Source organism: Chenopodium album, chromosome 21 (assembly GCF_948465745.1).
Source record: "Chenopodium album chromosome 21, dcCheAlbu1.1, whole genome shotgun sequence".
Taxonomy (NCBI): domain Eukaryota; kingdom Viridiplantae; phylum Streptophyta; class Magnoliopsida; order Caryophyllales; family Amaranthaceae; genus Chenopodium; species Chenopodium album.
In genome coordinates this window covers 30,298,047-30,362,480 of record NC_137854.1, presented here as the reverse complement: position 1 = coordinate 30,362,480, position 64,434 = coordinate 30,298,047, and the positions used below count along the sequence as shown (strand labels likewise).

The 64,434-nt window shown below is 35.6% G+C and overlaps 2 protein-coding genes and 1 pseudogene across 7 annotated transcripts; 2 read left to right on the top strand and 1 right to left on the bottom strand.

Moving 5' to 3' along the window:
• The first annotated feature begins 7,117 nt into the window (after positions 1–7,117).
• LOC145602540 (uncharacterized) lies at positions 7,118–12,906 on the top strand. The gene is made up of 6 exons (XM_081658732.1): positions 7,118–7,396; positions 7,522–7,605; positions 9,801–9,921; positions 10,249–10,551; positions 11,511–11,576; positions 12,627–12,906. Exons 1-6 carry the CDS (start codon positions 7,209–7,211, stop codon positions 12,714–12,716), a joined length of 852 nt encoding a protein of 283 aa, XP_081514858.1. The 5' UTR covers positions 7,118–7,208; the 3' UTR covers positions 12,717–12,906.
• A 9,045-nt stretch (positions 12,907–21,951) lies between these two features.
• On the top strand, positions 21,952–26,980 carry LOC145600131 (LRR receptor-like serine/threonine-protein kinase RPK2 pseudogene; annotated as a pseudogene). Of its 5 annotated transcripts, none has more exons than XR_014104248.1 (5): positions 21,952–25,397; positions 25,660–25,823; positions 25,976–26,076; positions 26,240–26,293; positions 26,616–26,980. The product of XR_014104248.1 is annotated as an LRR receptor-like serine/threonine-protein kinase RPK2 pseudogene, transcript variant X5 (transcript). The 5 variants fall into 5 exon arrangements; XR_014104246.1 differs by having other exon boundaries at positions 26,240–26,297; XR_014104247.1 differs by having other exon boundaries at positions 25,976–26,112.
• A 211-nt stretch (positions 26,981–27,191) lies between these two features.
• LOC145600132 (uncharacterized) lies at positions 27,192–41,790 on the bottom strand. Its single transcript, XM_081656026.1, has 15 exons — positions 41,522–41,790; positions 40,119–40,213; positions 39,900–40,013; positions 37,271–37,375; positions 36,916–36,987; positions 33,869–33,981; positions 30,233–30,397; positions 29,631–29,699; positions 29,232–29,313; positions 29,070–29,141; positions 28,745–28,845; positions 28,430–28,547; positions 28,228–28,287; positions 28,012–28,122; positions 27,192–27,482 (listed from the first exon to the last, which is right to left on the bottom strand). The coding sequence occupies exons 1-15, from the start codon at positions 41,613–41,615 to the stop codon at positions 27,366–27,368; spliced, it is 1,488 nt and encodes a 495-aa protein (XP_081512152.1). The 5' UTR covers positions 41,616–41,790; the 3' UTR covers positions 27,192–27,365.
• Between the last annotated feature and the right edge of the window lie 22,644 nt (positions 41,791–64,434).

The following is a 64,434-nucleotide window of genomic DNA, read 5'->3' as shown; positions in this document are numbered from 1 at the left end:
ATGAATTTACCTTCCAAATTAATGAAAATGTAGCTTAATTTAGATGAAACTACAGCTTTATAAAACATGAATCTTGCTTCAATCGAGCAAAATAATCTTGTAAACAACAAGATTTGTATCACAATTGTTCAAATAATGATGTGTTTTGGGGGGTCGACGGTGGCGGTGGCGGTGGCGACGGCGGCGGCGGTTGATGGGAAGTCAGAAATAGAAGAGGAGAGAGAAACCATGGATGAGGAAAGAGAAACCATGGAGGATGAGGTTGTCGAAGAGAAAGAAGTGTGGAAGGTTATATTAGAATTTGAAATGACTTGGTTTGAGGTGTCATTTTGAAATTCTGATTTTTAGATGGGTTAGAATTTGGCCTAAATCCAGAATTAAAATTCTTGATTTGCCAAACATGCTATTTGGGCCAATTCCAGATTTTCAAATGACATTTGTGTTCCCAAACAAGCCATAGAGTTAATTGGAATAAGAGCTGGGTAAAGCATTTCCCAAATAGCGCTTTGGAGGGTAAGCTTTTTGATAAAATAATCTCAATGAATTCTCTGTATTTCTCATATCTGTTTCACGGCCACAATACAAACATATATACTAGAGTGCTTAACCCTAATATTCTCTAAAAGATATACTTCCTAAGATAGGCACAATAATATCTCTTTAACAATATTTACATATTTGATATTATCCCAATACCCCCCCTCAAGTTGGAGCATACGGGTCACAAATGCCCAACTTGCGAAGTAGAAACTCAAACTTAGCTTTTCCCAAAGCCTTCGTAAAAATATCAGCCAACTGAACCGTCGTAGGAACATACGAGGGTACAATCGTCCCATCTGTTATCGCATCTCATACAAAATGACAATCTGATTCAATGTGTTTTGTTCTCTCATGAAACACCGGATTATGTGCAATATATAACGCAGACTGATTATCACAATAAAGATGCATCCCATTCTCATGTTTTACCCCTAAGTCACCTAGGACCCGTTTCAACCACTTCAATTCACAAGTCGTTGCATTCATACAACGATATTCTGCCTCTGATGATGAAAGAGCAACAGTAGGTTGCTTCTTGGTTTTCCATGACACTGGAGACAAGCCAAGAAGAACAAACCAACCACTTAAGGACCGTCTGGAAAGAGGACAACCAGCCCAATCTGAATCACACCACCCTTCCAACTGTAATGCACTATCAGAACGCAATAAAATTCCCTGTCCCGGGCTTTTCTTCAAGTACCTAACAACTCGTAGAGCTGCTTCCCAATGCTCAATCCTTGGATTTTGCATAAACTGTGATAAAATGTGTACAGAATATGCTAAATCCGGTCTCGTCATAGATAAGTAAATCAGACGCCCTATAAGATGTCGATATTTCTCAATGTCACGCAAATATTCCCCCGGCGCCAAGGCCAGTTTGTGATGTTGTTCCATAGGGAACTCTGCAGGCTTGGCCTCTAGCAAACCAGTCTCAGTAATAATGTCAAGGGTATATTTCCTCTGACAAATGAATATTCCCTGCGCATTCCGGGCTACCTCTAGCCCCAAAAAATATTTCAACACTCCAAGATCTTTCATCTTAAAACAATTTCCCAAGTATGATTTAAAATTATACATAGCAGATTTATCATTCCCTGCAATAATTAAATCATCAACGTATACTAACACATTGAGCTGCATTTTTCCCTTTGTCAGAGTAAAAAGAGAATAATCATTATATGACTGTTCAAAGCCATATGATTTCAAAGCTTTTGCTAGCTTTGCAAACCAGCATCTGGGAGCCTGTTTGAGACTATATAAAGCCTTTTGCATCCTGCAAACTTTGTCAGAGTTATTTTTATCAAAACCAGGAGGTATTTTCATATATACCTCTTCCTCCAAGTCACCATGTAGAAATGCATTGTGGACATCCATCTGATGCACTTCCCAATTTTTCACTGCAGCTACGGCCAGAAAAGTTCTCACTGTCACCATCTTCGCCACCGGTGCAAAAGTCTCATTATAATCCAGTCCTTCAACCTGATGATTGCCAAAAATTACCAATCTAGCTTTTAATCGTTGCAGATTTCCATGCTCATCATATTTCTCCTTGTATACCCACTTGCATCCTAGTGCCTTCTTCCCCGGTGGTAATTTTTCAAGAACCCAAGTCCCTTGTGCCTCAAGAGCAGCAATCTCCTCAGCCATAGCTTTTCTCCAACCTTCATGCTTCATGGCTTCTTTGAAACTCCTCGGCTCATTTCCTCCTGATATCGCTGCAATATAATTTCTATGTTTTGCAGAAAATCGGTGAGTATCAATACAATGTGTGATAGAATAAACAGTACCTGAGGAAGATGAAGATGTCACGGGTGAACTCTGATATGTCGGAGTAGATGGACTTGTGTTCCGTATGGTGTGAGTCACGAAGTCACGATACTTGCTATTAGCAAATTTTTGTCACATCCCTTTACCCATGTTGCTGTCATTATTTGTAGCAGGAGGCACCATAGTCACAACACTCTCGGCCTCAAGCTGCTGCTGCTGCAAGGTGCTAGCAGCCACCTCACTTGACCCCGCAACCGCTGGAGATGGCTGCGGGCTGGCAGAAACTTCTCCAGCCATCCCTGCGCCCGAGGGATTTCCCTCGCCCTGAGCAGAAGCTGGGCTGGGAGCTTCCTCGCTGCTGCCAGCACCCGCAGGAATTACCTCGGCCTGGACAGTAGCGTCTCCTTCCTCGGCCCACTCATCATCACTTAAAAAATCCTCCCCAATTCGTACAGCACTTTGTGAATTCCCAACATTGTGAGGCAAAGCATTTTGAGACATAAACGGGAACTCACTCTCACGAAATTGAACATCTCTAGAAACGAAAAACTCTTTTGTTTCCAAGTCATACACCTTCCACCCTTTTTTTCCAAAGGGATACCTCAAAAAAACACAACAACGACTCCGACTTGCAAATTTATCACCCTTGCTTCTTTGATTATAGGCAAAACACAAACACCCAAAGACTCGAATATAATCATATGACGGAGTTTTATTAAATAAGACATCGATAGGTGTTTTATTATCAAGCAACCTAGAGGGAGTCCTATTAATCAAATGACACGCCGTTTGCACACACTCACCCCAAAATCTCAAAGGTAAGTTTGCTTGAAAACGCAATGCTCGGGCCACATTTAAAATATGTTGATGTTTACGCTCAACGAACCCTCCCATTTTGTTGAGGCGTGCCCACACAAGAAGTCTAAAAAATTATCCCATTAGCAAAAAAATAGTTCCGCAAAGAATTAAACTCCGTCCCATTATCACTACGAACAATTTTAATATCATGATTAAATTGTCGCTTAACCATAGAAACAAAATTAAGAAACATGACTTCAACTTCCGTTTTATTACTTATCAAATAAGTCCACACACCCCTAGAAAAATCATCGACTATGGTTAAAAAATAATGAGCCCCACAAGACGAAGGTGTCTTGTAGGGTCCCCACAAATCCACATGAACTAATTCAAAGACACAGCTAGCTTTATTCATGCTAATAGGAAAACTACTTCTATGTTGTTTTGCCCGGGGGCATACATCACAATTTTTATTTTTAAAGACACTACTAGAACATCTCAAAACTGGAAGAAATTGCATAACTTTTGTAGAAGGATGTCCCATTCGTTGATGCCAAAGCTCAAATGATCGAGTCCCATTCACCGCCAAAGCCTTCACCTTAGGAACACCACGGAAGTAATAAAGTCCATCTACTCGTTCACCCGCTCCAATCACCTTCCTCGTCGTTAGGTCCTGCATCACACAAAGTTTATTAGTAAATTGAGTACTACAATTTGATTTATCACACAATTGAGTCACCGAAATCAAATTGCAATCTAATTGAGGAACAAAAAGAACGTTATTAATCGTTAATCCCCCTTGTAAGTTCACCGAGCCAATTTTTAAGGCATTGGCACTCTTCCCATCCGGCAATCCCACCGGACACTTCGGAATGTTAGTCACATTATGCAAGAGAGAAAGATCACATGTCACATGATTAGAGGCACCCGTATCAATTATCCACCCCAACTCACCGTGAAGCTTGGGTTTAAAACTATTTAAATGATCCAACAACTGTTGGATTTGAGCAGAAGTGACCCCCGCAAGAGCCCCTCCATCTGTCACAGTTGGAGACGCGGTGCTGCTGCCTTGAGTGTGCTGGGAAGAGGACTGCCCCCCTGTCTTATGAGCACGAACAGGAGCTGCTGCCCCCCCTCTCCCACGTCCACCTGTTCTGCCTCCACGTGCTACTGCAGCACCTCCACGCCCCGGTCCTCGACCACCACGAGGTCTATCTCCCCACCACTTCGGGAAACCATGGATTTGAAAACACCCGGACTCGTCATGCCCTTCACGATTGCAATGAGCCCAAAATTTGTCACTATTATCACCCGACCTTTGCTTCGGCTTCGAGTCATATTGAACCTTGAAAGCCACCGCATTCTCACGTGCCGAGACCATAGAAGCCTCACCCCCACGCAATCTCTCCGCCTGAGTAACCTGTTGATAGGCTTTGTCTACACCTGGCAGGGGTTCCTGAGCCAATAATTGGCCTCGAATAGGAGCATAAGCATCATCTAGCCCTATCAAAAAATAGTGAACATAGTCTGCTTCACGAATTTTCTCCACCTGAGCAACAATGTTGCATGTACAGCCACCACAAGAGCAATTTGGGACAGAGATATAGGCATTCATCTCGTCCCAAATTTTCGACAAACGACCAAAATAGGCTGCAATTGTTTCACTCGGCCCCTGTTTGCAATCACCAATCGATTTCTTCAATTGACAAACCCGAGTTCCACTGACTACACAGAATCGATTCTTAAGGTTGTTCCAAAGAAGCTGCGCATCATCATAATCACCAATCGTGGACCGAACAATCGGATCTAGAGTATTGGTCAGCCATGACACGAGCATGGAGTGCACAGCCACCCAATCCTCTATCTTCTCTGCATCACTCGGCTTTGAAACCGACCCATCAATGAAGCCAAACTTCCTCTTGGCCTTTAGAGCCGTACGCACAGCCCTAGCCCACTCGTCATAGTTCTCACCCCTAAGTTGAATAGGAGTAATCACACTGCCAGGAGCATCACTCGAGCCAAGGTGAAACGTGAGGTCCACCTTGGTTGTCTTTCCACCATCACCCATCGATGATCACAAAATCTCACAAGAAAAAATAAAAAAATAAAAAAAATTTTTAGTGAACTCTCACCCCTTTCCACTCGTTGATTATGAAAATAAGGTTGAACAAATTAGATCGAACCTTAAGCTCTTGATACCATGATAAAATAATCTCAATGAATTCTCTGTATTTCTCATATCTGTTTCACGGCCACAATACAAACATATATACTAGAGTGCTTAACCCTAATATTCTCTAAAAGATATACTTCCTAAGATAGGCACAATAATATCTCTTTAACAATATTTACATATTTGATATTATCCCAATACTTTTCTTCGAGTAAGAGCTTTTACGAGGTCTCCAAATAGTGTTTTTCGGTGGTTTTTTTCTTGTATGAGGAGAAGGATTAGAGCGTGACATAGCTAAAAAACCGTTCAATTTCAGGCAATAGCTTTATCGTCAATAATCTGGTTTAAGCAACTTAAAAGTTCTTTGTAACAAATCTATGTGCTAATTTTAGTAAATGGCTATGTAGATCTAAGATTTTTAGGGCTTATCTTTGTGCTTTTCATTGAAGTTTTTCCAGTTTACACTTGAATTTGCTGTAGTTACTCTGTAGAAATTGATGAAAGTTTGGAGAAAATGTTGATGAATCGTCCCAAGTAATAGAAAATTTGGATAAATGTGTTGTTTGTACTAGCTTCGGATGGTTAGTTTTTTTTAACAACCCCAAAGGACAAGCTTAAATACTCATATCACTTGAAGCAAGAAACAGGATACGAGAAGGGAAGTCAGTTTCCCACAGACATCGACTACACTCCCAAGGCTGGAGATGTGCCAACTCGTGACCGAGTCTATTCCCTCCTCTCTTCACAAAAGACCAAGACACCTTAACAAAGCTATTACATAAAGCAAGAATATCCTCAATAATGAGGTGAAAACCACTAGATCCCATAGCATGACTGCGAAGAGCATCACGTTTAAATAGTCACTCTCCAAGATTAGATTTTAAACGCCCAAATCCTTAGCAAGATTAGATTTTAACAAGCCAAAAACCCCAAGTTAACGTTTAATTAACGTTTTAATAACATATGATCACTGTAGCAATTAGGTGAAAATATTAGGGGCACCGCTGATAATGAAAACTTAATGAGGTGCATCATTGATAAAAGTCAAATCTTTGAGGGTACCAGTGATAAAATCCCTTTGTTTTTTAAAATCATATGATATATGTGACATAATGAACCAAAAGATAGTCAAACTTATTAAAACCAAAATAATTATGAAAACTGACAACAAAAAAGTGGAAACACCTTTTTCTTGTTTTCTGTTTTTGGTTTTTTGTTTTCAAAAAAACTGGAAATTGAAAACAAAAAACAAAAAACAATGTCAAACAAGCCCTTAAATTCTACAGCTATGCAAATTGATTTTTTTTTAAAAAATTTGGGCCCATTCTGGCGTGGGCCCTAGGCGGTCGCACTCGAGGCCTACCCCTCTGGACCGACCCTGGTGGGCTCCACTATAACTTTTCAGAAATGGTTTTATGTGCAAAAACTAAAAAAAAAAAAAAAAAAAAAAAAAAAATTGGGACCACAACTACTAAGAGTATATTTTGTACCACTGAGGATTTTTTTATAAGTACCAGTAAAACCGCATTGAGTACCACTGGGAATGTATTTTGTGCCACTGAATTGTAATGGTATTATTTGACAACCTAATTAGACATTTGAAACTTTTTTTTAATTACCACTATAATTATATTTTGTACCACGGAACGTGTATTTTGTACTACTGAATCTAAAATGACAAAATTTAAATTCCGCATGAAATGACCAATCTACCCCTACGAGACACTTCTCAATCACTCTCAACCCTCCGTTTATATAGCCTCGCTACAAGGCCTACCGGCTCTACAATCTATCACTTTGCCACTATATTGACAGGTTTCGTTAATATTAACTGGCAGCGCTCGTTTTACAATTGTCGAAAAAACCTCAAATCATCTCACCCTCCTCTTCCCGACGAGCCACCACCCTCTTGAATTGTAACTCCTGAACAATGAGATTCAAAAAGCAAAAGCGTCACAGAAAAACCGTCAGATTCTACACTGCTTGCTTTGGTTTTCGAGAACCATTCAAAGTTCTTTGCGACGGCACCTTTGTTCATCACCTTGTTTCTAATCATCTTTCTCCTGAAACTACTGTCTCTAACACTCTTGGTGCTTCTGTTCAGCTCTTCACTACCAAGTAATTTCTACTTTTCATTGTATTTAGTACTACAATATTATTATATATTTATTTTTTTTCTGTGTTTTTGGTTAATTTCTTACAAGTATTAATTTTTAATGGGTATATTTTTGTTTTTTGATTAGATGTGTTATTGAAGAGTTGAAGTCTCTTGGAAAATCACATGCTGAATCATATCGTGTTGCTCGGAGAGATTACAAGCTTGCTAGGTTTGCTTTTCATTTTCCCTTCTTTTTTGCAGTTTTTAATTTAATTTGGATTGGAATTTGTTTTAATGTTTGCATAACTATGCTATTTTGTTGGGTTTTGTATAACAATTTTGAATTAATGTTCCATTGTGTGAAATGTGTTGTTTTACTTTGTAATGTAATGTTAAAATCATATATTAAGTGTGTAATTAGTAGTGTAGTTATACTGCTAGGGTATGTAATTCAACTGGAATGCCTCTTGTTAGTTTCCGGTAATGCTCAGTTTTAAAGTTATAATGCTAGGTTATGTAATTCAACTGGAATGCCTCTTGTTAGTTTCCGGTAATGCTCAGTTTTAAAGTTATAATGCTAGGTTATGTAATTCAACTGTAATGCCTCTTGTTAGTTTCCGGTAATGCTCAGTTTTAATTTCCCGGGTTTTTACCGAGGTGCTTCCTTTCTCTTGTGCTTGACATCCCTTGTGTACAAAAACAATATGCGAACAAAAAAAAAACGGAGGTTGGGGGGATCTGGAAGGAAGGTGAGAGTGGAGCTGCACCTGAAATTCTGTTGACATCTTCTATTTCCAAATTTTAAGTGATTTTGTTGTCATGGTCATCTTATTCTGTGATTTCCTTCTTTGATGTCAGGCATCGGCTATTTAAAATGCTCAGTATTGTATTTTTTCCCTTTGAATTACTGACCTATGCCTTTTGATCTACTTTATGAATATATATCAAGGCTTCATCCTTGGCTTCGTTGCTTAGCTGAATTCACTCTTATTTGGAAACCCTTTTTTAGTTCTTTTTTGCACCTCATTTTGTCCTAAATTTGATGGAAAATTGGAAATCTGAACTTGTTTTGAACTTATCTAAATAAGAAAGGGGGAGGCAAAGAGGTATAGTTGTTTGCATTAGGTGTTTCAACTAGCTGATTGTAATTAATTGTTTGTGTATTAGTGTTTGGTAAATAGCTGCTAGTTATTTGTTGTTTCAATGTATCAACGACCAAAAAGCTAAAAGCTCTTTCAAATAGCTCCTCATATGAGCTTTTTGAAAGAGAGTTTTTTTTTGGATTTAAAAAGCTATTTCAAACAGCTCTTTACCAAAAACCCCAAATAGTTTTTTGAAATGGTCCTACAACACTTTTTTCTCCAAAAAGCTCTAAACCAAACACCCCCATAAGCTGATCGAGCCTCCTATGTTCATTTAGACTGATTTTTATTGTAAGATGTTTTATGATATAAGGTTGCTATTAGTAGCAGTGTGTGCGTGACTAGGCAGTTAGAGCATCCATATTCAGGGGCCTGAGTGGTATGAGTCAGATTTGATAGACAATACTATGTGCTTGGCTTTGTTCAGCAATGAACATTTTTTTTTTATTTGATACCTGAAGATATGGATTGAGTCATACCCACCTTTTCCCTCCTTGTGTTTCTAAACTCTATACCTTGTGGGTTTAAGGTACTTCCTTCATTCTTTTTTCCTTGACCTGTTTCAGTTATCACGTTTGCCCAATGCAGAAATTAACTTCAATAACTTTAATCCTCCATACGTAAAAATTATTTAAAGTTATATATTATTATGGTATATATTGAGATGGTGCTAACAAGATCCCACACGAATATATTTGTCCTTACATATAATCCACAAAAGACAGTCAAAGGAAGGGTGGTGAATAGTGTAAAAGTCAAAGTGGGTCAAGTAAAAAGGAACGGAAACCCATACCTTATACCTAAATTACTTGAATTAAATACTCCCATTTTAGCTGATTTTTCTTGTAAGTTGTTTCATGATTTATTGTTGCCCTTAGTAGCAGTTTCTGTCTGACTTAGGCAATTAGAGATAGATTGTAGACTGAGGGCATCCATATTCTTTGTATACTGACTTCTTGTAAGATGTTTTATGATACATTATTGCAGTTTCTGTCTGACTAGGCAGTCAAAGAAACATTGATATATTTTGAAAAGGCACTTTGATGGATTGGGTATGGCATCTAAATATGTTTAGTGTCATCTGTCTGTGTCACTGTGTGCTTGAAGAGGCTTATGCTTGGTAAATTTAAAGATTTTCCTGGAGTCTTTTGGCTGTTTAACTTTTCAATGGTTGCATGGGTTTTTTATGTATGATACTACCGTAAAGAATTTTGTTTGCAGATTTGCTTTGATCAAAACAATGAGTTTCCTTGATATATTTAAACACTTGACTTTGTGGCAGATGTGAGCATGGAGATCAGGAAAGTGCCTTAAATTGTATAATAGAAGTTATTGGAGAAAATAATCCTGAACACTTCTTTGTTGCTACACAAGACATTGAGTTACGAAAGAAGTCCCGAAAGGTAACTTTAGTTATTGCCTTTGTTCTCTATTATTTTTAATCTTCTATGATGGTACTTAAGAATTCAATATTTATTCAAAAGAGATTTATTGTTACGAACTGCTCAATGATAGAATATATCATTATAGCCTTAAGTATTTAACCAGTACCATAATTATTCAAAGCTCTACAATGCTGGATTGGTGCAGAGGGTAAGCTTACCTTTTCCCCTCTTGCTTACCTTTTCCCCTCTTGCTTCTGTGACTGTCATCCAAACACAGTCTTAAGTTTATGAAGATGTTCCTGACTGGATTCATATCACTAAATCATTGTTCTGAATTCTTCACAGGTACCTGGAGTCCCAGTGATGTTTGGTTTGCGAAATGCTGTATTTCTTGAGCAACTTTCATCATATCAGCGTGACTTTGTGAAGGCTGCTGAAGAAGAAAGGCTACATGTGACTGATTCAGAATATAAGTTGTTACAAAAGAGAGTAAAGGGCATATTGAATACCAAGGAATTAAAGGACCTGGCAGAGGAAGGAACTGACGATGAGGATTTGCCGGGTCAGCCTGTAGTAAATCGAGTGCCTAGTAAGACAGATGCAATTCATGCAAAAGACAAGGCTCAATTTAAAAAGAAAAGAGCAAAGGTTATAATCCGTTACACCTGATGAAATCACATACGTGTACTTTTTCTGTATTTATTTATTTATTTTTGTATAATCTCACTGCATGTGTGTGTGTGCCATTCTCCCTGGCTCCTCCTAGCCTCTTTAGTGGTCTAACATGTTGGGAAAAAGGAGCCATTTCTCATTAGCTTTGATCTACTTTAGGAACATTGACATTTAAGTATTATTGATGTACAAAAAGGTTTGTAGAGTAGTTCCGATGCTTTGAGTAGTATATCTGCACAACTGGAACCTGTTTCCAAAATCAAATAGAAGATTATTCTATTAGTCCTATGGTATAGGTTACCAAAGATTTATTCTTCCTGATTATATACTGGAACTATGGAACCTAGGAACCTAATGGCAGCTATATTACTTTGACAGTTACGTCAACCGTTAAGGACAGTGGTATATGGAATCATATTTTTTTTGTAGCCTTTCCCAAGGTTGAGAGTTTAATTGCTCTGACTCGTACTTTGTTCCTAGATATTGGCTGTTGGTGCAATATGGCATGATGCAGGACATTCCTAGGATACACGTCTTAAATAAATATGACTTTATTATCAGGATGGAGATTGATAGAGTAGAGAAAGGAAGGATAGGGGGAAACTTACTTACACATACCTTCAGCCTGGCCTTCTACCCGTATTTAGTGGTCATGAAGGTGCTGTAGTGAAATTATTTCAGATCTAGGGTTTGAATTACAAGATCTCTTGCTCTGGTCAATCAAGGACATAATCTGAATGTACCTGTATCCATCACTGATGTTGGACTTATGAGTAATGGAGTATACCTAGTATCTGTTATTCTTTCCCCTCATGATTAAGGCTATTTTAAAGGTGCTAATACACTTGATGATGATGTATTTCTTCCTGTTTCATCATTTTGTTTTATGTGGTCATCTAACTCATAGGCTTTCATTGTTCCGCCCAACCTTGCAGGGTCCAAACCCGCTGTCGTGCAAAAAGAAGAAAACTATTAGCAGTTCGGGTCCTAGTGCTGGGAAGGTAAGCCTTTCAAGCTATCTTTTATCTATTACGTTGATGAATTTGCAGCAATGCAGTTCAGATTTTGCATTTGCTATCAATAAATTACTAATGAATGCTATGAAATTCTGGTAATGGAATAGTTATGGAGATGGCTATGTTACTCTCTTTTTTCCTGTTTTTAGGAGTGTGGATTGTGGAGGGAAGAAGTGTCAAGAGAAGACTTTGGATGGGTTGGGGGTTATTGAGTTCTTTTGAAGTTTTAATTAATGTTTCACATTTTGTCAAACATTTATAAAGCTATTTGTTTAAGCTGAGTTAAGTCTTGAAGAAAAGCTGTTGACTGTTTTGCTTGCTCTGTTGTTAGAACAAAAATGAAATAGTTTGCAAGCGCTTTAAGGATCTTGTTTATAGTTATATTTCATAGTCCTATATCTCAAGATCTAACATTACCTATCTTGCCAATGGGGTGTCATGTTTCAGTCATATTAGGTATAAGTCTGGCAAATATGTGTCTGTAAAGTATGACCTTTCTGGGTATTGGCTAGATTTTAAGGTAAAAAATAGTGACTAGACTGATTACCGAACTCGTAAGCAGTCTTCTAGGATTACTGGTGTTGACCTGCGGTTCTCCTTCCCCAACTTTCTTTCATTATTCAGTTGTTTATACCGTATTTATTAGACTCCTTGCTACCTCAAGCATGAAATGTGCATTAGATGCTTAATCTAATAAAGAAGTTTCAGGGTTTTTTCTTCGACAATACTGTTCTATGTTCTTTGCATCAGTTGGCATGTGGAAGCAGGCTTCGTTTATTGTGGTTTAGCTTCTTATTAAAGCAGTAGAATGTGCTAGTCATCTTATCAGGCTCATACATGTTCTATAGAGCATTAAACGCCATTGCACAATAATTTGTATTGCATGCCTGCCAATGATGTTTTGGCTTAATGATAAAGACTAAGGTCATAGATTCAAATTCCTCCATTGGCCTTTGTGCTACCCATGGACCAAACTAATCTGCTAGCATGGCTATTGAAGCTATTATCTCACACTGATACATGAATGTATTGCAGGCTGACAAGACTGATAGTGATACGAAGAGAAGCAGGCCTCGAAAGAGGAAGAGATCTCGCAAGGCCAACACATCCTCAGATACTGTATAATTTTTGTTCGTTGTAACAGTTTCTTTTAGGTCGGTCCTGGGGTAGAGTTTTTGATGTATGAGTTAATTTTATATAGGAACTTAGGGAGTGGAAGATGGCTCTTATCTTTGTCATTTATAGTATGATTGTCATGCCTAGTTTATTTTTTTTGTGGATTATTCAACTTATGCCCAAAGCATATCATTTTTTAGTAAATTTATTCACTTTGCGGCATTTTTTTCTCCTTTGTTAGTTAGGAAGACATGTATATACTTATATGCTCACAAAGTAAAGTGATAACTGACCTCTTGAATTATATATACAATCTAGGTAGGCAACTTTGGAAAAATTGATGACTAAGATTACAAAATGATAAGTATATTTGGCCTAATTGTAGGTATTTTCCAACTTGTAACTTGCAATCATAGGGAATTCTATTAATAAAGCTTAATTACATTTAATAATACGGAGTAGTATATAAAAAACATTATTTAATAAGCTTTCATTAAGATGCTTTCTAGAATCTTTTTGATCCAATGGCCTTTGACCTCAAAATCTAAATTTATACCAAGTAACTGATATAAATATACCAGTATAATGGAGTAATGAAATTGAATTTCTTTACTGCAAGCAATGCTTAATTGTTACAGTGATAAGCATCTCATACACATTAACCTTACTCCGAATAAATCAGGCCAAACACCGAACCAACCTCCTCTCTTAACCCTCCAGCATCCCTTACACGATCCACAAAAAAACCACCTTGGTCGAGAGTCCTATCAACTATCATCCACCAATACTACTACCCAATCAACTACCCAATCAGCTCACTCCCCTCGACCCTCGAGGTTCAAACCGAGATTCTTCTCGCTTAAACGACCAAATCTATTTAGTTCTTTTGTCAGTTTCAATGAAAAAGCCAGCTCGATGCTCTTCGCTGTCAGAAAGGGTTATATTAGTCTATTTTAAGAAGAGATCGGCTTCGAGGTCTGCTACGAATTTTCTGTTCTATTCTGAGAAAATAGGTTCGGAGATTGATGATACTAGTGGTTTATTTTGGCTCCCGTTTAAGAAGCGTAAAGGAATTGGTATTTCTTTTCCAGATCAGATGTCTCTTTCTGGTTCTTCTTCTGAGGGCTTGGTGGCCGCCCATTCAAGGCCACAAGGTGATAGATGAAGATTATGGCGTGGAACTGTAGGGGTTTGGGTCAGGCGGACTCCCCTAAAGTTCCTTACATCGCGTCCTTAGTCCGCTCTTGTGGGGTTGATATTATTTTTTTGGCTGAAACTATGGTGTCTGTAGATTCTGTAATGCATAAGTTATCTTCTTTGTCATGTTCAGGTTTTGTAGGTGTGGATTCAGCGGGTCTCAGTGGTGGGCTTTGTGTGCTGTGGTTTGCCCCAATTCTGATTGACCCTCTCTTGGTTTCTTCGCATATAATTTTGTGTCGAGTTGTGGAAAATTTGGTTATAAAACATGTCTTATTTCTGTATGGGGCGCCTCAGGTTTCTGATCGTATGATTGTGTGGTCGGAAATTGCTGATATTTTAGCTTCTTATCCGAATGTGGTGTTAGTTGGGGATTTTAACCAGGTTGAATATTTATCGGATAAGGTCGGAGGTAATCTTGATATTCCAGGTCGTCATGACTTTATACAGTGGAAATTGGACAATGGGTTACTTGATATTCCGTTTTCTGGACCTTCTTTCACTTGGACTAACGGGAGAACAGTTATGGACCCTACTTTTGAGAGATTAGATAAGGCATATGCTACTTCCCATTGGCTTCAGGATTGGCCGGCTACCTCTGTTCATCATCAGCCCATTTTGTTTTCTGATCATGCGGCTATTATTCTATGTGACTCTTTGCCTTCTGGTAGATTCAAGCGTCCTTATTGAATTGAAAATTGGTGCCTACACTCTAGGGATGTCGCTGCTATGGTTCGAAATACTTTTGCTGAACATATTCCTGGGTCTCTTATGTTTTCTTTGTCTAAGAGACTATGTGTTCTTCGTCATCGTCTACTAGCTTGGTGTGTTTCTCATAAAAAGATGTGGGGCATTGATTGGAAAGCTTTGGTTGCGGATGTCACTAGTGCTTCTATTAATCTTGATTCCAGGAGTAGTCGTTGTCTGTTTAGCACTTTTAGAATGGAAAAAGTAAAGGAGGCCGAAGCGGCTTTTCTTTTTTGGAGACAACGAGCTAAAGTGAAGCGGGATGCATTTGGTGATGAGCATTCTAGGTTGTTGTTTTCTGTAGTTCAGGCCCGACGTCGGAAGAACACTATTCTAGGGCTTAAGGACAATGAAGGTACCTGGTTTTCGGATGCGGGGGATATTCGTTCTCTGGTTCTTAATTTTTACAGATCCTTATACAGTAGGAATTTGGATCGTCCTCCTGTTTCTCAATTCCCTTGGAATTCCCTTGACCTCCCTTCTTTGTCTGATAGACATCGTCAGTCCCTTCTAATTCCCTTTTCGGCTGATGATATTAGGCAGGCGATGTTTAGTATTGATGATGATAAATCTCCAGGACCTGATGGTTTTACTTCAGCTTTTTTTTAAGACCTATTGGAGTGAAGTGGGGGATCAGGTGGTGAATGCTGTCCAGTTCTTTTTTGCTCATGGCTATTTACTTAAGGACTGGAATCGGACATTCTTAGTTTTGCTTCCTAAAGTTGATCATCCTGAACTTGTTTCTCAATTTAGACCGATAGGCCTCTGTAATGTTCTGTATAAATGCATAGCTAAGTGTCTTGCTCGCCGTCTACGTTGGATACTACCCGACATTGTGTCGGATTTTCAGAATGCCTTTGTTCCTGGTAGGTTGATGTCTGACAATTGCCTAATGGTGCATGAGATTCTTTCATTTATGAATGCTTCCAAAGCTAGGAAACGTTTTTATGCGGCACTGAAGCTAGACATGAATAAAGCATATGACAGAGTTGAGTGGGACTTTCTGTGCCGGGTTCTTCAGGTTTTTGGGTTTCCTCCTTATTGGATTCATCTGATTATGCAGTGTGTATCTACAGTTTCTTACCAGGTGTTGGTTAATGGGTCACCTACAGAGGGTTTCTGTCCTCAACGTGGTCTTCGTCAAGGAGATCCGCTATCTCCATATCTATTTGTGTTATGCATGGAGGTTCTTTCGGCTATGCTGCGTGAGGCAGAATCAAAAGGCCTTTTTCAGGGTATTAGAATTGCTAGGGGGGCTCCTTCCATTTCACACTTGTTCTTTGCCGATGACTCGTTGCTTTTTTTCCAGGTTTCTCCTCAGGCTTGTGAACAGGTGTTGCAGGTGCTCTCTAACTTTTGTGATATTTCAGGTCAAATGCTTAATTTGCAAAAGTCGTTTGTCAAATTTAGTCCTAACACTCCTGAGGATTACCGAGCATATCTGTCTGGTTGTTTGAAAATGCGCTCTGAAGTTAGATTGGGATCTTATTTAGGCCTTCCTGTTGATTTAGGTCGTAGTAAATGCTCTGAGTTTGGTTTTCTCTTGGACAAGGTGGCCAAACGTCTACAGGCCTTTACAGCTCTTCGGCTTTCGCCGGCAGCTAAGCTTGTTATTATTAACTCAGTGCTCATTGCCTCCTTTAATCACATCCTGTCTGTTTTCAAAATTCCTGATTCTATATGTTCTAGAATGGATAATTTGTTAGCCAGGTTCTGGTGGAAATCTTCTTCTTCTAACCGAGGGTTGGCTCTTCGGTCTTCGTCGTTGCTCCATCTTCCGAAGGGTTTAGGAGGATTGGGAATTCGTAGTATTTCCCCTTTTAATTCTTCACTGTTGGCGAAGCAGAGTTGGCGAATTATTCAGTGCCCTCAGCTTTTGGTTTCTAGGCTTCTGACGGCGAAGTATCCGGCTCTTAGTTCTACTGATTTGTTTTCGACTTCTCGTCCCTCCTGGGGTTGTAGGGGTCTTATTTCAGGGATGTCCTTGCTGTCGAAAGGTTTGTGTTGGAAGGTTGGTTCGGGTTCTCGAGTTCGTATTTTGGAGGATTCTTGGGTTCCGGGGGGACCAGTTCATTTTAAGGATCTTTCGTCCGAGTCGGTTCGTCCGACTCTTGTGTCTTCTTTACTTGATCCGCGTTCTTGCGCGTGGGATGCTACTGTTATACATGGGTTGTTTGATTCTAGCTCTGCTACTAGAATTCTTTCGTTGGATCGACCTGTGCGTTTAATGGATGATTTTGTTTACTGGAAGTTTGCCAGGGATGGTGTTTTTACAACGAAATCTGCGTATGCCCTTCTTTGTGAGCCTGGGGTCAGGTTAGGTAATCCATCTCAAATCTCTCAAGCATGGTGGAGGAAGTTTTGGGCTTTACCAATTCTTCCGAGGTGGAAAATATTTGGATGGAAATTGCTATACGACGCGCTTCCTTTGGCGTCTATTCTCAATTCTCGAGGTCTCCCTGTTGATCCGGTTTGTGCATTTTGTCATATGGATGTGGAATCCGTGTCTCATACTTTCAGAGATTGTCCTGCTATCTGTACTATTTGGCTGTCTGGAGCGTTGGACATCCAATGGGATCTTATGCAGTTTCCTCCATTTAGTATTTGGTTCTCAAGAACAATTTCTCTCTTTTCGTCTACGAGAAATTGGAAGGGTATAGCTTCGTTTTTTGCTCTCCTTTGGGCGATTTGGATTTCTCGGAATCATTTGAGGTTTAGGAAAGCTGTTTGGTCGCCTGGGTCAATTGTTGGCCTGGCATCAGATTGGGTTCTTCGTAATATGCACGCTCTAGATTGGAAGCGGCTTGTGAGGTCCTCTCGTTCGATTAGTTTGGAGGCCAAGCAGGATGTTCAGTGGTTGTGTTTGCGGGGGTTACCTTATATTTCTCCGACGACATGCTTGATTGTAGACGGGGCCTGGGATTGTTCTACTAACAGGGCGGGCGCAGGCTGGGTAGTCCGTGATCTTGATTCTTCTGAGGTCTTAGGAGGTGGTTGTCGGGCTTTTATGGCTAGTTCAGCGTTGCAATCTGAGCTTCAGGCTTGTATATGGGGTTTGGAGTTTGCGATTCGTAAAGGTTTTTTGAAAATCCGGATTTATACAGATTGTGCTGCCCTCCTTGCTCTTCTTCCTCCTTCTGGTTCAATGGAAATCTCTGCTTGGTGGCTCATTCAGGAGTTGCGGGTTTCGGTTCAGTCTTTGTTAGTTTGCCAGGTTCAAAAGGTTCCTCGTTTGTGGGTCAATCCTGCTCACTGGTTGGCTGGTTGTGCCCGACGTCGTCAGTTGTTGTATTTTCTGTTTTAGTTTTTTTTGGGTTGACTGTTGTTTTTTGGTTGTTGTTCCTTTTATTTGATAGCTCTTTTGTCAAAAAAAAAAAAAAAAAAAAGAATAAGCATCTCATAAGTCATAACTATGAGGTTGTGGGATTAAACCCCAATCGAGGCACTTTGTACTAGATATTTCCTTACAATCCCCCCAACCCCCAAGAGCTCCGTAGCTAACGCAAGTTGAGTTGACCTATAAGAGATTTATGGCCTAGTATAGCTTTATTTTTTCCTATAAATAGGAAATTTTTTTTTTTACATTACAAATAAAGTATTAAAGTCATCATATATGCACAGTAATGGTCGATACAAACACTAATAAATGTGGTTTTCAAAAATATTTTACGCCACTGTTACAAATATTAAGGAATGTAGTAAATTTATTTACAATTTAAAATGAAGTGTTAAGTCGTCATATACATGCAAATAAGCTGTAATAGTCAATAGTAATATTGAGGAACACAGAGTAGAATACGGAGTACTATTTTGTGTTGACACAAATGTTAAGGAATGTTTTTTTTGGTGTTTAAAGAGCCACAAAGACAAAGGTGATAAGAATTGATCCCAATATCTCCTAGAATCGGGAGAGGAGTTCTAAACACTTGAGTTATACAGATATAATGCTCTAGATAGGATTCAAAACAAGCGGCTTGGGCTTGTTTGACATTGTTTTTTTTTTTTTTTTGTTATTTTTTTTTGTTTTTTTTTTTTTTTTTTTTTTTGTTTTTTTTTTTGTTATAACTAAAAACCAAAAACAGGGTACAAGAAAAAGGTGTTTACACTTTGCAGTTGTCATTTTTCAAAATTATCATGATTTTAATAAGTTTAAATAATTTTTGATTCGTTATGTGACATATATCATATGATTTTAAAAAACAGAAAACCATAAAACAGAAAACCACATCAATGTCAAATGAACCCTTAGAGTATTGTTTTTTGTTTCAAGTTTTCTATTTTTTTTTTTTTAAAAAAAAACCAAAACACAGGAGGCCAGAAAAAAGTAGCTTTCACTCTTTTGCTGTCATTTTTTATTGTTTATATGACCTATAGAATATAACCAAACTGAAAATTATAGTAATAACGAACGAAATCTAACATATTGGATTACTAAGAATAGGGGTGAAAATTTGGTTTGTGGTTTGGATAATAGCTAAAACTAAATCCAATTCGAATCAATTCGGTTTTGGAGTTTTCTAAGCCAGAATCCAAACCAAATTAAGATTCAGTCCAATCCAAACCAAAGTGAAGTAATTCAGTTTTCTAATTAGAATCCAATCAGAACCGAAATTTATCCCTTCTTGCGCAACATTCAGACCCAAAACCCAAACTTCACCCAAAAAATTCATGCAATCATTCAACCATTTTTTTTGTTAGATGCGTTCTTTGTGATAGAGTGAGATTTTGAGAAATTATTCTGGTATATATATGAAAGGGGAAAAGGTTGAACTTGATGTAATGGGTCAAATTTCGGTTTGTAATTCGATTTTCGGTTTTCTAAACACCAAAATCGAGCCCAAACCGTAATCCATATTTTTAATATTTCCAAATCGATCAAATCGGAATTAATAAAAAACCAAATCGAATTAGTACCGAATTACTAATTTGGTTTGGTTTTTGGTTCGATTCAATTTTAATCGGATTTACTTTTACCCCTACTAAGATGTAGCAAGTATGTAAAGAATCTAATTGCGAATTTCAAAATGTAATTGATATATGGTGATTGGTGAATAATGTGATAAAATAAGGCCCTGTTCTTTAGAGCTGCTCTGCTCTGCTTTGCTGAAATCTGCTCTGGTTTTCTCTGCTCTGTTGAAATCTGCTCTGCTCTACTCCAATCTGCTCTACTCTGCTTTACCCTGCTTTGCTCTGCTTAAAATTAATACTTAATATTGAATTATTATAATAATAAGAATTAATAATTAATAATAATAGTAATAAATAAATAATATTAAATAATAATAAATATTTAATATTTAATAATAATAATTATTATTAATATTTTATAATAATAGTAATAATAATAATAATTAATATTTGATAATATTAGTAATTAATATTTAATAATAATAATAATAATTGATATTTAATAATAATAATAATAATAATTAATATTTAATAATAATAATAATAATTAAAATTTAATAATAATAATAATTAATATTTAATAATAATAATAATTAGTATTTAATAATAATTAATTTTTAATAATAATAATAATAAATATTTAATAATAATAAATAATTAATATTTAATAATAATAATAATAATTAATATTTAATAGTAATAATAATAATAATAATTAACATTTAATAATAATAATAATAAATAATAATTTTTAATAATAATAATTAATATTTAATAATATTTAATATTTAATAATAATAATATTATTAAAAATTAATATTAATAATAATAATTAATAATTAATAATAATATTATAATAATTAATATCTAATAATAATAGTAATTATAATAATGATAATAATAGTAATAATAATACTTATAACTAATAATAATAATAATACTACCTCCGTTACATGTTTTGTGCAACATTTTCCAAAAACGGATGCTACATATTATGTGCAACAAAAAATTTCTTTCCTTTTTAGGTAAATTTTTTAAAATGAAATTACCATAATGCCCCCAATTTAAAATTAATAACATTTCTTAATTTACTAACCCAAATTTAATTAATCAATAATCACCCCCTTCTCTCTCCTGCCCCCTTTCTTCTCTTATACCTGCAACCACCACCATCATCAATGACCACCGCAAACACCACCAACCCAAGATCAATTCTACCACCAACACCACCGAAACCATACCACCAACATCACCCGTTCACCGCCGACACCACGACCACCACAAACCATCGACCACTGCGACCTTAACAGTTAACACCACGACCACCAAAGGCCGCCGTTTCGACCTCTAACCCCTCCTTGTAGAAGTCGCTGCCCCTCCTCGTGAGAGCCCCCGCCCCCTTTGTCGAATTTGAAATTAGAACCCTAGAAATTGAAAAGCGAAAGTGGATCGGAATGTAGGATTAAGTTTAAAACTCAAATCTAATGGAAAATTGGCAAATATGGGAGGTGAATTAAGGGGGATTATGACTGGTTTTATAAGTGGGTTTGTGATGCCTTCGGGGTGGGTGGTGGTTTTTGGTGCTTATGGCGGGGTTTTCAGTAGGTCTAAGGCGGGGTTTTGTATCTCGGTGGTAGTGTGGTGCATTGGTATGGTGGTTTCGGCGGCTGGTATGGTACTTTCGGTGGTTGATAAGGTGGTTTCGGTGGTTCGTTCGGTGGTTGGTGGTTGTGTCGGTTGTTGTTGGTGGCGAACATGGGTGGTGGTGGTGGTGGTGCAGTGGGTGGTAATGATGGTTGGGTTGAGATTCTTAATTTACTAATTCTGTCATAATCACAAGCCCACATTTTTGCTAATCAACTTTTTCATTTTTTGTCTTGGGAAGTGTGCAAGCCTCTTTGTTGCACTTAACGTGTAACGGAGGTAGTAGTAGTAATAATAATAATAATAATAATAATAATAATAATAATAATAATAATAATAATAATAATATCTGCTCGGCTCGGCTCTGCTCTGCTTCAATCTGCTCTGTTCTGCTGAAATCTACTCTGCTTTGCTTTGTTCTGCCCAGAAGCTCAAAAGAACAGGGCCTAAGGGTATTAAGTGAAAAAATCCTCTCTTTTTTCCAACAAAAGAATCAAATCTACAATTTTGTAAAAACCAAAACTTGAAAAATTAGTTAACCAAAAAGACAAATCTACCCCTTAAACATCTGGAACATTTGAAACCTAGAAAAACCAATTAAAAAAACAAAGAAAGAGGTGATTTGAGTGAAGTTGGGTATATTTGTGGGTTTGAATCCGAATTCCGGTTACCAGTCAATTAGTCAGCTCCCTCCTCACAAGTCCAACATGCGTCCAACTTTTCCACCCTTTTAACACATTCATATCATTACATTTCCAATTTTATCCTTTCATTCACTCTTTTTCTCTCTCCTCCTCCTTTCTCTCTCCTCTTTCCGGCGAATGCCGCTTTTCTCACCGGCGACATTCTCGCCGTCGTCGGAAACTCCATTACCGCCGCCTGCATTCTTCTTCTCTAACCTCTGAAACTACCCTCTTTCTCTCTCCTTAATCCGCCATTAAAATGCCGATTCAAGCTCTTCTTCTCTTCCTTCTTTCTCTCTCTTCTTTCTCCTTCTTCTTCTCCACTGCTGCCATTGACGGAGACTTATCAGCGCTTCTTGCTGTCAAATCCGCCATTTCTAGTGACCCTTCTGGGGTGCTTTCGAACTGGACTGCTAAGACTCACTACTGTGAGTGGCGTGGAGTTTCTTGCGGCTCTGTTAATGGTAGAGTGGTTTCTGTTAATCTTACATTTTTGGGTGGAAATGGTGGTTCTTCTGTTCTCGCCGGAACCCTAGCTTCTTCCGTCGGAAACTTGACGGAGCTTAGGGTTTTGTCAATTGCTAATAATGGGTTTTCCGGCGAGATTCCGGCGGAAATTGGATCTTTGCGGCGTTTAGAGGTGGTTGAACTTCAGGGGAATAATTTCTCCGGGAGGATCCCGAATGAGATAAGCAATCTTACTTCGTTTTCGCTTCGTTTGCTTAATTTGTCGTTTAATTTGCTTACTGGGAAAGTTCCGGGTAGTTTAATTGGGTCTGGGAAAATTAGGGTTCTTGATTTGTCTGATAATCAGTTGTCTGGTAAGATTAATGTGGGTCATGATTGTTGGTATCTTACTCATTTGAAGCTTTCGAATAATTTTCTTGTTGGTAATGTTCCTGCTGAGATTGGAAAATGTATGAATTTGAGGACATTGTTGCTTGATGGGAATATTTTGGAAGGTAGTATACCTCCTGAGATTGGCCGTTTGTCGGAACTTAGAGTCTTGGATGTTTCTAGAAATAGTCTTACGGATACGATTCCGAGGGAGATTAGTAATTGCCGGAAGTTGGCTGTTCTAGTGCTGACTAATTTGGTTGAGTATAGTGATGATAGATCGTTGGATATTTTTAGGGGCGAGTATAATGCATTTGTGGGAGGTGTTCCTGAAGAGGTATTTATGATTCCTGCATTGCAGGTTTTATGGGCGCCTAGAGCGAATATTGGCGGTCGTTTGCCTTGGAATTGGACCAAGTATTGCTCGTTAAGAGCTCTGAATTTGGGTCAGAATTATATTGATGGTATTATACCGGAGGGTATTGCAATGTGTAGAAATTTGACATTTTTGGATTTAAGCTCAAATGGTCTTTCTGGAAGCTTCCCTTTGCAGCTTCAAGTCTCGTGCATGGTGTATTTGAATGTTAGTTGGAACTCACTTTCGGGTCTTCTTCTGCCATCCGTTAATCACAATTGTGGTGGTGTGACCTTGAAGAGGGATGATTTGTATTATCTTGATGAAGAAGATATTCACAATGTTTACTTCCGTGTCAACATGTGGGATCCTGATTCGAATGTTCAATATGGTGCAATGTCAGATGATAGTCTGGTGATAAAACATGATTTTGGGAATAACAAATTCACTGGTTCATTGCCTTTATTTTCTTTGTCAGCTGGGTTGTTTGTTCTCAATGGTAATGTATCATATGAGCTTTTGCTGAATGAAAATGGCTTCAGTGGGTCTCTTCCTGGCAAGTTGTTATCTGGTTGTCAAAATGTTCGTGGTGTTTATGTGAATCTGACTGCTAATAAGATATCTGGGGAGATATATCCAACGCTACTTCAGGATTGTTTAGAGCTAAAAAGTTTTGAAGTAGCCCAGAATCAGATGTGGGGGTCAATTTCATCAGATATCAGTAACTTGAATATGCTTAGTAATCTTGATTTAAGAGGAAACCAGTTATCTGGGCCTCTACCTAAGCAGTTGGGAGACTTGAAATATCTGAAATCACTACTTCTTGGCAGGAATAACTTCACTGGGGAGATTCCTCCACAACTTGGTCAATTGACTAACCTTGAGGATTTGGATCTGTCCGAAAACAATCTCAAAGGACCAATTCCTAGTGCATTGGCAAATGCAAGTAATCTAAAAATTCTTTTGTTGGATCACAATGTGCTTACTGATGACATACCTTGGTCCTTCTCATCCTTGTCCCATCTTGTGGAGTTGGATGTTTCATTTAACAATCTCACGGGTCATATTCCACACTTACAAAATATAAGTGATTGTGCAAGCTTCAAGGGTAATAAATTTCTGCACTCATGTCCTGATCCTTATTCGGTACCACCAGCTGGTCTGCCAGTTCCCCTTGAAGTTGAGAAAGTGCACCATCGAAGAAAAATGAAATCCTTGATAATTGCAGCAGCGACTTCTGTCTCAGTTGTAATTGTCGTTATCCTAGTGATAGTGCTTGGGCTTGTGTTTGGAAGAAAGAAGCTGGGTAGACTCTCTTGCCTGAGAAGAAAGGTAGTTGTGACTTTTGCTAATACCCCAGTAGAATTGACTTATGATAATGTGGTTAGTGCAACTGGAAATTTTAGCATTCGGAACTTGATTGGTACTGGTGGGTTCGGGTCGACTTACAAGGCTGAACTCGTCCCAGGTTATCTTGTAGCTGTTAAAAGGTTGTCCATAGGCAGATTCCAAGGAATCCAACAATTTGAGGCAGAGATTAAGACTTTAGGGAGAGTTAGACATAAGAATCTCGTAACCCTAATTGGATACTATGTAGGAGATACTGAAATGTTTTTGATTTACAATTATCTTTCGGGGGGAAACCTTGAGACATTCATACATGACAGATCAGCAAACAATGTCAAATGGCCTGAAATATACAAGATAACAGATGATGTAGCTCATGCCCTTGCCTACCTCCACTATTCATGTGTTCCTCGAATAGTTCATAGGGATATCAAGCCAAGCAATATTTTGTTGGATGAGGAGCTTAATGCCTATCTTTCTGACTTTGGGTTAGCTCGGTTGCTTGAAGTTTCTCAGACCCATGCCACAACTGATGTGGCAGGCACATTTGGTTATGTGGCACCAGAGTATGCAACCACATGTAGGGTTTCGGACAAGGCTGATGTTTACAGCTTTGGTGTTGTGCTTTTAGAATTAATGTCAGGGAAGAAAACTCTTGATCCATCATTTTCTGAATATGGTAATGGGTTCAATATTGTTGGATGGGCCATGTTACTGATGGACGAGGGGAGGTGTTCTGAGTTCTTCTACTCGGAATTATGGGAAGCAGGGCCTGAAGAGAATTTGTTAAAGATGTTGCAGCTTGCTTTGTCATGTACTGTGGAGTCACTTGCTATTAGGCCATCAATGAAACAGGTTCTTGAGAAATTGAAACAACTGAGTTCCTGATGGCACAATGTGATGTCCAATCAAAAGCATCATGGTGTACCTTGTGATAGATCCACTTGTCAAAAATCTATTCTTGAAGTCAAGGTATTACGTCTTTTCATTTGTATTAAAAAAATTATGCTCTTAAATTACTTTTCATTTGCTCCTCTGTTATTAGGTAATGGGGTCTCCGTCTATGATGCATATTGCATAAGACAAAACCTGCAGGGGCACTTATGTTTCTCCTTTTATCATGTTTTTATGAGGAATCTTGTTTTATACTATGCTAGGAGGAGCTTAGTTATCATTTCCTTATCAATAGTTCAATACTATGCTGCAGCTCCTAAGTTGTTTTCTTGTTTTTCAGCCCTGAATTTTAGACAAGTTCAGCTGGAGGCAATGGAAATATCAGAAGTCAGGCAGGAGACCAAGTTTTTCTAAAATAGACCTCTATTTCTTCCACCATGCTGAGATGTATCTGACAATTTTGGTCACTTAATGTTGTGGGATTTTGTACTCGTCCGTTGCCAGGTAGTTAGCCATTCGTAACTTTCTACACGCTGCCTTTGCTTTTGTTAAATTTAAGATCTTGTGATTTCACTGGGGTCAAACAATATACTATTGCAGATGTTACATGTATGGAGATGAGTTGATGTTCAACTTTCTCTCATGCCTTTTTTCAGGGACAATCCCTGTTTATCTAATCAGCATTAGATGGCGACCCACATACAGCAGCGAAGCGTGGTCATCGAATATATATTCTTATGAGAATTGCAAGTCAAAGGTGTGAAACAGCATGAGAATTCTTGGATGCAATATGGTTAGATGCCCCTAGTACATTGAATTTGTTAGTTGTGAAATATATAGGAAAGCAATGCTCTCTTTGTGTATATTGTATCCGTTAATTTGGTAAATTGTCTAACAGCTAAAATTGTCCTATTTTTCAGTTGAGAAATGAAAGGCAATGTGCTGTCAGCTTTTGATGAAAATGATCATGGACAGTAGGTAATCTCTCCTCATCAATGTCATGATGCATTAACTTCACATCTACTAAGCATTTTAGTTTGCCTCAGCTGTTAGACATTAATACTTGTTAGAAATTACTCCCTTTTTGCCCTTAAGCTTCACATATTTCTCTGGGTTGTCTTAAAATAAACATAGCATTTCCATTTCAAGTATATGTTACCAAGTAAAATCTAAATTATACATAGTATTTGTTTTCCCCTCATCAATACTTTTTCCCATCCTAACTGCGACGTATATTGATGAGGGGGTTGGAGCTTGTATTTGTTTGCGTCAAATTGACTCTTTTGATATCTGTAGGTGAAACTGATTCCATGATTTATTCCTTCTTGGATAAAAGCTATGAGTCTACGACCACCAAACTTCCAGGAGAGCCATTGTGTTGCATTATGATAATAAGACCAGCACATTGAAGAGGACCTGTTACCTGCAGTATAAATTTTTTTAAAAATGGCCTGTAATCTTGAGCTTTTATATTTTCTCTAGCCGGCAGAGAATCTGAAGTTTGCAGTTTTATGTATGGTAGACAGGTTTCCAGCTAGTTCCCCTGTTACCCTGTATGGTTGTAATTTGTTTGCAGTTTATATGTAAAGGAAAACTTGACTCGTGACCGTCAAAGAGCGTTGTGTAATACTAAATTACGAAGTATCATTTTTGTAGCCTGATGAACAGAGTTTTGCACAGATGTGAAACTGCCATCAGATCGTCAATGTTAAAATGGCATGTGATGGTTTATCCAACTTATCTCTGTATATGCTGTTTAATTTCGTGTTTTCAGGCTAAGAAATCAGTTGAGAATTCCTGCGTGCCCATTATGCTGTAGCCAATTTCATTTACTCAAGTTGTAAGCTGACTTATGTACAAAGCAAAAGACTATTAGCTAAGAACTCTCATATAAATGCACACAGAAATATGTTTCATTTGGATTATATCATTAAGCTGCAAGCCAACCAATACAATACCCCCCAATGCATGTGCTTATTAAGTCTCTTCAATAATAAACATCCCAGCATTTGGTGCCTATCTCTCTGCAAGCTTGCAGCATTGCCTTCAGTCATCGCCCCACTCATCGCCCCGACTTGCTTTTTTAACAATTTCCTCCGTGGTGGTGCCAATGACATCATTAGCCTTCTTAACATCAACAGATGAGTACCGATCAGATTGATCCTGCGTTAAAGATAGATTGATATATAATCACTGTATTCGTATCTAATAAGTCGTTTTTGAAAAGCAGTGCCACATGGTTTAGTCATTCACTCTCTCGTGTCTATAGTTTGTTTATTTTATACATAGATACGACAAAATTAGCTCAGAATATACCTTCAATATGATTTATTAGAATTTGTTAAATATATCCGGCTGCACCGTACACGCAACCCAAGGTTAATTTTTGCTCTTCATTTGATGATTATATGAAAAACAATCATCAAAATGAGAACAAAATACTCATGGGTGTATGGTGCCGGCCTGCCGGGTGTGTATAACAATCTCTCTGCTGCACATACGCTGCTGCACATTCTAATTCATTAATCCAACATGCAATTATGAAAATCCATAAAGTATATTGGCTTAAGTGTATCACATCATAGTAGCAAATTAGAATATTTAAAATCTACTCCATATATTTGTTTGCAAATAGAATTAAGACTGTTATATTGAGGTTTTTTAACAAAAGGATATTAAATGAATTTCTTACCTTATAAACAATACCTAGTTTCTCTAACTTGTCAATAGCATCATCTACATCAAAGTCACATTGTTCGTTAAATTGCTCTAATATCAGCTCCTCACATTTCCGGTCAAGGTCCTGTTTCAACATTCCATATTCAAGTTGAATTAACCAACAAGGTCGTAAATTTATACAAATGATTCTAAAAAAATGTAATCATTCTATAATGAGAATGATTCTTACATCACAGGTAAATTTCCCATACTTCATCAACACGAAGAATGCAATAATAACCTCTTTAACCTGTACAAACAACAAAAACCTTTAAAATCTGGGAATATCTATATGGAGTTAAATAATCGACAACAGAAAGCTACAATTTGTATCAATATGAGTTAATAATCGTCCACAGAAAGCTTATCTGTAATTTGAGTCCACAACTTACTTCTTGTTTCAGAACATTATCACATAGATGAAGTAGAGTGCCTCTTCCACTGTCTAGTTGTTTGTCATACATGGACTGGGTGATTAAATTATGATAGTCACTCAAATTTGCCTGAAACCTGAGAGCATTAAACCAGAAATGAATGTCAAACAAGAGTAGAAGATATCCACATATTGAAGAAATTTTTAGATAAGGAAGACTATTTCCTTGAGAGTAAAAAAATAACACCAAGTATTAATAGGGTTAAAAATCGCAACCACTTGGTGCTCTTATTGAATAGAATATATACATTAAGATTCAGAGGAAGTACTTAACGTGAAATATATCTTAGCACAATAACAAACCACCGCGGAGCCGACAGTAGCCAACACTTTCAGATTAGCTGTAGTCTGGCAGAGCTGGGTTATTACCGTCACCTGATAATACAGCACAGTTTGTTTGGTTGAGCAATCTACAAAGCTAACAAGTGCACGATAGCTCACTATTTTAAAACAATCATCTTTTAAATTACTTAAGGCAAATTTGGCAATGATGTATCCACATTTTGAAAGACACAAAGTAATGGTTAAACACTTAAATTTTACACCTTAAACCATCAAATTCAAATATGGCATATTACTTATAAAAAGGAAGAAGTTACCAGTCCAATGGCAGCTGAAACAAGGAGTTTAAACCAGTCATATGAAGTTAATCCTGGACTCTTCTTTTCGGGCTTCAAAAAAAAAAAAAAAAGTGATATTGTAAGAAGGCATAAAATATAATATATGACTCAAAACAAGAAAAAGAAGTGTTTTGAACATACAAGAACAATTTCCATGTCAGCCATGGGTATGTGTTTGAAGTGCTTTACATAAATTGCTCTTCCGTCTTCAGTTGATTTCAATCTGCAGGGTTTCTACACGTTAGAAATTATAAGAAATATTCTCTGCAGGTTATAAGAAAGCAGGTTTTCAGTCTTCAAGAAGGTATGCATCACTTGTGTTTTCATATTCTCAAGAATCATGGCTAAAGAGGATTCTTTAACAGATGACATACCCTGTTTCAAACAAATTCTATCCTTTAAATCAACAGATTTATTAGAATGTGACCTCGATACACTTCACTATAGTTGAACCAAACACATACTCATTCATTGCCTCCAAAAAAATCATCCCCTCAAATGTTGGCAAAATTAAACACAGGATTCTGAAGAAAAATTTACCTGTATATTATAATAATCTTCTCGAAGGTTGGCTCTTGGATTGTTGTTTTACTGAGTAGGTTGCAAGGACTGAGAAAAAGCAGAATGTCAAAAAAAGTCAACGCAACAAATATGTGAAATAGATGCAATTATCTATCACTCTATTTAGCAACCAGGTTAGCCTTAGGCCAACAGATTATGCTTATTAAAGGCAGAGAGAAAATGTATCCCTCCCTCTCCTTCCCTTTTCTTTCCCCAATCCTTTACCCAAACAAGACAATTTTTTATTTGTCCTCCTCCCTTTCTCTTCTCTTCTTTTCCTTCCATTTATTTCTATCCAAACAAAGTGTTTATGTAACTCATTCATATTTTAAGTTGAGATCTGGTAAGTATGGAAACAAGCAGGTTTTACTTTGATGTTTCTCTCAAGTAAAAATTGCTTCCATTAATGACTTTAATGTAAGATGAAAAACTCCTAAGCATGTAAATTACGATTGAAAAGGCATGGATTTTCACATGTTCTAATGCCAAAGAACTTCAGTAGATTTAGTGACAAAAGTAAAATAATACTTGTATTCACTAGTGCCCTATCAGCAAAAGAGGAATATGAGTCTCATTCAAACCTGAGATTCATATTCTGAATACGAATCCTTTCAATTAATAAGCTGTGTTCATCACCACCATCATCATCACCCTCATCATTTTCATCATTTTCTGTGACTAAAACTTCGTGCAGTTCTTCATTTTTCACATGTTTTCTTCTCTTTCTTGAGAATAACTTAGTCAGACTGCACCAAAACACATCCAAAAATAACAGGTTTTAAAGTAAGGATATTATTTCAACAAGTAATCTGCTCCAAATAATTATAATAAAACCAAGTGAATAGCAGGGGGAGATAGATAGATAGATTTAGGGTCAAATGAGAAGTCCCTTAAAATGAGAAGGATGTGAAGGATTTTATGTGCATAATTTTTATAGTTATGCGCATATTTTTTGAACTAAATGTGCAAAATAATTTGACTTTAATATATTTTGCATAATTAGTGAATTTTTTGAGCATAATGTTTTTGTTTTTCCATTTATCGTATATACTGTACCATGTTCTTAATCCAACACCTATATATGAAATACTAGTTTAGTAGTATGTGTTCTTATTTTTTTCAAACATCAATGCATATTCTTATAGTTGATTGTGCATAATCTTTATATAGAATACGCATAATCTTCAAACAATATGTGCTTATAAAATGTTTGGCCAAAAAAGCACGATAAACAATGAAAACTAATCTTAAGCAGAACCTGCAATATACGAACACAATAATTCCATCAAAAATGTCAATGACTGCCTATTTCACACACAGATCGCCACATGTATCTTCTTATAATATTATAACTCACTAATTATGTGCAGATTGTTGTAATCATCAATTTTTCAATCAATTAAATAAAAATTCTGTGATAAAGAAAATACAGCACACCATAATTTTAAGAGAAAGAGAAGAGAGAGAGAAGAAGAAGAGTAGTGTCAAATTAAAGCGAACGATTTAGGACGAAATTGGTTGATTAATGGAAAAGTGTGAATTAGTGGGAGTAAAGAGATCAATCTAAAGTTCTATAATTTGCTGGTGATATTCGGTCGAGTTTGGTGAGGGAGATGAAGTACGGAGATGTTTTTTGTTTTAAATATTAGCTGCTAGATTGTTTTGTATGAATGGCTAAGATTTCTTCTCATCCTTCTTATTTTAATATCCATCTCATTGGATCCTAACCCTAACCATATATATATATATATATATATATATATATATATATATATATATATATATAGGGAATTGCTAGAATAAGAAATGAGAAAATGAGAAAACCAATAATCCCTTGACACATCATCATGGTTTAAAATTCAAATTTCCTCCTCTTTTTATTTTTAACTTTCTCATATTTTTACAATGACATGTGTTAGGATATTATTAGCTTTCTCATTTTCTCATTTCTCATTGTAGCAAATCCCTATATATATATATATATATATATATATATATATATATATATATATATATATATATGGAGAGGCTCATGTGAGAACACCTCTCTTATGTGAGAAAACTTTATATGTGAGAACACATCTATGTTCTAATATGTTAAGGTAGATGTTCTAAAAATAAATTAAACCCATCATCTTCAACCTCAACATTCTCTCTCCTCTCTTCACCAACACTATCCAATCGTTAGTTCCTCTATCACCACCACCGCCTATTTCATAACCTTTATACCGTCACCTCCACCACCATCACTCTTTCTCTTCTCCCCGAAATCATGGCCAACACTCTCTCTCCTCTTCACGATAACCACCATCACCACATGCTCAAGAATTTCATGTGTATTGTATCAACTTTTGAACAATTCTAGTCAAGAATTCAAGTTGTGAAGCTTAATCAAAGGTAAACCAAGCTTAATTGACAGTTTAATATGTGAAATCAAAAAATTTTCATCCAAATCAATCAAATTGGGCGAATTATAGATTTTGAAATTTCAAGGAATTTTAATTGAATATAAGAAACTAAACAACAATTCATATGTTTTTGTTACCTTGGCAATCAAGAATAAACTGATTTCGAATCAATTGGTTGTAAAAATTGAATCTCAATTCGTGTTCTATATTAACGAATTATGTTCTAAAAAAATCAAGTATGTTCTAAAAACTGTTACATATGTTCTAAAATATATTGCATGTGTTCTAAAAAATATTGCATATATGTTCAGATTTGTTTTTGAGTTGAGTATCATGTTCCAATTAAACTATATTTTGAAAAGCTAAGTTTTTTTCTATAAACTACTACATATGTTAAGAATTATTGAGTCTAGGTTCTAAATTTCTTGGCATTTTGTTCTAAACGCTATGCTACAGAAAGTTAAGTATGATGTTTTAAATTTTTACTCACATGTTCTAATTTTTAAATCAGATGTTCTAAATTATTACTCATATGTTCTAAATTTTAATTTGAGACATATGTTCTAAATTTTTACTCGTATGTTCTAAATTTTTACTCACATGTTCTAAATTTAAAATCAGTTCTCATATAAGTATGAATTCTCACATATGAAGCTATTCTCACCGGATCCCTCCCCTATATATATATATAAAAGAAAGGAGAACAGAACTATTCTGCCTTATTGTGATACATGTAGCTGCAACGTTTACTTACAAGTCAATCAAATCTACCATAACCATATAGCAGCCGTTCTGCTCTTTCTTTCTTTCTTTTTTACTAATTTCAGCAACTAGTAGAAAGTACAGGAACAGAGGACAAGATGTCCTTGTAACTTAAAAAAAGCAGATTACAGACCCAATATCCCCAAATAAGTAACTAAACTCACCCCACTGCTTTAGCCCACATAGAAGCCCTATCCCACAGCAAATCAGCACTCAAAGTGGTTCCTTTGAAAATTACCACAGAATCATTATAAGAGCATTAAACTTCTGGAGTAATGTCTAGAAAAAGTTGAAAAAATAAACTTCACTTGAACGTTGAACCTTAGGGCAAAGCCACCCAATAAAGTGCATTGCTGAGCATTGTCATTGAGAATATGGCAAAGAAAAGTTTGGCCAACCCCAAGTTAAAATCGACCAATAGGGTGCACTTTCACATTGAGAACATGGCAAAGGAAAATGTTGGCTGTAGGAAAAATGAACTCCAGCTAACACAGTATGAGTGCGCATCATGTCTACTTCTGACATAAAAAGACATTGTACTATAATCATTTCATTTTATTCCTTCCATCACCAACACTGGGTCATACCAAACCATAGATAGCATTATAACAACATAAAATACGAATTGCTTTTTAAATTAGTAACCACCTCAGATAAAATTTGACAAATGTGTGAGAAGTCAATAATGAATCCATACGCTTAGAGCTCTTAATAGCTAACTTTCATGACACATTTAAAGTTCTTTTACAAATGCCAAAAATTACTTTTTACAATAACAGTTTGGACATTCAAGTGTGGCAGTATTAGCTTGGTATTAGATGTTCAATTATAAGAGGTACCAACACAATTTTATTCACAGATAAGAACATCAATGAGAAGTGAATTGAGTGACTGACACTGAATCAGAAATTTTTATTATATTTTTATTTTTTTTTTTAGAGTAAGTTCATTAATGACCCGCTTGATAGAATTTAGACCCTTAAGTTGGAATGAGAGAAGACAACAAAATCAGCAACATTGCAGTTTATTTATTTACTTGGGACTTACCCAGTCATTCTCAAGAAGCCTTGCGCAATTCGTGAAATAAGAGCATCGATTTTCCATTGAACAAAGTAACCAGTCTTTCGATCCATTCCAAAACCACGCCGAAAAATTATGTACTGCAAAAAGTTAATTAGCTAGATGAATATCTAAAAGGAAACAAGAAATACACTTAATAAACCCTGTAGGCATTTTAAAAAGAAAAAAAAAATGTGTATTACCTTTTCTTCATATGACAACTCACATTTACGTAATTGAACAAAATACTATCAAGTATCAACAATGCCAAAACATGGCTCTTCAGTTATATATTCATCTATTACAACATGATATACCACATTTGACCCTTGAACTTTTTACTTCAAATAAAATTTCTATCATCATTTGTTAGTAAAATGATCAAAGATAGTTTTATGAAAGATTTTGAAAAATGTAGAGTACAACTTTTGCCCTTCTAATCGAAGCAGGATTATATCAAATCACTGATGAAATATAAATGTCAAATGACATTGTTAATAAAAAATAAAAAGAAATGTATTACTTTGTACTTCGTATTTTATAACACAACCAGACTAACTCCACACTCATTCTGGGAAATAACAAACACAATTAAAAAGACATCTTTATAATGGTATTTCTCAAACAAAAGATATAGGTTAAATATTGCTGATCTCACTTTTGAAAAGAAATAGAAATAACAAAAACAAGGTAACCCTTTATCATTTTTTGACCCTTTTTGTTAATATCTTAAGCAAGCTGATATACTCTGAGAAAAAGAATGGCCTGAGAAAGGGAATCAAACAAACAGAGTTGGGTCTGGATATTTTTTTGGCAAACTCCTATATCTTCTCATTAGATATATATGCATTCTCCATAGTTTTCACAATTCTCAAGGTTCATGAAGGTCTCTGGTCTGTTTCCAAAAAAAAAAATAATAAAATAAAAAAAATGAAGGTCTCTGGTCAAAAATTCTACACGGATAAGAGCTTCATAGCATTATAATCTGCCTTGAGCTGAAAAGATTTCCAACTTTGACCTTTTTTGACATTCTGCTCTTATCTGTGTAGAATATTAGACAGAAACCTTTTCAGCTGCTACTACTGCTGCTGCTCCTACTTCCCCTCAAAGTGTCCTACACAAGACATCTACACCAAAAACACAAAAGATGTAATGATGAGAAAGCCCAGAACCACCTCCTAAGCCTCCCTTCTAACTGAGCTAAAACACACAAAAGAAAGACACCCCAAAACTCAGCTCCTCCAGTCCTCCACCTAGGACAAAAAGCATCCAAGAAATTTTATCAACTTACTCAAAAATCAAGCTTAAATTGCACACCCCTACAACAAACATCCACCAAGACAAGAGCCAACAAAGCCGCTTCTAATATTTGTCTATCCCCAACAAAATCACTTTGTCAGTAAAATTTGTGCAAGATAAGGTAACATTCAGTAGTACAGTTAGAGAGAACTGAACCTCATAAACAATAGTATGCTGAGTAAGTGACCCAGAATCTTGTACTATAAATCTATAATAGACCATTAGTTCTTTAGAGCAAGTCACACTTATCTCTGTTAGTAGCCCTTCTCCCCACATAACTCTATTATTTAAATAACAATACCTTCATAGTAAAAATGTTAGGAAATTCCAATTCCAAAGTTTTTTTTTATAAACACTTTTACAGAATTTTGGTGGGATAAATCAATATGGAATGTTAATATCTATTCCACCTCTCTCTTTTATTCTTTCAAATTATAGATGCAGAAATTGATGGTTTGATGTTTTCTTTCATGCAACCTTTTTAATCATCCAAAAAGGCCAATCTTCATATAGCTAAGACTCGTATTGGGAACATTGTCATTTCCGTTTTATGTTTTACTATTTGGAACTTGCAAGTTCCATAGCAATCTTCAGTACAAATTGTTTTAGCTATGATTTGGAATATTTCAAAGGAGCAAAACAATGTACTCCCTCTATTTTAAACGTTCGACTCACTTTCTAATTGGGAATGTTTCAATATGTTTGACTCACTTGTACTTTATTACATTTTTGGCAAACCCCTTTTAATAACTTACCCTATACTACTTACACCTTTTCACTCTCTCTCTCTCTCTCTCTCTATATATATATATATATATATATATATATATATATATATATATATTACTCTATCTCTCTTACTTTATACACCTTTATTATACTTAAATATCTTGGGTTGATCATTCAGAAGAATGGTGACATTGACCAAGACGTGACCTACAAAATTAAGTCGGGGTGGCTTAAATGGAGAGCGGTCACGGGAGTGTAATGTGACTGAAGCATTCCTTACAATTCAAGGAGAAATTCGATAGTACCGTCATAAGTCCAGTAAATCTCTATGGTACAAAAAGTTGGGCTCTCAAGAAGGAGCACATTAAAAAGATGGAGGTTATGAAAATGCGCATGTTAAGATGGACGTACGAGAACACTCTAAGAGATGGAATCAGAAATGAAGTTATTCGCAGAAAAGTGGATGTCGCAATAATTGCACACAAAGTAAGGGAAAATCGTCTACGTTGGTTCGGGCATGTAAGATGGAGGTGGAGTGGAAGAAGTAAGATCATGGAGAGGTTAAACGAGGTAAAGGGAGATTGAAAATGGCTTGGTTGGAAAGAGTTAGGAAGGATATGAAGCATATAGATTTGCATGAGAATGAGGTGTTTGATCGTAAGGGATGGAGGCCGAAGATATTTGTGGATGATTATACGGAATAATTACTTTTGGTTCATGTAGCCGACCCTACTTATGGGATGAAGGCTTTGATTGATTGATGCATTGTATGTAAACTGGAAAGTAAGGAGTTCACCTTTCTATTAACTTATTAATTGTAACAAACCAACACATAAGCTCAGCCATCCTCCACACCAAATGACCACAAAATTAATGACGTAAATTACTAATAGAGTTGTTTATTTGATAAACAATAGCCAGCCATATAAACTTTTAAAGAGCTTAATTCTATTAGTATCATAGTATGTGTCAAGGAGTGAAAAAAGAAAGTTATTTTTGCTATGTACCTGGTTAGCAAAGTGGGGAAGGTTATCTTGGGGATGCTTGGCAAAAAACCTCTTCAAAAGTGTTGTGTCTAGCTACAGAATGAACAATCCAGTGGTTAGGAAAAATGAACACCACGATAAGACAAATCGAACCAAATAGAATATATGAATAGCAAAAGAAGATAACTGACAACCAAAGATCATAGTTCAATTAAATAGTTTTGTCCATATGCAACTACAACATGAAAGAAACCTATATTTCTTTTGAATTTAGTCTCAAAATGACATGGAAGATGTAATATATTATGCAACGTCTAGGTACGTAATCTATTACAAAGCACTTGTGAATATTAATGAGAGCATTGACTACACAAACCTTAGCTTCATCAACTTTGATTGGAAGATTTAGACAATAATTCTCAGATGCAGCAACTTCAAACTCCTCATTTGTCACCATCTTGAAATTGCTTTTTTCCAACATCTTGAAAGACAAAGTGTAAATACTTGTCAGGAAAGGATTGTAATATTATTTTTTTACTTCAAGAAAAAACAAGTAGTCTTTATGTGATAAGCTAGATTGATCCTAGTATTTCGAATTACAAATCCGGTCCCTATGGACACACCACTTTTTATTGTCCCTTTCTCCTACAATAACTACTAGAAAAGATAAAAAATTATAAAATGTATAACTAACCCTATTAAGTTAGGGTTTGTTTGACACTGTTTTTTTGTTTTTAGTTTCCAGTCTTTTTGAAAACAAAAAACCAAAAACAAGAAACAAGAAAAAGGTGTTTCCACTTTTCTGTTGTCAGTTTTCATAATTATCATGGTTTTAATAAATTTAACTAATTTTTGATTCATAATGTGACATATATCATATGAATTTAAAGACAAACCAAAAAAACAGAAAACCAAAGTGATGCCAAACGAACCTTTACCAAATGATGCTAACTTTATATTCTATTTTTTATAACTATTGAACTAGTTGACATATATGACTATCAATTTCTTTGTCAACACTACATAACCCATTGAACTAGTTGACATATAATAACTATATGCTATATCTATTTGGGTTTTGTTGCAAAAAGGATCTAAAATGAATTGAAATGTCATTGCCTGAATTACACTTTAGTTACTAGCTAATGCATCAGCTGAGAAATTAAGAATTGTATGTAGTCACTTAAGCTATGGCTCAACAAAAATAATTCAACATATTTAGTGTGAATAAGGCAAAGGCAGTTTGATCAATTTGGAACTTTTAAATTGAAATTCTGCCAAAGGTAGTGAGATAAATGCACATGCATCACAAGACATTTTTGTTTTCAATAAAGTTATACAGTGTTTTTTATTTTATCCAAAATTACTTTAATTATTGTCAAATTATCCAAAATAAGATAACATAATGTTGCAAAATGACAGTAAAAGTTATTCAAGACTCGTCATATTTGATGATTTTTTAATTTTTTTTTTTTTAAAGCATGACCAATTAGCTTGTTTAAAACAAATAACTGTCGTAGCCAATAATTAACCTGCCAAAATAAAGGTTGTAAGAAGACTTAAAACTTTACACAAGTGTATGGTTAAATTGTATAAAACTCCCTACGTGTTACATTGTATTGCATAATTACATTTGACATTATAACTAACAATACTGGATGGCGATATAACAAAAATAAGGAGAGTGCTTACTCATAAAGAAAAAATATGAAAGAAAGCTTCTTAAAAAGGAAAGTGTACATTTATTTTTTACAGCCAAAAAAAAAGTGCACAAAGTGATACACGACACAGAGAATACTATAATTAATTTCCCTTCATAGGAGCAATAGATGGAGATCTTTAAAGGTTATAAAAGTAGTAGACTGTAGACGATATATTGTAGATTTGTAGTTGAGCTCAAGCAGTCATACAGTATAATAACACTTTCCCGTCACCTTCATCTCAATAACCATTACAGAATAATACATAGTAATAAAAATTTAATAAGATCAAGTTTGCAAGATTATAAGGGGCTTCGAAAATGTAGGTGATCAGTGCCAATGGGCAATGGTAGAAGATAAGTAAAGGCAATGTTGACTAGACCTGATTAATGAAATTCAGAGGCTAATCCTTTCAGAGGCCAGCCAGTGATACCAAAGAAACGTCTACAGCAAGTTTTGTGATAATTTATGGAGCGAAGGGAAAGGGAGGGAGGGATGAAGTTTGCTTCCATTTCTTCCCAATTCTGGAAGGAGTTGGTTAATTAGAAGGGGAATCAGGGTTGCAATGGCTTATTTGAAACAATTCTATTTTTTTTTTTTTTTTGAAAACTATAATTCCATCTTAGATGGAATTTCAATGAATTTGATCCCTGGAAATTCTTTCACCCCTCTTCACCAATAAAATTCTAATAGAGGAAAAAATATCTCTTACTTTTCCCCTTCTAATTTTCCAAATTATGTCATGAACTTGATCTCAAACACACTACAATCCATGCACGTCCATGAAGGTCACTTTTTCTTGGTTAGAGACTAGGAAACTCCAAAAATAAATAGATAAATAAATCACATCATTGTCCCTAAATTAATATTGTTATCTTGGATTTCTTCTTCAAAAAAATAAAATAAAATACTAACATCAACGGAAGCTGAGATTAACTTTTTTTTTTTTTCCCCTCTTTGTAATATAATAACCACCTTCAGGTAGACCCAAACAAACTCATACGTTATTCATTTTTAAAATTGCTCATTACAATACAAGAGTTAAATATTTCTAAGCAATAAAATTGGGTTATTGATTATGTGTTTCTAATTTTCCTATTCCTATTGGAAATCATGCTTTCACATTTCTACCTTCATACGACAGCTTTTCTATTCTTATTGAAAATTATGCATTAGAATTTCTGCCTCTCTATGATTGCATTACCTGTTTCAGTTGACATGGTAATAGACACATCACAAAACAAGTGCATGTATTTTAATTAATTTGGTAAAGAAAGTATTGAGTTGAAATCAGCAAGGTAATACCTTAAATAATAGAGCAAGAAACTTCTCCTCAACTAATTCAATTTTATCTTCAGGAAAATTGCACTCTTCCAATTTGCGAGCTCCAGCAACCGGTTCAAAAAGTTTGAATAATTGCTATCATTTCAAAAATCAAGCACATATTCATCCAGCTGTTAATCAAAATTATCATACAAAGCATAAGCTACACCTTAATTGAGCAAATTACGCCATAAAAATTACCATCAGCTCTTCAAATTGTATAAGGTACCAAGCTCGAATCGTGTAGTCAACTCTATTACAAAATGTTAAGAATTCTGCCCTCTCCGACTCACTTTCTGCCAAAAGATTAACAAAAATATCAAACATAATTTCTCCATTCAATCCTATAATATAGAAGAAATTTTTTTCCAACTTTTAACAAACTTACAAACCTCAAGTTGCCTCCAAAACCCCATCTTACGCTTTTAGCAATCCTAAATGGCTAAACACTTCATCCTTAATACATTGTACTTACTCCCCTTGTTTCTATTTTACATCCCTATTTTGAGTATGTTCATTTGTCACAGATTTTACCATAAATATCACTAATAATATAAGGCGAATCGAACCATACCTCAAACAGCTATGTCTTAGAAAATAATTCATAATATTTTATCAAATTGTGAATAACAGCGAGATTCTCAAACAAATGTGAATAAAAAATAATTTTTTTTTTTAAAAAAAAAAAAAACAAAGGATGTAAAAACTTTCCTAAATTAAACTTTCCATACATCATATTTATCAAAATTTATACAGCAGAAACCAATTAATATCACATTGTACCCTTTTTTTAATTGCATCATAGTTATCTACAATTATACAACAGAAACTAATAACCCTGTACGAAGTATTAACGACTTTTCTCAATTATATATTTATATTATAGTATATCATCTTCTCCCCTTTCTAACCTTAACAGCTGCTTCAATTCCTAATTTTCTCATGATATTCATGAATCTATCTGAAAATCTTCTCTAAAAGTAATAGAGAAAAAGCTGAATTCGCCATGGAAATAACGACAAAATAAGTTTTGCATAAAATAAAATAAATTTATTGTTGAATACTTATGCTTGTATTTAGAAGTGTCAAAAACTAAGTTGAACGGACTAAATTAACCTGAAAGTGAGTCAAACCAGAATTCAACCTTCATGGATTAGCATGACTCAAACTTGAATTATACTCGAACCCGAATTAGACCAAAAACCGACCTAATGACCCGAATTGACACCTTTAAGGTGACTTGTATTAACGTCTTGCTCACTAATACAACTACACAAGTAAGACAAGTATGAGGGTATTATAAGAATTTTCGAGAATAAATACAACTAAATTAGCCCCAAAACGTAGTCTAATTGAGTAATGGCCAAATTGACTTCATAAGTTAGTTTTAATTGTAGCAAATTAACGCCGAAACTTTAAGTGTAATTAACCACTACAAACAACTAATACAACTGCTAACATGTGCTACTAGCTCCCAAAACTAATTGCTCGAAAACAATACACAAAACAAAATTCAACTTTAAGTGAAATATGAAAATGAAATTAAGCTTAAAAGAAATTGCAAAAACCCAAAAGAATTGAGAAAAAAAAAAAGAAAACATTACCAATGAGTTGGGTTAAACCATGAATTAACTTGGGCTTAAAAATGGGAATTACAGACTCACGGTCTAATCGAATGAATTCCTTCTTCTTCTTCATTTCTTCAAACACACAAGTCAATGAACACAAAACTTGTGCAGTAAACTAAACCCAAAACCACAATTATTAATTTGTATTTGGTTGAGAAATTAAATGAAAAAAAATTTAAAAAATATATACAAGAGAGTGAGAGACGTGGAGTGATATTGAGTGATGGAGAAATCGGGAAGCAAAGATGAGATAAAAAAATTGGATGAAATCAATTTTGGCAGTTACAGTCAGCTGTGGTCTCTTACAATATTCCAGAATTTTGCACATGGAAAATGAAGTCAATTTTCTTGGCCCCACATTCTTAATTTGTTTGTCTTCCTACAATGACATTTTAAAACTATTGTCTTTCATTAATTTATTTCACTGAAAAATATCTCATGCTATGCGGATGAGGTTTGATGAGATCGGGTCGATTCGATTTTTAGAGTTGGTTTATGTTAAATTATTATGTCCACGCGAGTCGAAATCTGAATTAGAATTTTTCAAGTCGATTTCTAATCGGATAGGATCAGGTGTGGTTTTGACACCTCATTTACTCCCGTTGTATTTTTATACTCCGAACTTCTCTATTTTCTTTTATCTCCTTTCTATAATTTTTTTTGGAAAATTTGTCAAAATTAAGCAAACCTTTATTCGGTCTTCCCAAAATAAGCAAACTTATTGGTTAACTCAAAATAGATTGATATTAAAGGGTGTTTTCTTTAAATAGGTCAGATGACCTACAATCTTCTCAACAATTTTTAATTTTCAAAAAACATTATTATTTCAATTAATTAAAAAAAAAAAACCCTACCCCCGTTGCAGATGTGCCCTCGCCACTCCTTACCCCATCCCCTATATGATGGGCGCCCTACTAGTGTGCCAGCTACAACACCACTACATCACTGCACGTCAACCATCGTCCACTCCCCCGACACCCCCCTTCCCCCAACCGGCGCCTGTAGGAGTTTATAGGTACTACGCAGCGGAAATAACATGAATCATATTCATACAGTACCTAATCCAAGGATCTAATGCATAACACATAAAGAACAAATAATTGTACCTTTGAAGCGTGATTCCACGTGCGATCGAGCAAGAACAAAGGGAGATAAAGAACCCCAAGCGTGATTCCTCTACTTGGTCCACGGGCACAAGTTAAACCTCCACTAATGCTAGTTAGTCGTGACTGAACGCTTCAATCAACCTTCAACGGAGAGGAGAGACATACTAACCAAGAACCACCACGATAACCACCATACGTGCCACCAAGGAGTGGCCGGCCGTACGGACGTGAGGGGAGGATGAGGGCCGTGAGTTGGAGAGAGAATTAGGGTTTTGGGATTGGTTGCATTGATGTCAAAATTCATAGTGTGTGAATTATGACTGCTTACTTCAAACCCTAGGCATGGATCTTATTTATAGATCACATCTCTAAATAAGAGCCCATGTCAAAAGCCCAAAACCCTTATCCTAAACACACTACTCTAGCCCAACACTCTACATGGTATGTCATAATCTCATGAGGCCCATTAATGGGCCTCTTACTTGTTTAACCCAATACCCTTGTGTGTGACCAATATAGGATCCATTCTAAAGGGCTTTGGGCTATTTAACTAACCCAAAGATCAATTATCATATCTAGCACCAGATATTGACGACCCAATAGAATGGACTTATTATCTCCATAATAGTGATCCTTGATATATCTAGTAATTGCACTTATCGAAGACATAACTCCTTCAATCTCCCACTTGTCTGAGACAAGTGCGCAATATTCAAATTCCTTAAGTCAATGTGTGTCGATTTGATAATATGATTGCATCTTATGTCGTGATCATATTAATCTACAAATCTTTCTTGAAATCTGAGTTAGAATTACAAAACAAATGGTATGTAATCTATTTGAGCACGGCCATGCATTTTCTGAATTCTCCCTCTTCAAGGGGCCAAGACACATTCCTAATTAAATAGGTAGACTCAATCCAATCTTATGGCAACCAAAGCTCCCACTCAATTCATGAAGTGACCGGGAAACATCCTTTATAATCCCCATTTACGGCAAGACGTTTGAATGTAACACAGTCAAAACAATCATTGAATAGAACAGTGTTCTACTCATGTCAAAGGAATCCACTAATATATCCGGAAGTTCTATACTTGAACTTCAAAGTAGGTCTATAGTTCGATCATGCATCATTCATGCATATCCATGTGATTGACCGAGCATCACTACGCTCCTATAGCCCATGAAACTGCGCTATCCAATCAATCTTATCATGCTAGTCCATTATTGGAAATCATTTATGTCCAGTTTAATGATTCCGAACTAGGAACTTAAATAATATATGAATTTAGTTCACCTGTGGGGTTTCATTCAAAAGTTCATCAACCTAGCGAGCCCATCAATTCATAATTATTTTGGACATTTTATTTAATCTTGTAACCACAATTCAATAAGATTGAAACTTTGTTTCAACTGATAAACATAATTCTGCAAGCTAATGTATTTACTTTTGTAATATGCTTTCTCAAAACATACACAACTAAAATTACATAACTTGCTTCAATCCAAAAACCTTAGTATGACTCTCATACCTTGGTTATGGAAGGGGTTTAGTAAGTAGAGTTCATGAGACATTCTCATAAACATGAATTTTGCAATTTCTAAATCTTATAATCATTTTCATCTCCATACACTAAGAATTTTCCTTCGCCCTTTCGCAAAGAACTTAGGAATTTCTAATTTGTATTCCAACGTCACATTATTGGATTTCGATTGAAATCTATCATCACTTGTTCTTTAAAACACGTGAATCAAATAGACGAGTATAGTCCATGGCATGCATGATGCATCCTTTGCGAATTGCATAAGGATCACCACTCAAAGTCTTAATTTCATCAACCTTTCTCAAGGTATTGAATCATTAAGCAACGTGCCATGTCACATGGGATTGAAACTCTTTTCAATATAATGTTGAACCCTATAAGAATCTTATCAATATAAGCTTCTTAACCAAAACTCAAACATCCTTCGAGACCTATCTATATAGATCTTGAATCCCAAATGTACTCATCTTCTTCAAGATTTTCATACAAAATGCATTACCCATTACTTGACTATTCAAGCAACAAATAATCGCTCTTGTACTAGACCAAGAAGACTTCATAGCTCCCACTAAACGTCTTGTACACTCAAGACCTTTTCCTTCATTTTACGAGAACATCAAACGATTTGACTAACTCACAAAATTAAGAACATTAACTCCCTGATGCTAACTTCAATCCATTATGGATCTTTTATGCATCCCTAGGATTATTGGATCTCCAAACTTTTGATTGTATCATATACAAATCTTATTTCATGAACAATTTCAAGAAAATGTTTTGAAATCCATCTACCAAATCTTATAAGGTAGAAATCACTAAATATCTTTAATAGATCTTTGCAACATGTAAAGGTTTCATCGTAATCATAGTCATACTATGAATTAGTTGAATCCTTTAACAAGTCTTTGCTTTAGTTAGAAAACATTTTTCTTTCTTGTCTGCTTTGCTTACAATGGGTTTCACCCAATTTAGGTAAATTATTCAAGTGTCATACACTTGCTTACAGATTTAGAATCTATTTCAGATTTCCTGGTTTTAAACCACTTGGAGTTATAACTTGTCAAATCATCTTTATTACTTGCATAATCATAATGTTCCAAAATAAATATTTTAGAACTCTTAGTCAATATGAAATCATATTTCTTTGGCTAAGTTTTTCATATGCTAGTCATCATTGTGGGCTCTTATGCAACAATTGAAACTCATACAACAACTTTGTTCAGTTTTCAATGAGAAACGACAATAGAGGATGTGCACTTGGAATGTACTACCTTCGACACATGGTTATTAATCCCATTGCACTTAATGAGATCACGCGTTGTCATTTGTAACATGAGGTGAATCATGCTCATATTGTTGCTGTTATTCGATTACTTCTCAAATTTCTTCGAGAATTTCGAAATCACTTTTCTTGAACTCTTTCAAGGCTCTCGAACTTTTCGAGATTCTTATACTCCCACTTGCCTTTTGAGGAGGCATATTTAGCATAGGGTGAACCAACTATGGTTTTGAACCATGTTTGTTTGTTGCTTTTCTCGAACTCTTTTGAGATTTACACTACTCCCACTTGACCTTTTGGAACAATTTCCATAAGGGCACCTACTTGAGCAACAAACATTTTGTGCTAAGCATGGTTGTGTAGTAGTACCCCGTGCTTTATTTAGGAATTGAATGTGCATTAAACGTTTCAATACAACTTTTATTCCTTGCTTTGTAGAAAGACTTTATAAGAACTTTTCTTATCCATATCACATATGAAGCCTTTGCTACTTTTGATTTGACGTATGTAGTTTTTGTTTAGTTTTGTAGCTTATCTTAAAAGTATATCCCTTGAACAATGGTTGGAAGATAGGGTATTTTCATCCGTTATCAAAATATATCTCATATAGATTGATAGCTCCCTTCATAAACACTTCACAAGGTTTTCTTTCGGATTTTGTTGTAAAACGATTTCACAACTCTTGGATGTTTATCAATGTGTTGGCTTAAATTCTCATTATTACGATCATATCACAATATTTCGAATATGTTGCCAATTACATGTCTTGACTTAAATTTTCACAATTACAATCATATTGTAATGTAATCATTTTCTTGTCAAGTTGATACTGAACTTCATACTGAACATTTTGAACATTTCAAAATTTTCACCCTTGTGTTTCAACTAAGCACAAGTAGCGATCATATCACAAATGAAGTTTCATTGTCGTCTCTAACCTTTGAACCTTTGGTTTTCTTAACATCAATATGTATTTGACCTCGAGTTCACATCATCATTTCTCTAAATGGTGACTTAGTCATAATTTCAAATTAGAATGATAATTACATATATCAATAGATTCATAATCTAATGATATTGAAAGTCCATCCCTTTGGATCTTTCGCATGCAATTTTCATTTTCATTCGAATTAATTGACATATTAGAGACAATTTATATATATAGAAATTGTTTAATTATTTCTATCATATAGAACTTTAAACCTATTTAGCAATTCAAAACACATTATGACTCAAAGAAGCATAGAATAACATTTATTCCACGTTTTTGAATCTTCGACACTTAGTCATTACTAACATTGAATGGTGTTTTGATAATGGCAAGAATGAATAACATTTATTTAATTCTAGCCAATTATTAGTGGTGAGATACTGGTTCTACTTGTAAAGTTGCAACTTTTGCTTCCAAACTTATAGATTCTACTTGTGAAGTAGCAACATTTGCTTCTAAACTTGTAGATTTATTTCTCCTTTAGCTAATTTCTTCCTTTAGTTCAATCACATTGTGCAATGAATGATCTAAACAAAACATCATATGTCCAAGAAGTAGCAATATGCCAAATCAATTTCTATAATATAATTCTAATTTGGAACATTTCCATTCTTTTACCTTCCAACTATATGAGGTAGTATCTAATCAATTAGAATTGGTCCATTTAATTTGAAACATTTGTTGTTCATAACAACTTTTAGCATATAAGTAGTTCTAGGTTTGAGAAGTAGCAACTTGTTTGCATTTCTTGGCCTATAACTTCTTAATGCAATCCTTATATATTCCTAAACCTTTTCCATTTGAGCCACTTAGAACATTTCTCTTAGGTTCAAAATGATACCTTGCTCAACTACTTTAAGCATTTTTCATGATTTTGCTAAGTCTATTCTATCATTATTTATATTTGAGTTTAATCAAGTATTAAACTCTATATAAAATTGATGAAAAATACTATCATTTGATCAACTTTTGATCATAGAGATTTCCAATCACTTTCTCATATTCAATCATATTGAAGATAAGAGATTTTATTAGATTTCTATACTTGTCTTTTGGAGGATTTGTACCTCCCATCTCATTATATCCCTTGAAACATTTTTCAAAATGAAGATGTGTTGGCATTTTACTCAAACATTTTGAATAAAACCAACCTTAGACATGTGACATGAATTTCTAAAACTTGCCTTTTAGAACAATCTTAGCAAAATTGGGATATAGGTTCATGGATTATCTTTTAAACTTTTGAGAACGTTTCTCAACTTTATTTTCAATCGAGGAGATTATATATAATAATAAAATTAGAACGACATGTTACTTATAAGTAAACGCAAAATTCAATTATATTTATTAAATTTAAAGTACCAAAAGCGAATTAAATTGGTAACTTTAAAACACTCTATTCAATTTAAGTGATCCCATCTTGAATTAAGTGATTCCAAGATCCTTTATTCGTGCAATAATTAACCGGACTGAGGCCCTGCCATCAACCATTACATTTTCAAGGTGAGTAAACTCTTTACTGATTACAACTCTTGTAACTCTTAGTTGAATAATTAACCATCACATGTTTAATTATTACCCTTAGCTTCAAGGTTCTAAACTGATCTTTAGGTAACCTTGTTGAATATAACCAATTAAAAGTGTAGAACGTGATCTACCCCCACTTCCCCAAGATATATTATGATGCTCTGCTGAGGCCGACCCATCACAAACGATCAAGGTTTTCGTCGGGTTTTTAATTGGAAAAGCCGCATCAATATTTCTGGGATCTAGATTTATTATGTTGTGATTAAATAGTGAACTCTAGCGCATCATCACAAAACATCAATAAAATCTAACATGCATAAAATACTGAATGCATAAATAAGACATAGCATGACCCCTAATCTTAAGAAAACTAATAAAGTAAATGCTCCCACTTGAATCATCATGGATCGCATCCATCTTGCTCCTTTGGGCCTTCACTTCATGGGCTTCTTGGATTAACTGCAACCTGTAATTCTACTCTATTCTATCTACTACTTAGATAAAATAAAATAAAATTACAAAATACTTTATCGGTACGTAGACCGTACTAAGATTACAATAATACATCACGATGCGCAGATCGTATTTAGCAATCTACTAGGCCATACTAGTCATTATATAGCAATAAAACAACATCATATATTATAAAATTGCCACATAATAAATCACTCATCATGCTTTCCTAAACTACAACATCGAATGTTCACAATTAAGGAAACATGGCATCTAAATATCTCATATTTTAATTAAAGCAATTAGATAATATCATATATTATTCATGATCATCAATAAAATATCATATATTCTAAATTAGTCATGAGATAGAATCAAATCTTATTTTAATCTTAAAAGATAAATCATATTTATCCTCAAAGATTTTCCTAACAAAGTTAGGAAATTCTATCCTAATTACTAGCCAATCACAATATTTTAAATCAATTATATCCAAAAATAATTATGGGATAGTCACATTATTTAAATCAATTATTATACTTTTGGAATATGCTCAGAATATCCTAATCATTCTTATCCAAAATTAACCACTTTAATTATGGATAATTATCAAAATAACAACTTTAAACATGGATAATATCAAATATAACAACTTTTGAATATTTGATTTTATCCTAAAATACAAGATCATATTTTCAAAATATTTTAACTTATCCAAAATAAAACTGATTTTTTTTTTTTTTTTGAAAAACGTGCGCTAGCCACCTTGGTGTGGCCAGCCGAAGCCAGCCACGGTGGCCGTACACCGCAAGGTGTACGCTGCTGCCAGCGGCACACAGCAGCAGCAGTAGCGCCGCGCAACTGCTGCACGGTGCTGCTGTTGCTGCATTTCCTCGACCCGAGCCGCTGCCCCACCCCGCCTCCCTCTTGACCACCAGCAGCGGCAGCCGCCGTGGCAGCGCCACCCAGCCGCGGTTGCTGCTGCTGTAAATTCTTCCTTTTTTTTAATTTCAATTTTAATCAACTTTTGTTAATTAAAATTCATGTGGTCCATGATAAATTAAAACATAACTTTTATGCTAATTTATCCAATTAAAATTAAATTCACAATCTAATTTTAAAACTAGGATTCTTCATGAATTTTAATCCCCAATTCAATTTAACTCTTAAATTAAATAATTTGATCATGAAAATTTCATAATTTGTCATGAAATCAAATAGATTAAAATCATTAATCACATAGTAAACGAATTAAATCAAAACCAAAACACAAAATTCATAATTTAGGGTTAGGGTTTCGAAATTTTCGAAAAATTAGGGTTAGGGTTCGAAAAAATTCGAATAAACTAGGGCAAAATTCGGATCTCTTCATGGCTATTTTGAGCATTATTAAATCACATTTAATCAATTCCAAGAGTTAAATCACATTTAATATAATAATTGACCCATAATCAAATTATTCTCCCTCCTAATTGAATTAAAATTGTGGATTATCAAAGAATTATTGGCAATATGCGTAAATGCAATAGGCTAACTGATACCACTGTAGGAGTTTATAGGTACTACGTAGTGGAAATAACATGAATCATATTCATACAGTACCTAATCCAAGGATCTAATGCATAACACATAAAGAACAAATAATTGTACCTTTGAAGCGTGATTCCACGTGCGATCGAGCAAGAACAAAGGGAGATAAAGAACCCCAAGCGTGATTCCTCTACTTGGTCCACGGGCACAAGTTAAACCTCCACTAATGCTAGTTAGTCGTGACTGAACGCTTCAATCAACCTTCAACGGAGAGGAGAGACATACTAACCAAGAACCACCACGATAACCACCATACGCGCCACCAAGGAGTGGCCGGCCGTACGGACGTGAGGGGAGGATGAGGGCCGTGAGTTGGAGAGAGAATTAGGGTTTTGGGATTGGTTGCATTGATGTCAAAATTCATAGTGTGTGAATTATGACTGCTTACTTCAAACCCTAGGCATGGATCTTATTTATAGATCACATCTCTAAATAAGAGCCCATGTCAAAAGCCCAAAACCCTTATCCTAAACACACTACTCTAGCCCAACACTCTACATGGTATGTCATAATCTCATGAGGCCCATTAATGGGCCTCTTACTTGTTTAACCCAATACCCTTGTGTGTGACCAATATAGGATCCATTCTAAAGGGCTTTGGGCTATTTAACTAACCCAAAGATCAATTATCATATCTAGCACCAGATATTGACGACCCAATAGAATGAACTTATTATCTCCATAATAGTGATCCTTGATATATCTAGTAATTGCACTTATCGAAGACATAACTCCTTCAGCGCCCCCTTCCCCCAACGTACACTTGCCTGAACCACTTGCCCACGCTTAATCGGGTTTCAAATTGTGGTTGAAATTGAGGCATTTTGTTGCTATTGTTGTCGAATTAGTAGTAGGAGTGTGATTTAATTGATTCCAACGGTTTAGAGGTGGCGATTAGAGAAATTGTCATTGTTTTTTTTGGTGTTTATTAGAGAGCCATAAGGGCGGGGGTGAGAATTGATCCCAGGATCTCTTGGAATCGGGAAGGAAGCTCTAATCACTTAAGCTATCCCTCACTCTCAGAAATTGTCATTGTTGGTTATGCAATTGATAGTGGAAGTTGGTGGCTCGGTGTTAGGCACGGTTGAAAGATGTGATTTGTGGACTGATGGAGGACAATTAGGCATTGTTGTGGGTGGTTTTGGTTGTTGTCATTGTTGCTGCAGCTAGGGATGTTAATGGGGCGGGGCGGGGCGGATGTTGGCCTTCCCATCCCCATCTCCACCTAAAATTTTCATCATCATCCCCATCCTCGCGGCGAGTCCAATGTTCACCCCCATCCCCGCCCTTGCGGGTACAACTCCAAAATCATCCCCGCCCCACCCTCCACTTGGATATCTATCCCCACCAAAGACCCGCCTAATCCCCACCTAAGACCCGCCTAATCTCCGTCTCTCAAATACACAATCCTACGTAATTAATACGGATTATAAAAAACAAAACATTTTTTAATATTACACACATTTTTGTTTATAATGTAAGTGTAGTACAAAGTATCGTAACTGATATTTTATTTCACGTTATTGTTTTATAAAATAGTATAAAGTATATAATTTTGCTTGTTAAGATATATAGACGTGGGTATGAGGTGGGGATGGGGTGGGTACGAAGTGGGGCGGGGTGGGGATGGGGCGGGTACAACTTAAAATCCGCCCCGCCCCATCACCCATGGACGGCATGGTTTTGTAGGGAATATTTCAAGCATTATGATCCCAAACTTGAACCCCACTGTGATCATACACTTAAGTATGGCGGTGTTCCAAAGGGAAAGAAAAGAGAGCAAAAGAGTCGCCAACAAGTTTTAGGAACTTGTAAACCCAAAAGACAATCCAAAAGGACCATCAACTCCATAAGGTCTTGAACCAAACAGGGTTCGGGGATGAGGGTACGAATCCAATCTACAAAAGAAAGGACCCGCCTTATAAAATAGGCCTGTACTTTGTTCTGCTCGTATTCATGTGCGCTTTTCAAATAACATACAAACATTATATTGAACCTAACCTGTTTATCTATGTTGGTTGAATATTAATGTACAAATAATACTATTATTGGCGATCACTTGAGTTAAAATCATATTATCCTAAACCAAATTATTAATTATCTTATTAAGCGTGATTCCAAGTACAAATTCCCTTTAACATGCATAAAAGGTGTGATCAAGCAATAACAATAAATAAATAATCAAGCAACATAATAAAGTATAAATAAGCATAATGATAATCATGATAAGGTATAATAAAGCTTAATAATAGCAAGATCCTAGGCATGATACTAACAAGATTAATAACAATTCCTAGCATGTCACTAAGCAATAAAGATCAAAGCTTTAAACATAACATGATACTAACATGCTAACATGATATAAAGACATCCTAAACATGATACTAGAAAGAATTAAAAAAAACATCCTAACATGATACTAGGAATTAAAACAATAATAAACATGCTTTCTACATTGTGAAAGAGAGTAATAAGATTACATACTTTGAAGCCTCGTACCTCTTTCTAATAACAAAATACACAAGTTAGTAAACTTCAATGAAAATAATAAAGAATAATTAAAGAATCAAATCAAAATCTTTGTGGGCTTATGGATTTGAGGGGTGGTCGTAATTGGTGATGTTATTAATTAAGGACCGGTGGCAGGTTGAGGAGTAAAGGTTGATATTTGTGGGCTGCTAGTGACGGTGGTGGTGGGCTGTTGCTGGAGAAGGAGAAGGAGAAGGAGAGATGGTGGTGGTGGGCTGTTGCTGGGGAAGGATAAGGAGAGATGGTGGTGGCGGTCTCCTAGGAGCACTTGCGCGGGGGGGGGGGGGGTTTGAGGTTTTGTCTTTTTTTTTTTGGAAAAATTGTCACCATTAATTCCAACTTTGCCTCATCCGCCAATATTAATCCCAACTTAAATTTATTCCCTATCACTCCCAACTTTTGTACCATATTAATTTTTAACACCCCCATATGACTTAAAATCGGTTGAAGATGTAAACCTTGCTGACTTGGGGTTACTTATACACATACATGTCGCATCTTGATTGGTTACAAAGTAATAGAAGTATAAATTTAATTTTTTTTTTTTAAAAAAAAAACCAAAACCACCCAACGACAGCCCGCAACCATGCACGACCAGCCAACACCCTTGCCCTGGAGCACTGACCACCGCCTAGACCCCCCTTTCCCCGCTCTGCTGTCGATGCCACGGCCACCACCCACGTTCCCCTGCTCCTTCACTCTCCACGTCCACAACCGCACCAAAGCAGCAGCCCCATCATCTCTCTCTCGCACACCAAAATCGGGGAAAGGAAAGGGTGTGAAATTCAACAGGGAAAAGGGGCTGAGTTCAACAGGGAAATGGGTCGAAATTCCAGGAATTTAACGGGGAAGAGATGGGTAGGCGGAATCCGGCAGGGAAGGGTGCCAAAACGGCGGAGAAGAGGGCGAAAACGGTGGGGGAATTGGGGAAGGGAGAAGGTCGGTGGTCGAGATTAGCAGCGGCTGCCGCCTGGCCGAAATGACAAAGGTTTTCTCCCTGCCAGCGACAGTAGGGGCTGCCGCCTGCCAAAATCGACAGGGGCGCCGCCTGCTGGAGATGACAAGACTGCCACCTGCTGCTGGTTAAGGGTTGGGGTTTTATTTTATTTTTTTTTTAATTTTTATTGTTATTTTAATTTTTTTTTTAATTTTTTAAAATTTTGTTTGGACCTATCGCGTGTGGTCACGTGTCTAGGTAACTTGCTACATCAAGTTAGATGATCGGTTGGGGGTGACAAAAATTAATAGGGTATAAAGTTGGGAGTGATAAAAAATAAACGAAAGTTGGGATTAATATTGGTGAACGAAGCAAAGTTAGGATTAATGATGACAATTTTCCTTTTTTTTACTTTTATTAATTGAATAAATAATATTGATTAAAATTTTAAACAGAAACAATCTTGTTGTAACAAGCAGCATTATCAACCAATATAACAAGTTATACTTAAAGCTAACCGGTCATTACTCATTTTTGTAAGATAAGCTTTAAAGGTCGACTTATATTGAGTTAATCAATAGGTTTGCTTATTTTGGGAAAACCGGACAAAGGTTTGCTTATTTTTGACAAAATAATACTAAAACAGACATGTGTCAATTCATAGTGCAAAGTATTGCCTGTAATTTTTTTTTCTTTTTACCTTCTTTCTAGCCATTTTCAAAAAAGTTTCTATTATATATGGCTACTAGAATCTAATTATTTCCTATTGTTTAAAATTACTTCAACTATAATATTATTTCTTATAATTTAAGATTTAAATTTATTAAATTTATTTCAAATTTCAATATTATTGTTTGAATTGGTCATCATACTATTGTTAATCTTATTTTTTTTTCAGCCATTTTCCTAGGTAATTTAAGTCCTTGAAATCATTTTAGTTTTGAAACAAATCAGCAAATAAATGAGTTAACAGAGATCATTCATTTTAATTAATCTTATATGTAGTCCTTTTGAATAATTATAAATAATATATTCATTCAATGATGAAAAAATAAAACTACATCAAAACATTGACAACATTCTTCTTTTTGTTGTGAATTATTGTCTTTGGAACACTTTTCAATATACTACATTAAGATTTAATTAATTTTACTTAACCTTTTTTGTAATAATTTTAATAATATCCTCCCCAAAAATATATGCACTATTTATAGGTGTTAGACAAAAACATCATATGCTAAATGTAATAGAGTATAAGATTTTTAAAAGTGTATATAACTTTCCCGTCTAACATTATAAGCTACTTTACTTTATACAATTTCAATTTTTCCTTACCTTTTGAATATGTATATGCTAAATAAAATATATATGGCCCTATGCAAAACTACCAATACATATTAAATAAATATAGTTTCAATTATCCTTACCTTTATTAGCATTGTAGTTCTTTAATTTTTGAAATTTAATGTATGTAAATTTAACATATGATGCAATACCTCGTATTTTTTTAAAAAGTGTAATTTTAATTAATTAATTAATAACTATTTGTAGAAAGGGTATTTTGTAATTTAATTATTTATTGACTTTAGGAGCCAAAAGATTATTTGAATTTTGACCCCCAATAGATTTTCAATCCTAACTATTATTTTAGATTTTGGATAAAACAATTATCCATTTAATTAATTTTAAAACCCAAAATTATGTATTTAAAGTATTTATATAAAGATATTTTAAAGAATATAATATTTTGATTTTTATTAATATATTTTGGTCTGAATTTTATCAAATTTCCTAATTTAATTACTTTCATTAAACTAAATATTAGTAAGTGAATTTTGGATTTTTAAATATAAAAAAATACTACCTCCGGTTCATTTTACTTGCACCAATTTCCTTTTTGGGGTGGTACATATTACTTGCAACAAAACGTTTTTTCTTTATTTAGTAACTTTTGGGCTGTGAATTGACATATATGCCCTTACTTTTTTCCTAATCTTACTACTTAAAAATTTTAATTTGATTTGCTTAGTTTTATCTTTTAATTAGTTAACCTAACTATTCCCACCAAATTTACCCCTTCCCATTTAAATTCCTTCATCTCCTAACCACCTTCATTGAATCTGCATTGAATACAAATTGAAGATGGTTGAGAGCATTCAATTCTGGGTAATTTTCCCCAAAACCCACCCTCCTCCAAACCCTACTTCTTTAAAAGTTTCACTCTCTCACTCTCTCTCCTCTTCGCCTTCTCTTTCTCTTCACGTATACTTCATCTTCTCCTCTTCTCTCTCCTAATTTTCTGGTTTTTCGACTTCCACTTTCTCTTATTCACCTTCGAAATGTCTCAAACTCAAGCAAAAAGTACAGATCTGCAATGCTATGAGTCCCTTTCCTCTGGATCTACTCGATCCCCACCAAAAGAGGGTGTTACGAGGTATCAACCGCGGCGTGGTTCTGGTGTGATGAAGCAAGTCCGACGGGCTTCAATCATTGCTAGAAGGAAGATTAGAGGGGCGAAGCTTGTTGAATACATCTCCAGCGATGAGGATGAGCAGCCCTTGCGCAGTTCTGGCTCAAAAAGACCTATTCAGCCACTTGACAGCCCAGATCTTGAGGTTGTTGCCACCAAGGACGGTGGATCTACTGCTGTGGTGCCTATTCCATCTGCTTCACCACCACCAGACGCCATTTCTTCCACTGGGTCTTCGGTGTTGCCAGAACTGACTACTGTAGAAGTGCTCCAGGCACCATCTTCTCATCGCATGATGGGTGCGAGTCCTTCTGGCCGTAGTGGTGGTTCTAAAAGGGTCAGATCTGGTCTTCCTGAGGGGCTTAAGCTAGATGATTTTTTGGAGGCTTACCTCCAGATCTACTACCCCCAGTAGTCCCTTCCCCCATACTAATTTGGGCAGCGTAATTTCTATAAACCTATTCCTCTTTTATTGTTCCAATTTATTGATTTAAAGCCATTGATGATACCCTTGGTATATGTTATGTTGTTGTTAGTTTTGTTCGCTTTTATGGTTTGAATTGAGGAGTCCCATACATTTTGTTTTGTGGCTGTTGGTTTTGTGGGGGTGAATTGATGAGTCCTATGTTATTCGTTGGATTGGCTGTGTGGTTGGTCTGCTGGATTTATTGAGTTCTTGTGTTGGTGTGTTGGTGTGTTGGATTTGTTGATTTGTTGTGTTCGTATGTTGGATTTGTTGGGTTGGTCTGTTGGATTTGGTGATGGAGTTGTTGAGTCCGCTGTGTGTGATGCATTGAGTCCCCCCCTCCCAAAATGCATCAAATTGAATCCCATCCATATGATGAAGGGACTCATCAGATAGCTATTTGAGTAAGTTGGCTGCTCTAGTTTCCTCTGTTTGAGATTTGCTATTGAGGTACCATAACTCATTGATGCCTTGAAAGATAATTAAACCCTATATGATGGATGGTTACTACCCTTAACTGGTGTTGATTGCATTAATGTCCAAAAATATGGATTTTAACACATACATAACTGTGATTGCATACAAGACTACCTGTGCATCTATAAATAAAGTGTTCACCAAAATACACCTAACCAATACCAATATAAACAACAAAAAACATGTTCAGTCTACATCAACCTCCATTTGGTTTTCATTTGCACCAGTAGTTGGAATAATGATTGAATCTATATAGTGAACTACTTCTGTAATGAGTTCCTTGTCTACCTCTACCAAATCTGGAAGAATACCTTGCCTGTCTAAACTCCTTTTATATTTCATGTGTAGTGGTGTGTAGTTATTTCCTCCTTTTCTTCTTAACACCCCAATCATGCATGATTGGAGAGTAATCCAACTGCATTTGTTAAGCTCTGGGTCAAATCCATTAAATGCTATTTCAACTTCTCTTATAAGGTCATCTGAATTCTGAGGAAATGACTGATACTGCAGTGATTGAATGACATTGAAGAGTCCTAAGTCTAAAACATTCATGTCTGGTGATTGTGCTGGTTGAAAAACAAACTTGATGTTGAATCCATATGCTTCACATGCTGCTTGAAATTCTTCATCTTGTGGTATTTGGTGAGGCCTAGCATTGTCCCATTGAATTTTTATGTCCTTGGGCAGTTGGGGGGGGGGGGGCATTGTGCATGTATTGTGGACAACACATGATTAAGTAGCATGTCCCTTATTGCTTCTTTGTTTATACTCTGCACTGCCTTAGCTTCAATGGTACCCTTGTCTCTATTTTTGCTTTTTTTCTTTGCTTCCTCATACTTGACAAAGGGAAGCAGACCATACTTACCATCATGTAGTTATTGTTTGTTCTCATCATACAATGGTTTCCCTATCATGCCCATGAACATAGATTTTACTTTAAACCTCCTTGACTGCTGTGCTCTGTATGGATTTTCTTCTGCTGGTAGAAGATAGAATGTTCTTGTTTATGGGTTTATAAAAAACCACTTCTCATCAATGTGAATCCATTGTTGCATATCAACAAAGGAAGGGTCCCCTTCAGCAGGAATTGGGGTAATGTGACAGAGAACCCATTTCAATCTTGCTATTTTATGATTGTTAGTGAGTGCTGGTTTGTTTGTGCTTGTGTGTGTTCTCAGTCTACCCCTTTTCCTTAACATGTGAATTGCAGACGTAGAATTATGTAGGGTTGCAGCATAACCTCTTTCAGTTTGTCTCTTGTACAAAGGGACTTATGTTATGAATTCATCACTGTATTCCTTTTGTTTTCTACCACAAGCACCTAATTTCTTTGTCCTAACATCTACAACATTTCCTTCTAGCATGTGTTGTTTAATTACCTTAAACCATCTTGTTGTTGTTGATCTATGCGCATAATGCTTTCTGGCCAATTTTGATAAAAATCCTCTTGGCAAAGAGTTCCCCTCCATATTGAGCATGATCTCATTAACAAGTTGTCGCTTTTCTTCCACTGTCATTTCTCTGTTTTGTCTGCCATACATATGTGGTGGACCTTGTTGTTCAACATCATCATCTGCATCATAACCATCTTGTTCCTCTGAGCTTCTGTTGTCATCTTCACTGTCTTCTTCAGTGAAATGATGCCATGTTGCCATATTTTGCTCCTCATCATACAGCTGATTTGCATTAAAAAAGAGTTCTTCAAAGAATTTTGCCATGAGTCCCTTACCTTTTTTTTTTCAAGCTGACTGAAGGTGATGAAGTGATGGTGGCTGGAATTTTTTTGGATGGTCTTCAATGGAGCCTAGTACAAATGGACATGGATGCTGCTTTTGATTAACTTAGCACTGTGAATGTAGGCTAATATTAAACTAATTTTTAGGAATGTGTAATTTGTAGGTTTTTGGTGTAACACCCCCGATTTACTAATTAATAATAAACAAGAATAAAAGGAAAAATAGACAACCTTTAAATAAAATTGCGGAAGCATACACCTAAATCAGAGGTATTACCGCCACACTCGACAACCTGTCAAGTGTTAAGGCTTACAAAATCCCAATAATTACAACCCAATAAATCTAAGTGAGCTATTTGTACAACTTTATAAACTCGTTATAACAAACTAATCGAAACACTTGAGCTCCTTTAGCTACGATCACTTGATCAACCTGTTTAAACAATCTTTCCTGCTCACCATTAAGGACAAATTCCAAAATAGATCGTCGCAGGGCCACCATAAGAAAAAGACATGGCCGCAAACACAAGTAGCACAACAAAATAGCACACACGTCAGCAAAAAGCTGAGTAATCACCACATATCATAATACAAAGAATAATTGAATAATCTATATTACTAGCTCAATTAAACAATGTAGTTCGAAACTACATTACACATTGTACTCTGAAAAATAACATTTGTGAACTCAACCCCGAATAATAATAATACAACCTTTCACTCAAATAACTCATATATCCCATAAGTGTGCCATGCTCTTTGTTCTATACCTAGCCTCGGACATGGGTAATTCGAATAACAAACCAACAAGTATAAAAATTTGAATACTTTCAATAACCAGAAAAACACCATAAACCAGACCACATACGGGCCAATTCCCACTGTAGGGGACCATTAAAAAAAATAATAATAATAAAGATTGTACCTCATTCTTAACTCATGATTATCATCTCCTTACCAACATGCCAAGGACTAAGGTCTATAACGCCGAGCCTCAAACCAAGAACAAAATAATAATTTCTCAACCTTTTGATCTCATACTTGATCAAATAATCATTCGCAACTAATAGATAATATCTCAACAATGGCACATGTTCCTAAATAATATAACAATTCGATTCATAAATATCTCAACTCTTACAGGGCTAATACTAGTACCCAAAATTAATTAATTCTCAACCCATAATAATACTCTGCATTTATAAACCTAAACCTCGATAAAACAATACTCCATATAACAACAACATTAAAAACCCTAACATATTTATACGATTCATCATATACGTACAACAATAATAACAAGACATTAAATTTGATCAAATCATGAAATAATATACATTAATCATACATATAAATTAAAGCATATGAACAATTAATCATTCAATAATAATATAAACAACTCTAGAATAGATACGTGTGATTACCGATCTACTACTACGTAGATACAAGGACGCAATAATGTAATTTCACATGATATGATTACTCCAAACTTCCACTGCTCAGCTCGATCACCAATTCACCACTATGCGCATGAGTGCATTACTCAATTTTGGAATAAAGGGTAGTTAGTTTGACCAATTAGTGATCATGGAGATTAACTTATTCTAAAGCCAAGATAGATAGAAGGCTACAGTTATACACCCACGAACAGAGTGGAGTAAAGAGAAAGAAGGAAAAGCTAGAATTATTTATAAAACGGCTGTATAATATTATTGTATCAAAAACTTAATAGGGTTAGAATAGTTTTTATACGCTTAAAGAAAAATAAAGAGTCATATTTAAATTAAAATAGGGTTTTAAAACTTTCCGAACTCTAAAATAAAAATATGAGAATAGGAAAGTTATTTAATAAATAAATATAAACTATATATAAAATCATAAAATATTAATTATTCACCCAATACCCCCCCAACTGTAACACCCTTTCCTTTAAAAATACGCTTTACCCTCTTTAAAACACGATTTAGGAATATCTAAGACATTACCGCCACCGTAAAAACGGCTAAGGCAATTATCAAAGATACACAGCGGAAGTTGTAAGTCAAACTAAGAAATAAAACAATTTAAAAACCGAACCAAACGAAAGTAATGTTGGAAATCAACAAAACCAAGTTAAAGATTAACTACTACAACTTGGAACCTTTAAGGCCCTTATTCAAAACCGCCAAATCCAATAATGATGTTAGTCCGACAAATAATAAATCATATTATTCAAAACTTAAACATGTCACATCCTAATGAAAACTAGCATAGTTCTCTCTTCACTCATGCCCCATCATGAACATGCCTCAATACCTGAAAAGAGAATCTCTACTTGCCCCCACTACTCTCCATTAGAATGGATCATCGTAGGGCCAAGATAAAGACATAGCCAGACACAAACAAAACACACAATCAGCAAAGCTGAGTACATAAGCGTAATTAAACACACTAACATGCATTCCCCTATCATCACACATACTTACCTCATTGCACCTGTTTACAAGCACACACAACAAACAACAAGACTCTTTAACTGGACACTAAATAATTTATTTAGCGTTGATTACGCATCGAACGGGTTTCCAACTAAACCTTCCTCAATAATTTGAGGACCAGTGACACGGGAGCTAACCGTGCCAGCATCACCTATGCCACACATTGGTGGCGGAATTCCAGCGCATAATAATAATAATAAAAGGGAATATACAGCGTCCTGTACTCCATTAGAAGTTATGGTTAAATATAAAACCCCATAACTCCCCCCATATGTTCCTACTCAAGGTATATACGTTCCAAGAGTTTTGGTGCGTAATCTCTTTCACTTTACGTTGTTTGCATATTATTAGACTTGGTGACGACTCTCAAAGCATAACAATTCAATCATCGATAATAATTCAACCATTCAAACATACCAATTTAATTCTTGAACATTTAGTGACCACATAATATTTAATGTTGAATCCTTTTTAATTCTACCTCAGTGTCATAGACACTGTAAACGCATAAAGCGCCAACAATCCTATCCCTCGGTGTCAAAAACACCTTAAGTGCACAAAGGCACCAACATACAATTTATTCCTTGTGTACATAGACACTTATATAGCTCCTTCTTCATGCTTAAAGCATTAATAAAAATTATATGAACCATAATAAAATTCCTTTTCAATATTCCAAACATAATTAAACAATTAGTTTAATTAAACATGCTCTCTAACATGCCATAAATAAATATGTAGTCCATATAATTATGCCAAAATATAATTTTCCAATCCATAGATCATCACAAATAATTCATGCTTCCCAATTCAATCACCAACACCAATAATTCACAATTCAATACATGAACCTTAGCTTGATACTACTTGTAATTGATTGAAATTATGCCTAGCATGATTCTACATCATCAAAATATGCTAAGTACGCGAACGTACCTTGAATATGATCTTAAATTCGCCACGACTAGTAAAAATCGCTTACTTCAAAGTCTCCTACACATTAAAATTATGATAGTGTATCAAAGTCCACTCTAAACAAATTTCCAGCAATATATACTATTTTTAAACCCTTCATAAATTAATTAGAATAAGCTGAAATTATTTTTAGAACACCATAATTAAGTCCCCTTTAATGGGTAATTTAAATTCCCTTTAAAAACATAAAATTTAGGTTTCTACTTAAAATTCCTGCACTATATTTATAATTAAAACTTGCTGGAAATCAATCTTAAAGTACTTAAATTAAAGGTCTAATACATCATATACTTTCATAATTTCATAAATCAAGAACCTAGGGTTTCAAAAATTGGGGCTTTTTAATTAAAATCAAATCTGAAAATTAATTAACATAATTACAATATTCAAATATCAAGTTTTAATCCCAAACTCAAAGTTTATAATTAGATCTAAGCATAGATTAAATAGGAACAAGAAAGATTATGTTTTTTTTTTTTTTTCGAGAGGCATCCACGGCAGCAGCAGCCACCGCGGCAAGGCTGGGCTGCTGCCGCCTGCCGCTGCAGCTGCTGGCCGTGCGCCGGCGCTGTGGTGGTGCGCGGTGGTGGTCCGGCCACGCGTGTGGTGGTGTGCGTGGTGGCCGGCCGTGAGAAGGGGAAGGGAAGAGGAAGAAAAAAGAAAGAAAAGTAAGGGAGAAAAGGGGAGAAACTTACCTTGGGTTTTCTCCACTCTGGGCAAAGTTGATTTGCCTCATAAGTGGGATATTTATACCCCCTTTTTACCCTAAACTTTCCTCTTTTAATTCTCCTAATCCCTTTCCAATTAAAACTTGTTAAAAATAAACTTTCTTAAATTAAAACCCCATCTTTTTAAAATAAAGATAATTAAATAAACTTTCCTATTATAAAAATATATTAATAAAATGCTTTAATTAAAATTATTATATCTACTTAAATACTTCATTAAATACATACTTTAAATAAAAAATACGTATAAAATACGTGGTATTACACCAACCCTGTCCCTTATCTGTCTTTTGATTGAGAAACAAATTGTGTTCTGGTTTGGACAGTCCTCTTTTTATAAGGGGGTTTGATTTGAATGGTTAGATGAAGTGGTTTTGGGGTATTTGGAAAAAAATTTGAATTTCCCTTGAAAATTTAGGAGGGAAATGCGTGGGAAACCAAAAAAAAAGAGGAGTCCCTTTTAAAAATGGTTGGAAGAAAGGGAGGGAATTCCTTTCCCATGTGAAAAGCCAGAAAAATTTGGGTGGGAAAAGTCCACCTCACCATACTTTCCCACACTTCCTACTTTATTAAAAAAAAGAGACCACATACTTTCCCTCCTTATTATCTACCTTAATTGCTAAATCTTCACATGCATTAAACCCCTTAAAAGTTTGGAAAAATTGCTCCCATAAATCCCAACTTTGCCTCGTCCGCCCAAATTAATCCCTACTTTCGTTTATTATCTATTGCACCCAACTTTGGGGGGTATTAATTTTCGTTGCACCCAAATGACCTGCAACCAGTAAATCAGGTAAACATTTTTTATTTATTTTTTTTGCACACGTGTCAACATGTAATTGGTTGAAAAAAAATAGGAAAAAAAAAATAAAATTAAAAACATAATTAAAAAAAAAACCCAACAACCAGCCAGCTTCTCCACCATCACCACCATCACCAGCTCCGCCATCACCTGCACCACCATCACCGGTGCCAACCCCTTCTCCCGCAACCACCCTCCCCACCCTCTCCCGCAACCACTCTCCCGCAAAACCCACCTAAAACCCATCCCCCACCCTCGAAAAACCCTGACTGAACCCCTAGGGAGGTCCGATTAGGGTTTTCGAGGGGGGGGGGATGGGTTTCCGGGGGTCGGTGGTGGAAATTACTTTTCGGGGTAGGTGATTTTCTGGGGTTTTCGTGGGTGGGGAAGGGAAGGGGTGAGTTTCGAGGGTGGGGGATGGGTTTTCGGGGGATGGGCGGTGGTTTCCGGCGCCTGGGGAGGGGTTTTTCGGGGGTGGGGGAGGGGTTTTCGGGGGTGGGGGGATGGAAAGGGGTGGGTTTTAAGGTTTAATTAATTTTACTTAACCTTTTTTGTAATAATTTTAATAATATCCTCCCCAAAAATATATGCACTATTTATAGGTGTTAGACAAAAACATCATATGCTAAATGTAATAGAGTATAAGATTTTTAAAAGTGTATATAACTTTCCCGTCTAACATTATAAGCTACTTTACTTTATACAATTTCAATTTTTCCTTACCTTTTGAATATGTATATGCTAAATAAAATATATATGGCCCTATGCAAAACAACCAATACATATTAAATAAATATAGTTTC

Excerpts from the sequence above, each read along its gene's own strand:
- LOC145602540 (XM_081658732.1), top strand. The coding sequence starts at position 7,209 with ATGAGATTCAAAAAGCAAAAGCGTCACAGAAAAACCGTCAGATTCTAC. Across the intron at positions 7,397-7,521 it reads GTTCAGCTCTTCACTACCAA|ATGTGTTATTGAAGAGTTGA; the intron begins GTAATTTCTACT and ends TTTTTTGATTAG. Across the intron at positions 11,577-12,626 it reads CGGGTCCTAGTGCTGGGAAG|GCTGACAAGACTGATAGTGA; the intron begins GTAAGCCTTTCA and ends AATGTATTGCAG.
- LOC145600132 (XM_081656026.1), bottom strand. The coding sequence starts at position 41,615 with ATGAAGAAGAAGAAGGAATTCATTCGATTAGACCGTGAGTCTGTAATT. Across the intron at positions 40,214-41,521 it reads TGGTTTAACCCAACTCATTG|AAAGTGAGTCGGAGAGGGCA; the intron begins GTAATGTTTTCT and ends ATCTTTTGGCAG. Across the intron at positions 33,982-36,915 it reads TTCCCCACTTTGCTAACCAG|TACATAATTTTTCGGCGTGG; the intron begins GTACATAGCAAA and ends AACTTTTTGCAG.